The 72,089-nt window shown below is 40.7% G+C and overlaps 2 protein-coding genes, 1 long non-coding RNA gene and 1 pseudogene across 4 annotated transcripts; all 4 read right to left on the bottom strand.

Moving 5' to 3' along the window:
* Nucleotides 1-1,929: 1,929 nt before the first annotated feature.
* On the bottom strand, nucleotides 1,930-3,211 carry LOC131232797 (putative germin-like protein 2-1). The gene is made up of 2 exons (XM_058229278.1): nucleotides 2,797-3,211; nucleotides 1,930-2,581 (listed from the first exon to the last, which is right to left on the bottom strand). The coding sequence occupies exons 1-2, from the start codon at nucleotides 2,906-2,908 to the stop codon at nucleotides 2,034-2,036; spliced, it is 660 nt and encodes a 219-aa protein (XP_058085261.1). The 5' UTR covers nucleotides 2,909-3,211; the 3' UTR covers nucleotides 1,930-2,033.
* A 19,929-nt stretch (nucleotides 3,212-23,140) lies between these two features.
* On the bottom strand, nucleotides 23,141-24,024 carry LOC131233121 (putative germin-like protein 2-1). Of its 2 annotated transcripts, none has more exons than XM_058229725.1 (2): nucleotides 23,905-24,024; nucleotides 23,141-23,683 (listed from the first exon to the last, which is right to left on the bottom strand). In XM_058229725.1, the coding sequence occupies exons 1-2, from the start codon at nucleotides 24,022-24,024 to the stop codon at nucleotides 23,141-23,143; spliced, it is 663 nt and encodes a 220-aa protein (XP_058085708.1). The 2 variants fall into 2 exon arrangements, with proteins under 2 accessions (XP_058085708.1, XP_058085709.1); XM_058229726.1 differs by having other exon boundaries at nucleotides 23,141-23,688; nucleotides 23,913-24,024.
* Nucleotides 24,025-39,534: 15,510 nt separating this feature from the next.
* Nucleotides 39,535-41,346, bottom strand: LOC131232424 (germin-like protein 8-2; annotated as a pseudogene).
* A 285-nt stretch (nucleotides 41,347-41,631) lies between these two features.
* Nucleotides 41,632-43,401, bottom strand: LOC131233030 (uncharacterized). Its single transcript, XR_009165043.1, has 2 exons — nucleotides 42,941-43,401; nucleotides 41,632-41,951 (listed from the first exon to the last, which is right to left on the bottom strand). It is a non-coding gene; the product is annotated as an uncharacterized LOC131233030 (long non-coding RNA).
* Between the last annotated feature and the right edge of the window lie 28,688 nt (nucleotides 43,402-72,089).

The following is a 72,089-nucleotide window of genomic DNA, read 5'->3' as shown; positions in this document are numbered from 1 at the left end:
TTTTCCGTCAATTAATTTGGAAGTTGGGGGTTGAATAAATTTTTTTTCCTAGTTATTAGTGATTTAGTCAACTACCAGTAATTCAATTCCATCCTTTGACAGATCGCAGAGATCCTTGATTATAGACCAGTTGAATCTCAAATTTCATAAGATTTGAGCTTCCTTAAAATTCCAAATGTTAATAGGGAAGTAGTTTAAAAATGAAAAGATATTGGTATGGTTGGATGTTGTGGCGAGCCTCCCCGTAGTGACCATCGAGCACTAATGGAGGTAATAGGTCCTTGTTCGAATGACTCCCGTCAAATTACCTGGCCGATATTTCCGTGCCAGAGTACCGTTCGAACGACCCGGGTATGAATGGAATTGGGTGACAAGCCCTTCCCTTATGTGTTTTTTGATTTTATGTGAAAAACCCGCACCTCGGAACTGAGTGATCATACTCGGTTTGGGTGACGACCCATATTGGGTTGATCCTCATACATTTAGGTACCATACTATACCTTTGGAATTGTTCTTTTGTGAGAAAAACGGGTGACACCTAAATTTGGATCAAGGGACACTGGTAAGGAGTCGCTATGTGCGATGACGAACCATGTGATCCGGATAAGGACTCGTGATATAACGTCAGTATCCTAGCTTCGCCAATATACTGGATGAATTGAATTTAATAATTAATTGGCTAACATAATCATTCACCGCACTGCATTAGTTAGGATGTGCCAAGAAGGTGTTGGAGTTGCACCATTTTGAGGAAGTGTTGTCATATGCGAAATAGGTTGTCGGAGTTGCTTGTGAGGGAGCTTTGATGTGAGGGCATGGATCATTACTTGCAATCCATTTTCTGCATTAAAAACAGTAGTTAGGAAGTGATTGTTATGATTGTCTTATCATTACTGCTTTGATTGACTTGATAACATGTGTAACTTTTACCTTATGGAACCATTGAGTTGATCACTCACTCCCACTCTGGGACGGTGTTTTAAAACACCAACCAGACTCTAATTTAGATGCAGGTGCAGATGAAGTTTATGCAATGGAGCAGTACTTCTTGCATGAGAAGGAAAAATTCTCCTACTTTCAACTCTCAGGCGGGTCGACGTAGACCTCATACCGACACGCGGGGATCACTGGGACATCTAGGCTTAGTCGAACACTTTTACATATTCATTTTGTTCATTTTAAAACAATACATGTATATATTGAATCCGATTACGTAAAGAGTGCCCAATTCTCTTATGATTGGTTGTGAGTTTGGTATATTGTTGTTGTTTGCCTTGTCTCTTGGGCATGGTTTGGTGACGGAATAACTTCCAAATCTTCATCACTCTCATCCTTTGATGATTAGATCCATGAGAAGTTCAGAGATCTGACAAATCTCTTCTTACCAATTGGATAGGATAGGACTCTGCTTCCAGTTGTGTCCATGAATCATGCAAGGTAGCTTCCTAATTGCTACTAGTGGATCCTTGGCACCCTAGTTTCCTACCTTTGAATTTTACAGGTTTTAGTTTAACAATTCACCATTATTTTCTTAAAATTTTCAGATTTAGATTACATCTTCTTCTAGTTCTAGTTACTTTCAGAATACGTACAAGGTTCACCCTGTGGATTCGACCTCGGTCTTACCGAGATTATTACTACATCGCGACCCTATACTTGGGGTGGTGAACAATTAATCTTTCATCATGCATGCAACATTACAAGTATGGGTTGATCTCACCGTTGATTCATCATCAATTACCTAGATCACCATCTCTACAATCACTTTGGTAGGTTCTTAGTTTTTAATATTTTTTACGAATGCGCAAAGAGAGAGAGAGAGAGAGAGAGAGAGAGAGAGAGAGAGAGAGAGAGATTTTTCCAAACATGCTAAAATCCATTAGATACCATTAAACAAAAACTAATAAATAAAGAAATCAAAAGAAAAAAAAATGTGTTGCACTCGCATTTTATTCAAGCAACTACATTAGTAATGAAACTACTTGTGGATATGCCACATATTGCTGAGGGAGTTTACTGTAAGATGGCATGCTCTAGTTTTTCATTCCAAACTGCGATTGGAGATAATCAATTATTTTCTTATCAACTTGGAATGCCTTGGCAAGAACATCATCTGAGATGGGTGGATTTGATCCAAACACGGCGTTCGCAATGGTGATGGTTCCCGGGTTCTGGCTGCTCAGTCCTGCAATCGCTATGGCATTGGTGTGGCCGATGTTAAACTGGAAGTGAATCAAGTTTATTGGGAAGACAAACACATCGCCCTTCTGAAGGACCTTTGTTATGAGGCGATTGTCAGGGTTGGAAGTAACGAATCCGACGTAAAGGGTGCCCTCCAAGACTGTTAAGATCTCGGTTGCCCTTGGGTGCGTGTGGGGTGCATTGAGACCATAGGGTGCATAGTCTATCCGAACCAAAGAGACTCCGAGGGTGTTGAGTCCTGCTATCTGGGCTACGTTTACTTGGGTCACATTGGACCCAACCTTGTTATTTGTGTTGCCTGGTTTGTCAAGTCCCGTGAAGAAGAAATCATCAGCCTGAACTTGCTTTGGCTCCTTGCACACAAATCCATTCACCAACACTGCCATCATATAACACAAAAGAGTTGTAAGCAGCATATTATTAATTTCAAGAATTATTAAAATAATATAAATAGAAAATAACAGACAATGAGACAAGTGTTGTATCCCATTCATTATGTGAATCCTTTCACGAATGGGGTGGATTGCATTTACATGAAATATTATTTGTAGCAATGATGCAGTTACTTGATTTTTTTCAATGGAATGAAAATACCTGGGCTGTTGCGCACAGCGACACAGAAATCCTGTAAAGGGCTGGGATCCGATGCAGAGGTAAAGGAGAAACTAAATGCAATGAATGCTAAGAGAATAAAGCCAGTAGACATCTTGAAAATCGGTCTAGAATTGTGTATGTATGTATGATAGGAAACTCTAAATGTTATAATGAGAAATGTTTTTGGCTGTGGGTTATGTAAGAGGATTAGGCTAGTATTTATAATGGGGTTACTGAAATGTTTGTCATTGAAATGGTCGTATTATTTTTATTATTATTTGAAATCCAAGACTTCTTCCTCTTCAGTCCTATGTAAAAGAAGGAATTGGCTCAGTTACGTGCAGAAAATATCATCATTTGTTTATTAGTTCTTGATTTCCTTGATGCTAACTACTCCAAATCAGATAAGTGGCATGAAATATACTAAACTTGGTCATGCTTTGAACGGTGGTGATGTGGTCGGAATGGGTTCCTGATGTGATCGTTCATGAGATTTACCTAATCACACACGACCAGGCTAAGCATTTAGTCAACAAAAGAAAATTAACCGAAGCTAAGTAAATGCATATATGCTTGGTCTATTTCGTTTGAATTGGAAACGATGACCTTTTCAACAAGACAATTGTGTGCCCTGTCTGCCTGATATATGAGCCATTCATCATGTAGGCTCCAACTTTAGTGTCTTGTGCAACATAATCTGGTATTTCGTTTATCAGTCAAGTCCATATGCATGAAATAATCCACGGTAACGTGTAAATAGCAAGATTATTTCTTTAGTACAGATTGACGGTCAAAGGTAGACCACGCAAGGTGGATGATACAAATCAGTCATTGAAATGAATTGCTTGATTAAGCTAATATTTAAGATCAGTGGTTTAATTGGATCGATATTGAAGATCAAAGGTTGCGATGGATCGAGATCAATGACAAGTGGTCTTATGGGCAAAATTAGAGATGAATTGTCAGCTTAGGTAAGGTTAATGGTAAACATTCTAATTGGGTGCCTTTATTGACCATGAATGGTATGGTTGGATTGATGATGAAGTCCAATGGTCTAATTTGAACGATATTGGAGATCAACAGTATAATTACGCTGAAGTCGAAGATAAATGGTTTGAATGGACCAATATAAAAGATTAATGGTCTGATTTGGCTAAAATTGGAGATGAGAGGTTCAATTGCTCTGAACTTCAAGATTTGCTGTCTAATTTGCTCCATATTGAAGATCAATTGCTAGTAGACTGTTATCAAAAGATGAACCGTCTGAATGGGCCGAAATTAGAGAATGGTCCAATTTTACCATTACATAGGATTAAAGAAATGATTGGACAACCATTGAAGATGAAATGGATTGAGGTGAATATGACTGGTTTGATTTGATTGATGTTGAACTCAATCCGTCTGATTCAAATGATATTGATGATCAACTGTCATATTAGGCCAAAATTAAAGATCAATGGTCTAATAAGACCAATATCAAAGATTGATGGTTTGATTGGGCCAAAATTGGAGATGAGTGGTCCAATGGGTTTGATATATGAGATTGACAGTCCAATTGAGTTGATATTAAAGGTCCATGGCTGGAATGCACTGATATGAAAGATGAACCATCTGATTGGGCTGAAATTGGAGTTGAATGGTTTGATTGGACCAATACTGATGACTAATGGTCCAATTACGGAAGAGGATTGGCTGGTGTACCACAAACCACCAATATGGCTGGTGTGGGTACGTGTTGTGCGAAGAGGAGCGCTGAGAGGTGGGCATCGGACCGAGTCGGACCGGATTAGGTCAAACTCGACTCTATTCGGAATTATTAGAGCCATACCCGAACTGGATCAGACCAAGTCCGGATAATCTAACCCGAACAGATCCGAAATCCTGCTGGCTTTAACCGATCCCAGTCCAACTCGGTCGGGAAAACCAAGTCGGATGGGATTGGGTGAGGCTCGGATCGTTCAGTTTTCTTAACGGTGAAAATCATTATTATCAGTGTTTTATACAGTGTAATTTACTTGATCATTGAATTTATTTAAAATTTATTATCAACCCTCAAATGATCTAAAAAAACTGATGGACGGTGTAGATAAACCAAAAATATTCAAGATGGCCCACATAATGTACTCAGTAGGATAAAAACTACAGCTACGTAGCTTCTGGAAGAAGCTTTACTCATAGATATAGCTTCTTGAAGAAGCTTTATAATTGCTGTCTGTAGCTAGCACGGAAGCGGATTGCGTACTGAGTAAACTCTGTGGGACAGTGATTGATATATTTTATCCACTCCGTCCATCCATTTTACCGGATAATTTTAGTGGAACGGATTGGCTACTCCCCCTGACACCAGCCCTGGGGCTGGTGGTCGGTGCTTTGTGGGCCCCACTATAATGTATGCGTTTCATCCATTATGTTCATTCATTTTTAAAGATCATTTTAGGGCTTTATCCCAAAAATGAGAGGTATATAAAACTCAAGTGGACCTCACCACATGAAAACAAAAGTGATTGGATATCCACCATTAAAATCATCCTAAGGCCCACTGTACTATTTGTTTGACATCCAATCTGTTGATTAGGTCATACATGCCCAGATGAAGGGAAAAAACAAAAATCAGCTTGATCCAAAACTTTTATGGGCCCCAAAATATTTTTAATGGTCAACACTCATTCAACACTGTTTCCTGTAATGTGGTCCAATTGAGATTGGGATATGCCTCATTTTTGGTCTCGTACAGTAAAATGATCTGTAAAAATATATGGACAGAATGGATGAAATACATACATCATGGTGGGCCCCACAGAGCACCGACCACCAGCCATTGGCTGGTGTCAGGGGGAGTAGCCAATCCGTTTCCTAATTTTAGGGCTTGAACTTAAAACCGAAGTATATTCAAACCTCAATTGGACCACACCACATGAAACAGTGTGAATTGAACATCTACCATTGAAAATTTCTTGGGGGCCATAGAAGTTTTGGATCAAGCTTGTATTTGTGTTTTCCCTTCATCGATGTTTGTGCGATCTCATGAACAGGTTGGATGAGAAATAAACATCACTGTGGGCCCTATAAAGGTTTCAACGGTGGAAATCATTATTGCAACTGTTTCTTATGGTATGGTACACTTGATCTTTGGGTATGCTTAAATTTTGGTCTCAACCACTAAAATAGGATGGAAAATGGATGGACGGCGTGGATAGACCAGATACATTCACATTGGGCCCAACCAAGTTTACTTAGTGCGATAAGAGCGTACTGAGTAACTCAGTACACAATCCGATTTCAGCTAGCACCAGCTAGCCTATAGCTGTTCTTGGTATGTGTCGTGTGAAGATGGCAGTGACGCTCCTCGATCTCCGAGTTGTGAGATCAGTTCAAAGAGATCAAAGTTACATCTTACATGGGCCCCACAGTGATGTATTTCTTATATCTACACTGTTCATCTATTGTTGGAGATGATTTTAGAGCATTATCTAAAAAAATGAATCATATCCAAAGATCATCTAGACCACATCGTAAATAGCAATAGAGATAATGATTTTCACCGTTAAAAAATTTGTAGGGCCCACTATAACGTTTATTTTACATCTGATCTGTTTATGAATAAGAAAAATAAATTTCATACAATCATAAGTAACTGAATGAAGAGAGGAAAAACAAATTTTATATTGATCAAAAAATTTTGAGACCTTAAAAAGGGTTTCAACGGCAGACGTTCAATCTCCCACTAGTTTTTTAGGTGTGGTCCAGTTGGTGGTTAGATCCATCTTATTTTTTGTTTTTAACTTAAAATGAATCACCAAATGGATGGTCGACGATTTGGATATAACACATACCTTGTGATCAGACTCGTTACACCAGCCGATCCGCTTGATACACATGCGCTTCCGTCAACTTTGGGTGTGACTATCAAGACACAGCCTCTAAACAGTTGTATGCACCTGCTACAACTCCTTCTCTCTTTCGTTTACAACTATACACCATTTCTCGGTATATATTTCTCTCCAACGGATCAATTCCATGAAGCTCCGTAGCCCAATAGCAAAAAAAGAAAAATTTTATCTATCAAAGGACATCTAGCTAGTCTTCTTTTTGCCTTCTTCTTTAATAGAAATACAGAGGCAAATATAAAGAGAGATAGATAGATATGGAGAGATAGGGTTGGGGCGGGGTGGGGTGTTTTGGTGCTGAACGAAAAGCCTGGGTGGTTAAACTTTTATTTAGAGATATATTTACATCCGAGTCGGGTGGGGTCGGGTCGGTTCGAGTTTTCGGATCGGTTCTGTCCGGATACACCTCTATCCGAACTCGACCCGAAAAAGATCGGATCTGGATTGGCAAACTTGATCAGGGCCAATCTAGGCCGTCGGTTCTATTCGGAACGGTACCAAGTCGGGTCGGATCAGGTCGGATCCACCGGATCAGGTCCAACATGCCCACCTCTAGCGCTGACACTTTTGGAGCTCTGAGTTGTAAACGGCTCAAAGGACATCAAAGTTACATGGGCCACACAATGATGTATTTATTATATCCACCCCGTTCATCCATTTGGTGAGATAATTTTAGATCATGAGTTCAAAAATGAGTCACATCCAAAGCTCAAGTGGACCACACTACAAATAGAAGTGGGATAATGATTATCACAGTTAAAACATTTGTAAGGCCCACCATCGTGTTAATTTTCCATCCTATCTGTTCATAAGGTCACACATACCAGGATGAAGAGGGAAAACAAATATCATATTGATCCAAAACTTCTGTGACCCGAAAATGGTTTCATTGGTAGATGCTCAATCCCCCACTACGTTTTTCAGTGTTCCACTTGATTGGATCTGTCTTTTTTTTTTTTCTGCCCAAGCCTTATTACTAACTCTCCAAATAAACTAACGGTTTGGATATAACACATACCTCATGATTGTACCCACAGAACTTAGTGATGTCAACACACCAACAATATTGGTTGTGTGTGGTACACCAGCCAATCCCATTTTGGAAATCTTGTGCCTTTCTTTATTATCTATCAATGACACAGGTTTTGACGTAAGTGCAGAAATAGATATATATATATATATATATATATATATATATATATATATATATATATATATATATATGGGAAAAGGTACTATACGCTCGACCTTACCGTGGCCTTCCGTAAGGTCGAGCGCTGTCCTATTGCTGGCCGTTAGATGGAGGTGGTTTGCATCCAACGGCTGTTGCTTTAACGCCTAATGAAGGAGAGAAACCGGTATCACCGGTTTCTTTGTAGCCGAATACGTACACGGCCATGTAAATAGGGCTTTTTTACCCCTTCGACGCAACCATCTCTCTCTCTCCCTGGATTTGGTCGAGCAACTACATCCCTGTGCAGCCGCCTTCACCCCTCTCTCTCTCCCTCTCTCTCTCCCCCTTTCTCTCTCTCTCCCTCAATCCATACCATCACGCAGTGCAGACCTCAGATTGAGTGTTAAAGGTAAGGTCTCGGAATGGATCATGCACTGGCTCTGGATTCGGATCCGAGTTTGGTTCAAGTTCTGGGTCTGGGCATGGATCAAGCTCTGGTTCTGGCTTTGGCTCTGGATCCCGGCTTTGGACAGTGATTTGGGATGGATTTTTCTTACATTCCTCTTTTTCTTTTCTTTTCACTACAAGTGTTTGGCATGATGTTCTTGATAATCTCTTGTTGATAGTTTAAATGGTTGTCATTTACAATGTTTGTAGTCTCTGTTAAGATTTGTAATTCTTCATTGTATTAATGATGCTGATTATTAGATTTCTTTGATTTAGTTCTTTCTTGTCGATGATTCCATATTAGCTGAGAGGGATAGTGTTTATTATCATTTATGTCATGTTGATGTCAGCACCATTATAAAGACATATAAAAAAAGATGATCTTCATGTTGGGGCCCACCCTGTGCATGGATCAGATGATCTACAAGTGTGGCATGATGGTAGAAAAGATGGAGCTGCATGCCAGGCTACCATGAGGCTGGCTAGATGTAGGTGATCAGTTCTGGTAGTGGGGTTTTTTCTCTGGTAATAAGTGAAGCTGTGCTAGTATAGCATTGGCCATCTCTGTTTTACCAGCTGGAGTTATTTCAAGTCATTTCAATTGGCCATCCAAACGCACTACACATCTCGAATGCTAAGATATATGCCGTTTGTGTGATGTATATGTTTCTATGCTTAGTGGTTGGACGCAAGCACGAGTAATGTGCATTGTTGTAGCTGAGTATTGTGCACGATTAGCCAAGTAGGGCTAGGTCACACTAGGCCACTTTGCTGGACGGACTTAAAAGGCAAGCCGGTCATGTTGATTTCTAGATTCCACTCAAGACAGGGATGGAAAACCAGTGCTCAGTGACCTGAATGACAAGCAACCACGACTCCATGACTTGTTGATTAAAGCACGCTTACATATTTTTTTATAGGAAAAAAAAAAAAAAAAACTCTCTCAACATAAAGCTGAATTACTCTGGCCTTGCATTAGAATTGAAGCAAGCAGCTTAGGCAGCCTTCAAACTGCGGAACATCCATGGGAGGGTAAATGCCTACAAAAAAAAAAGGTGTTACTTGTCAAAGGTTCACTGAGGGAAAACACAAGGCCAAAAACAAACAAAGCGAGAGAAGGAAACTGACCTGCGGAGATTACATCAATCATCCAGGTAGTAATAAGAGCCAGCAGATTTCTACTCCCTGTCCTTAGTGGAGTCCAACTTGTTAATTCATGGCCTATAATTAGTTGGGTCCCACCTGAATGTAATATTCAGATGCTACACAAAACATGGGAGCAAGCGGTTAAAGCTCTTAAGCACGGTAGCGCAAGCACATGCATGCAAGTGTAACCAAGGAAACCCACGCTATCTATCCAAACCAATTACACAACATCTGTAAAAAAAACCTTTTCATTTCCAAGCAACTCTGTCTAGAATTCAAGCCTGTGGCCTGATTCACTAAAACAAGAAAAGGCAAAAGCCTCATAGGACTCAAACTTAAATTGTCCTCATTTTATACTATTTAACACTATTTAAGATTCCAAAAAAGTATGAATATTGAGTATTTTTTTTCTAGGCCTATTTGGATTAGTACCTTGGATTTTCCGTTCTAATTTCTAACTTCGTGAATCTGGTCTTTTGTTGCAGGTTTCAAGTAAGAAACCATAGCACTCGGTTAATTAGCTTTGAGTTTTCATTTTCTTTTATGTAGTTGAACAGACATGTTTGTTATGTAGTATCGTCATTGTCTTTAGCCATTCTAGCCCGAGGACACTGACTATATCACCATCATTTGACTTGTAGAATACAAATGACCATATCGCTTGGGACTGGGAGTGATGAAGTGCAAGTGTAATTGATTGATAAACAACCCAATGGCAGTAGTGGAGGTGATTCGTGTGGGAGCCAGGATCTTGAAACACAACTCAAGCTTTATGGTACGGAGGCCAAAGAACTCAAGTGGGTTTTTCTTTTCTTCTTTTTTCATTTTTTTCCTTTCTTTCTAGAAGACTCTGAAATGGCATTTGGTTGTTTTGTTTCTTTGAATTTGGCTCTCCAATGCTAGAAAACGCTAACTTTCATTTTGTGTTTTTAAATTCCTAGGGCCTCAACTGCAGAAATTCAAAGAACATACTTGTTGGAAGGTATATCTTCAAATTAACAATTCATCTCTTGTAATTGACAAGAATTTTGTTCTTTTAATTGGTTGGAAGTATCTAAATTTTAATTGGTTGGTTATTTGTTCCAATGCAAACTATGCAGAATTCCAAAAAATTCCAAAGAACACCCAATTCCACCAACAAATCCATCTCACCATTCAGCATTCTTGCCAGACATAGCATCAAGCCTTGTGTCACCCCATTTGCACACGTGCCACGTCCATGAGTGCAAGGAGACAGTTGCATTGCCTTAGCATGTAAGGCGTTGGCACATGTATCATTCAATTATAAGATAATTAACTGACACTCACCTGCCTCTATTTAGTAGTTGACTATGGTTGGACTATTCCAATTATCTGATCAGTTTAATGCAGCTGGATAAATTAATCTTTTATGCTACTTATTGTTTTTGTAACTTATTATCTAGTTGTAATTTTGGAATGACAACAATCTATAATTTGTATCTGAATTGGGTTTTCTTTGGAATTTTTCATTGGAATTCTGATTTCATTTGGAATTTTAATTTCATTGTTGTATATTTTTTTAGTCTATTGATTGGGTTTTCTTCTATCTTCATTACTTCCGTTTTCTCTATCCCTTCTTCTTTCTTTTGGCAGATTAAACAGAGAAGAAAGGAAGGAAGAGTTAAAAAAGAATAAAAATAAACACTAAGTTGTCTACTCCCTATTTTTTGTTGTGGTTTTTCTTTTTTTTTTTTTTGTGGATTATTTCCCTTTTTCTCAGGACCATCCTTACTGTCATGGGTTTGTAAGCCATGAAGTCTTTATATGTGTTAGCTTAGATGAGTTGATCAATCAGGGCATTTACTAGCAATGGTAAGAGACGTCACATTCTTATAATTTTTTTTCTTTTAAAAGCAGGAAATAGCTACGGATATTAGCCGTAGCCTTATTTCTAGACTCTGAACTATTACTAGCTTCAGCATATTGCTACGGATTTCGTTATACATTTAGCTACACATATTATCCGTAGCTATGTACATTTCGCTACATGATACGTTGGGGGCCACCACTTTAAATTCCTAAACCATACATATTTTTAGAAATTTGATATTTTACCTCTGCTAAAATGGGTCCCATGTGATCGGGAATCAAATCCCAAAATTGGACAAGTTAAAGTTGTGCACAAAAGTTCTGTGCAAAAATTTATACATGCACATTAAGCATGCCCTACCTTACAGATTTTGGAGTGCATACATAGGACTACCAAGGTCACTTGACGAAACATCCAAAAGTTTCCCCATACGATCAGGAGGTACGCCCAAAAATGGTCGGACCCATTTCTCCACTGCACTTCCAGCACAGTTTCTCAAAAATTATTGTACAACTTTATAATATAAATTATATATTTTTACAACAATAAGTTTACAATGGTCTGAATACATTAAAAATAAATAAATAAATCCTCTATGCTCCACTCCTTGTTTAAGCATGCATGATGCATGGCGCAGACCACAGAGCATGTCATGATGCATGACCAAGCAATAGAACTGGGATCTTTGGCTTGTTGAGAGAGGCAAAGCGTTTTGTAAGTTTGAGGTTTCTTTGCTTGAATTACTTTGAGAGAGTCCACTCCCTATCTGCTCCAGATAACCTGATGGAAGTGAACAAAATAAAATCTCATTATTTCAGTACCAAATAAATCTAGGCATCAAACTAAAATGCACAAATCACATTTTGCAGTATGAAACTTTAAATTGCAACAGTCAAGTATACCTGCAAAATCCATGAAACAGTTTAATAGTACCAAGTCTAACAGATTCTTGGAAAATTCGGTGACTCTCTTGTAGGCAAAGCAAAGTCTTAAAAAAAAAAAAAAAAACATAAATTAAAAACCCAACCAACTCATTTGGAAAGATCTCAATTCCCTCTGAAATGTTGTTTTCATCCCATCAAGAAGAACACAGAACCAGAAAGAAAAAGAAAAAGAAATCCAGATGTGGGAAGGGCTCCTTGCCTTAAGTGGGTTGCTATGCTGTTTCTCATGATTTATCAACTAAACAGTACTGCTTTTAATTACAGCGGGTGGCTTTCGAAATGTTCTAGTAATTGGTGCTGATGCGCTTTCCCGATGTGTAGATTGGAAAGATAGAGGTACTTGTATCCTCTTTAGTGATGCTGCTGGTGCAGTATTAGTACAGGTACCTAGCTCTTTAACACCAAAGATGCATTTGTATGCACATGCAGTATTAACACAGGTACCTGGCTCTTTAACATTTCTTCCATCAGATATTATTTACTTTGATTTTGTTTTTCATATCCTTATCTCGTCCATGAAACTAGCTTCCAAAAATGATAGTAATAATGTTAATAAAACTAAACTAAACTAAATAAGGTTTGAAACTTGAGTCAGGCCTGCTGCTACCATAAACATCCTGAAATGACAACTTTGTAGCTGTTTCAGTTAAGATTAGGATCCCAAATCTACCAATCTTCACCATCCCAAGAGATGTTCTGAATACAAAATCCTGACCCTTGACCACTTAAAATGGAGGATATTAAGAATATAATTTAGTTGCCTTGGATAATTGAAAAGCCTGATCAGTCACTGAACATCTATATTGTTGCTGGCATTGTTGAACTAAAACCCATTAACCATGAACTTGTGGAAACGGTCAGCAAGATTGTTGCATTATCACTTTTTCATCCCAAATTTGCAGTGGGATAAGCTGGATAAATGTTAGAAGTAATGGATTGGGATTGTCTCATGGCTTTTATTTTAAAATGTGAGCAATCTGTCTATATGTGTGGACCTGATCAATACATAAACCTGCAATGTGTCATGTGGATGGGATGATAAACCTATCAATTCTCAGGAAATTAAAAAAATAAAAATAAAAAATCTCAACCTTATAACTAATTATTGCAATTCAGTTCATCTATGCATTCAAACTCAGCCTTATAAATTTCTTAATTCATTTCATAAGCAAGAAGGAAGTTATTAGAAAAAGAAATTTTCGCTGATGTAGTTGGCTTGCCTTTTAAGCCCGTCCGGCAAAGAGCCCTAGTGTGACCTGGCCCTACTTGGCTAATTGTGCACAATACTCAGCTACAACAATGCACATTACTCGTGATTGCATCCAACCACTAAGCATAGAAACATATCCATCACACAAACGGCCTATATCTTAGCATTCGGGATGTGTAGTGTGTTTGGATGGCCAATTGAAATGACTTGAAATAACTCCAGTTGGTAAAACAGAGATGGCCAATGCTGTGCTAGCACAGCTTCACTTATTACCAGAGAAAAAACCCCACTACCAGAACTGATCACCTACATCCAGCCAGCCTCATGGTAGCCTGGCATGCGGCTCCATCTTTTCTACCATCATGCCACACTTGTAGATCATCTGATCCATGCACAGGGAGGGCCCCAACATGAAGATCATCTTTTTTTATATGTCTTTATAATGGTGCTGACATCAACATGACATAAATGATAATAAACACTATCCCTCTCAGCTAATATGGAATCATCGACAAGAAAGAACTAAATCAAAGAAATCTAATAATCAGCATCATTAATACAATGAAGAATTACAAATCGTAACAGAGACTACAAACACTGTAAATGACAACCATTTAAACTATCAACAAGAGATTATCAAGAACATTATGCCAAACACATGTAGTGAAAAGAAAAGAAAAAGTGGAATATAAGAAAAATCCGTCCCAAATCACTGCCCAAACCCAGGATCCAGAGCCAGAGCCAGAGCCAGAGCCAGAGCCGGATCTATGCCCAGACCCAGAACCTGAACCAAACTCGGATCCGAATCCAGAGCTACAGCGTGATCCATGCCGAGACCTTACCTTTAACGCTCAATCTGAGGTCTGCACTGCGTGGTGGTAGAGAGAGAGAGAGAGAGGTGAAGGCGGCTGCACAGGGATGTAGCTGCTCGACCAAATCCAGGGAGAGAGAGAGATGGTTGCGTCGAAGGGGTGAAAAAGCCCTATTTACATGGCCGTGTACATATTCGGCTACAAAGAAACCGGTGATACCGGTTTCTCTCCTTCATTAGGCGTTAAAGTAACAACCGTTGGATGCAAACCGCCTCCATCTGACGGCCAGCAATAGGACAGCGCTCGACCTTACGGAATGCCATGGTAAGGTCGAGCGTATAGTACCTTTTCCCTATATATATATATATATATATATATATATATATATATATATATATATATATATATATGAAATGGTACTATACGGCCGAGCATATGTAATGTTACCATGCGGTTGAGTCGCGTTGAATACAGACAGAAAAGAAGCCGATTGCGTGGTGTCCTTCAGTGCGTTGACGTTATGAAGTTATGTGACCCCACAATGATGTATGTGTTATATCCAAACTATTCATTCATTTGGGTAGATCACTTTAGGGCATGAGCTCAAAAATGAGACAGATTCAATGTTCAAATGAATAGCACCAAAGAAAGTAGTGGGGATTAATTGCTATCATTGAAAACTTCTTAGGGCTCTCATAAGTTTTGGATCAAGCTGATATTCGTTTTACCCCTTTAGTCTAGGCTGCGTGACCTTATGAAATGGTTGGATTTCAAAAAAAAAAAAAAACCATCAAGTAGGCTCCCAGAAGGTTTTAACGGTGGCTGTCGTCCTCACTGCTTTATGTGGTGCGGTCTACCTGAGCTTTGGATCTGACTAATTTTTAAGTCTATCCTCTAAAATGATCTCACCAAATGGATGGACGGTTTGGATATAGTACATACAGCAGGGTGGGGGCCGAAGTCGGTGGTGCTCTGCACACCACACAATCAACTTCCAGGAAGAAGATACAGAAGGTGGGTGTGGATTCTGTGGGTTTTACCCTTACCATGGGGCCCACCTTGATGAATTTTTGCATATCCATGCCGTCCGTCCATCTTTCCAGCCCATTTTAGATGTCATTCCAAAAATTAAGTAGATCCAAAACTTAGGTGGACCACAAATCATAAAAAATGGTGATGGAACTCCTACCATTAAAAACTTCTATAGCCCACTATAATGTTTATTTTTCATCCGACCTATTAATAAGGTCAAAAAGACCTAGATGGAGGGAAACGATGAGGATTGTACGATCCAGACCATCCAAATTGTGGGTCCCCTTTTGGATTAATTATATACTAAAATGATACTTATCAAGCATTTTTAGCCATCCAATTAATGGACATTAAATAAACTAGGGCAATCCACTACTGTTCTCAAACAAGAGATATACTTGCACGGAGAGAGCCAAATACTAGGAGTGGGACATAGATTGGCTCGGACAGCCTAGTTGTGGCCACCGTGATGTAAATCCATACCATTCATCTAATTGCCAAGTTATTTTAAAACATTGCCTGAAAAATAAGGCAAATACAAAACTCAAGAGGACCACATGACAATAAACAGGGAACGTCCAACATTGAACATTCGCAGGGATACAAAAGTTTTGGATTAGGCTGATATTTCTGTGTTTTTAGTTCATCCCAATAGAAACGACCTTGTGAACGGAATGGATGGCATATAAGCATCACTGTCGACGCCTGGGAGGTTTCAACGGTAGACATTTCCCTATTACTGTGCAGCCCACTTGAGTTTTGGATCTACTTCGTTTTGGGCACACGTCCTAATGTGATAACATAGCGGATTTCTCACATACATCACTGTGGGCTCCACCTACTTTCCTCCGGCTATAAGCTTAGCCATGCATTGTAGGAACAAGATGTTGTCCGGTCGGAACTCATAAGCGGATTGCGTGGTGTGCCACACTCAGCTTTTTTTTTTTTTTTTTTTTTTTTTTTTTGGGTTAGCTTGTTAGTACACACCCATGTCAGGACACACACTCCATGTTAGCCACCCCCACTAGGGATCGATACCAAGACCTCAAGTGTTGAAACGAGGCATCTCCACTCAGTTTGCCAGTTGAGTGCCACACTCAGACTTGGCGGTGTGTTTATGTCACTAAGTTATGTGGGCCCAACATAATGTAAATATTGTATCCACACTGTCCATCCATTTTTCAAGATCATTTTAGAGGATGATACAAAAATTGAGGTAGATCCAAAGCTCAAGTGAACCACAACATAGAAAACGTTGAAGATTTAATGCCTACTATTGAGAACTTTTTAGGAGCATCAGAAGTTTTGGATCAACCTCATATTCATTTTTTACCTTCATCTAGGTTTGTTTGACCTTCTGAATGGGTTGGATGGAAAATAAATATCATGGTGCATCTTAAGAAGGTTTCAGCGGTAGACATCATTGTCCCTACTATTTTCTGTGGTATTGGTTCACCTAACCTTTGAATTTGCCTCATTTTTGGGCTCATGCCCTAAAATGATCTCTCCAAATGGATAGATGGTTTGGATATAACACATACATCATGGTGAGGCCACTTATGATGTTTACGTCAACACAGGTTGTGGGTGCACCACGCAATCTGCTTCCCCATCCATGGAAGTCGCAATAGGGTAAAACATCAGCCGATTTTTCTGTCTTTGCTTCCTTATTACTCGGGAGTTATCTACACCATGAACTTTACAAACTCTTATTCAATGGCTGGTGAGAAGACACGACTCGACCTCATGGTAACATTGCATATGCTCAACTGTATAGTACCATTTCCCATATATATATATATATATAGAGAGAGAGAGAGAGAGAGAGAGAGAGAGAGAGAGAGAGAGAGAGAGGAATGCTCAGCATTACCTACGAACCTTCCTATCAACTGTCAGATAAAGTAGACGGTCTAGATGAAGGCGTTCTTAGCGTGAGTTTCCTTCTCTCGCACGCCTCTTCATCTTATTCACTATCTGAAGGATGTAGTGGAAGCCTTTTCACATAAAATTCTTCTATTGGGATGCTAGGTGGGTCCCACCAAGATGTTAGTGATAAATCCACGCCGTCCATACATTTTTTAAAATAATTTTATGTTATGAACCCAAAACTGAGGTAGATCAAATTCTCAAGTGGGCCACACAGTGTTGATTGAAATCTCACCATTAAAAACTCCTGGGGCTACCAAAATTTTGGATCAAGCTGATATTTGCTTTTTTTTCCATCATCCAGGTCTATATGACCTAATCTACAGGTTGAATGTCAAATAAATATCACGGTGGACCCCAAAAAATATTTAATGGTGAGAATCATTATCACCGCTGCTTCCTGTGGTGTGGTCCACTTGAGATTTGGATCTGCCTTAGTTTTGGGATAATGCCTTGAAATGATAAGGAAAAATGGATGGACTAGGTAGATTTCTCAAAAACATCATGATGGGCCCCATAGATTTCCAACGAACTTTCTAAATTGCTTATGTCATTACACGTCATTATGGGCAGATTTGATTTCCTGCAAAAGCCTTTCGCAGGAAGTTCCTGCGTAAGCATGCTGGGTGGGCCCCACCACTATGTTTTTGGGAAATATACTCCATACATCCGTTTGTCGAGCTCATTTTAGGAAAATCGACCAAAAACGAGGTGGATCAAAACTAAAGTGGGCCACATGAGAGGGAAATTTTGGGAAATAAATACCTACCGTTGAAACCTTCCTGGGCTTCATCTTGATGTTTATATGCCATCAAAACCGTTTATAAGGTCATTAACATAGGGATGAAGTGAAAATATAAAAAATTTATCCTGAAAAAAAGCTTTTATGGTCATAAAAATGTTTCAACGGTTCTCACTAAATCCCTATTGTTTCCTCTCGTGTGGCCCAGTCGAATCTTGGATCCACCTCATTTTTTGTCGCTTGTCCTAAAATTAGCTTGCAAAACAGATGAACAAAGTATATTTTCCAAAAACATGGTGGTGGGCCCCACCCAGCATACCCAGGAACTTCCTGCCTAAGGCTTTCGCCGGAAATCAAATTCTGGCCACTCAAAGCTATTGCCTATCCCAAAGACGGGCGGAGGTTGGAAGTGATATGCGTCCCTCACCTCCCGCGTGGATTAGCTGCTAATAGGTTGATAACAGACTCCCTAATGAAGTGAATGTCACCAAGTTCTGTGGGCCACACCATGATGTATGTTTTGTATCTACACCGCCCATCAATTTGGAGGGATCATATTAGTGCATGATCCAAAGAATGAGTCGGATCCAAAGATCTAGTGGACCCCACCACAAAAAATAGTGAGGAGAGTGACGCCCACCATTAAAAAGTTCTGAGGGCTACAAAAGTTCTCGATCCAGCTAATATTTGTGTTTTCCCTTCTTTCATGTCTGCATTAACACATGAACAGATTGGATCTCAAATAAAAATTATGGTGGACCTTTTGAAGGTTTCAATGGTGGGCGTCACACTCACTACTGTTTTCTATGGTGGGGTCCACCCCAACCTCCATACCTCGTTCTTTGGACCATATCCTAAAATGATCTCTCCAAATGTATGGACAATGGGGATACAACACATACATCATGTGGGGCACACAAAACTTGGTGACGTCACTTCAGTAGTGACTCTGGCTACTCAACCTCTATCATTAATCATTATCCAATCCATGTCAGCTACTCAACCTCTGTCGGGGACGCGGATTTCTACGAAAGCCTTTCGCAGGAAGTTCCTGCGCTGGGAACCCAGGTGGGGCCCACTATTATATTTTTGAGAAATCCTCTCTGTCCATCCGTTTTTTAAGTTCATTTTAAGATATGAGGCCAAAAATGAACCGTATCTAATTCTCAAGTGGGCCGAAAACATGATAATTGAATGTCCACATTTGAAATATTCGTGGGGCCAAAAAAGTTTTCAATCATGCTATTATTTTTGTTTTTAGTTCATCCCAGTACAAATGACGTTATCAATGGTATGGATGGCATGTAAACATCACGGTCGAACTTAGGGAGGTTTCAACAGTAGAAATTTCCCTAACTACATTTTCCTTTAGTGCGGCCCACTTGAGTCTTTTATCCTGATAAATTTTGGTCTTATCTCCTAAAATGATCTCAAAAAATGGATGGACAGAGAGGATTTCTCACAAATATAACAGTGGGCCCCACCTGGGTTCCTAGCGTAGGAACTTCCTGCAAAAGGCCTTAGTAGGAAATCCAGTCTGCGTCCCTTAATGATGCATGCAATTTGCACAGTTCATTGGAAATCTAGGTGGGGCCGACCATGATGTTTTTGAAAAATCTACCCTGTCCATCCATTTTTCCTTATCATTTCAAGGCATTATCCCAAAATTGAGGCAGATCCAAATCTCAAGTGGACCACACCACAGGAAGTAGCGGTGATAATGATTCTCATCGTTAAATATTTTTTAGGGCCCACCGTGATATTTATTTGGCATCCAACTTGTAGATTAGGTCATACAGAACTGGATGATGGAAAAAAACAAATATCAGCTTGATCCAAAAATTTGGTAGCCCCAGGAAGTTTTTAATGGTGAGAGTTCAATCAACACTATGTGGCCCACTTAAGAATTTAATCTACCTTAGTTTTGGTTTCATACTATAAAATTATTTTTAAAAATGTATGGATGGTGTGGATTTATCACTAACATCTTGGTGGGACCCACCTAGCATAGGAAACTCGCTCTTTCGAGCTCGCGCTAAAAGCGCCTTCATACAGACCGTCTACCTTATCTGACGGTTGATAGGAAGTTCGCACGTAATAACGTGTGTATATGTGCGTAGCTGAGCGTGTGTGTGTGTGTGTGTGTGTGTGTGTGTGTGTGTGTGTGTGTATATATATACACACACAAACGGTAGAAATATGCGTATTTCCTCTGTGTACAATGAATTTCTCTGTTTTATAGGATGAAATCTTTTGGAGCGTGGATCTTCAGTGGGCCCCACCATGATGTATATGTTAGATCCACACTATTGAACCATTTTTCAAGATAGGTCTAGGATGTGAACTAGAAAATGAGGCAGATCTGGAGCGAAATTGAACGACGTCAGAAAAACCAAGGATTGTCAGAACCTTCATAGGGCGGACATGATGTTTATTTGCTATTCTACTTGATTCAAATAGACCACGCAAACCTGGATAAAGGGAAAACAAAATATGAGATTGTTAACCCCTGAGTGGTTTTTAACGGTGGGTACACAATTGCCATTGTCTCTGTTTCGTGGTCCTGTTGAGATTTGGATTTGCATCGTTTTGGGGTTCATGCCATAAAATGATCTTGAAATATGGATGGACGTTGTGGATCTAACACATACATCATGGTGGGGCTCACACAAGTTCCACTCCTTGTAACATGTGTTGGGGGCCTTGCTCAAACCTTAGGATCTAGCCTCCCAGAACAAACCAAAATTATGGGATAATAAAGCAGTGAAATAAATCAAAGCATAAACCACACACCACACAAGAGATTTTTACGTGGAAAACCCTCAAAGAGGTAAAAACCACGGGACTTCGTCCAGATCAACAATCCACTATGAAGTAGAACGTTACAACCTTCTTCACTCACGCATGAGTGGATAAACAATAAGAGAATAAAAGAAAAACGGAGAGATCTCACTGATTATGAGGATGTGGAAGTGCTGAGATATATTAGATCACCTCTACGAGCATAACCTCCTGTCCACAAGCTTCCTCCCTCTCTCTCTCTCTCTCTCTCACACACACACACACACATACACACCCCTTTGATAGCCCTAAACACATTGGCAAACCCTTGCAAAGCTTTAGGAAACCCTCTTGCATTACCTCTTGCATGCCCTAGAAAACCCTAGAGACCTCCTATTTATAGTTTAGGAAACTCTCTTTTGCACCCTTGCGAAAGCCGCCTCAAAATTTCGAATCCCACATAAAATCGGACTCAAATCTGCATAATCAGGACTGGTCGTGCAGGCTGCAGGACTGGTCAAGCCGACCCTCGACTGGTTGAATACTATTCACAGAGCTCGCTGGACTTTGAATCGAGTGACCCAGGACTGGTCGAGCAGGTTGCAGGACTGGTCGAGCAGCGCAGGGATTCCACTGTTTGTGGCATTCGAACCGCACCTCATCTCCTCTAACCTGAGGAGGAAAACACCATCAACATGGACATCCTTTATTCTTTCTGGACGCAGTAGGCATCTCACTCCGAATCCTCCGGATACGTGGATTGCGGGTGTATGCCTTTCGACTAATATAGGTCAACTATAACCTAAATGGGACCATCGTGAGTTTTTCAAGAAATCCGACCCGTTAATTAGTTTTAACAGATCATGTTAGGATAAGAGCCCAAAAACGAGCCAGATCTAGCTATCAAGTGGGTTATACGATAGGAAACTGTGAAGATTGAACGTCCACCATAGAATCATTTATAGGGCCACAGTAGTTTTGGATCATGCTAATAATTTTGAGTTTTCAGTTCATCCCAGTAAGTACGAACTTTTTTTTAAAAATTTTTAGATTAGCTTGTTAGTACACACCCATGTCAGTACACACACTCCATGTTAGCCACCCATACACACGCCCATGTCAGTACACACACCCATGTCCGTAAGTATGAACTTATGAACGGTATAGATGGCATACAAATATCACAGTGGACTGTATAAAGGTTTTAACATTAGGAATTTCTCACAAACATAAAAGTGGGCCCCAGCCATCGGTCCATGTTACTGCGAAAGGATTTTGCGGGAAATCCACGCCCAGAGGGTTTGGAGAGACAGGAAGCCGACTACGTGGGAAGGAAAAAATGATGGACATGTTTCGAGAAGCAGAGCTTCTGTGGGGCCATCATGATGTTTGTATTAGATCCACAGCGTTAATCCATATTTCGAGATCATTTTATGGCGTAAGCTGAAAATCGAGTCGGTTAAGACTCTCATATCATAAAGTAGCATAAACGCACCTGTTTTTGCCTAGAAAAATCTAATTTATTTTTGGTGAGGACTCGTGATATATAGAAAAGTTAAGCCTATTGAACAAGTTTTCTAAACCGAGGTAACAGTGATGAAACGTACATATTTTGACTTTGGATATGCAAGTTTGCTTAATAACAAGTGTTGCAGCTCCAACTCAATTTGCAGGATCACATTTCAAGGCCCATGAAAATTTACCTACGAAATTATTTTTGGATAAGTGTCCACATGAGCTGTAGAAGGTAGCATATATAGGAAAACGACTTCAAAGTGGGATGTTCAAACGAACATCCGTCCATGTCTACGTGCATGTCTTGGACATGCTCGTGCATTCCACCATCACCTCTGCTGCAGGTGTATTGATGGCCTGGATATTTTGCACGAACAGTCCAGATCTCATGATTTAGTGTGAGAATGTGGACCTCTCTTTGATCTTGTCCATTAGATTAGTTTTCATGGTCTGCATGAGGTGTTCCACTTTTGATTTGGACCATCAGCACGAGACACTCTAGATATCATCATTCTCCCTGGTTCAAAGAAAATGCAGCCTCGATTTTGAATTGCTCAACCTTAAAAGGCTTCCATTGTATAGGGTTATTATGTGGGATGTTTTTTCACATGACCATTTCGATCCTCTTGTCATTGTGGCGAATACTCCCCACTGGGTACTGCAAATCTGACCGTTGATCTTTTATCATGCATGCAACATTAAAGTATGGGTTGATCCAAACTGTTGATGCATCATCAATTGCATTTTTATAATTATCTAGACAGATATTTTCGTCACGTGCTATAATCCATTAGATATCATTAAACGGAAACAAATAAAGAAAGAAAACAAGAGACAAAATAAATAAATAATAATAATAAAAATGTTGCACTCCCATTTTATTGTATGGGGCATGCTCTAATTTTTCATTCCAAACTTCGATTGGAGATAATCAACTATGTTCTTATCAACTTGGAATGCCTTGGCAAGAATGTCGTCTGAGATGGGTGGATTCGATCCAAACACAGCATTCGCAATGGTGATAGTTCCTGGACTCTGGCTGCTCAGTCCTGCAATTGCTATGGCATTGGTGAGGCCAATGTTAAACTGGAAGTGAACCAAGCCTATTGGGAAGACAAACACATCGCCCTTTTGAAGGACCTTTGTCATGAGGCGATTGTCTGGGTTGGAAGTGACGAATCCGACATAAAGGGTGCCCTCCAAAACTGTTAAAATCTCCGTCGCCCTTGGGTGCGTGTGGGGTGCATTGAGACCATAGGGTGCATAGTCTATCCGAACCAAAGAGACTCCGAGGGTATTGAGTCCTGCTATCTGAGCTACGTTTACTTGGGTCACATTGGACCCAACCTTGTTACTCATGTTGCCTGGTTTGTCCAGTCCCGTGAGGAAGAAATCATCAGCCTGAACTTGCATTGGGTCCTTGCACACAAATCCATTCACCAACACTGCCATCATATAACACAAAAGATATTGTAAGCAGCATATTCTTTCAAGAATTATTAAAACAATATAAACAGAATATAACAGACAATGAGGTTGGTGTTTTATCCCATTCATCATGTGAATCCTTTCACGAATGGGGTGGATTGCATTTACATGTAATATTATTTGCAGCAATGATGCAGTTACTTGATTTTTTATTTTTTTTCTTTCAGTGGAGTGAAAATACCTGGGCTGTTGCGCACAGCGACACAGAAATCCTGTAAAGGGCTGGGATCGGATGCGGAGATAAAGGAGAAACTGAATGCAAAAAATGCTAAGAGAAGAAAGCCCGTGGACATCTTGAAAATCTGTCTAGGATTGTGTATGTATATATGCTATGAAACTCTAAATGTTATAAAATGATGAGTTTTTCGGCTGTGGGTTCTGTAAGAGAATTAGGCTAGTATTTATAACGGGGTTACAGAAATGTTTGTCATTGAAATGGTCTTATTATTTTTATTATTATTTGAAATTCAAGACTTCTTCCTCTTCAAGTCCTGTGTGAAAGAAGGAATTGGCTCAGTTACGTGTAGAAAATATCATCATATGTTTACTAATTCTGGATTTTATAAATGCTAACTATGTGACAAGGAATATCATAAGCATAGTCATAATGCCACCGGTGGTGAAATGGTCAAAAAGGGGTCCTGATGTGCCCTCTTGACTAATCATTCGTTCATGAGATTTATCTAATCACACTAATCTAAGCATTCATTTAAAAATTAATCAAAGCTAATTAGTAAAGGCATACTTGGTCTACTTCTTTTAAATTGGGGTTTCCAAAGACCTTTTCAATGAGACAAATGTATGCACTGTGTATGTCTGAGATTTGAGCCATTCTTCCTGTGGGCCCAACTTTGGTGTCTTGTACAACATAATCTGGCATTTCATCTATTAGTCGGCTGTTGGAGAGCATGTCCCGCACAATATCACAACGTGGACCACCTTGTCTGGCCCACCATGATGATTATTTCCCATTTAACATATTTATTAGATCACACACACATATGAAGAAGTAAAGATACAAATTTTGGCTTGGTTAGCAGTTCTTGGGCACACCATGAGTTGGCTCACTAGACGGCCTAGATTTCTCAGGTGGATTCCACATACTTGCCCTTTCTTTTTTTCTTTTTCTTTTTCTTTTTTTTTTTCTTTAAAAAAAAAAAACGTTTCCAGATGCTGGGATGTTCTCAACGTGAGACTCCATTAATACAAAGGGGATTGGGGCCTCCACTCTTGAACTCCACCATGATGCTTATGTCCCATCTTCACCATTCATCCGAAATTCCATCTGATTTTGGCCGTTGGACCCAAAATTGAAGGCAAGCCAATTCTCAGGTGTGCCACACCGTGATTATCATGGCTATTAAGCCCATCGTATCTATATGGGAGAGTTGGGAGAGTGGGTTCCCACTCATGAGACCCACTGTGAAGTATTTCATAGATCCACACTACCTATTTGTTTCTCGGCTCATATTAGCCATGGAGCCTAAAAATCAAGCTGATCCAACCATCAGGTGGACCGCACCAGAGGCGTCGGTGGGGAGTTGGGAGCACCCCGCTCACGTCAGCCATGGCGACGTGGGGGTGGGGGCGTCCCAGCCGTGACTCCACCTTGATGTATATATTTAATCCACATCGTCCACCAGTTTCTCCAGATTATTTTAGGCCATAGGCCGAAAAATTAAGTGGATCCAAGTCTTGAGTGAACCGCACTAAGCGAAATACAGTCTTACAGTTGAAACCTTCCAAAGCCTGCAGTGGGGTCACTGATCATCCAAACCATCCCAAGTCAGGGCCTATTGGGCTCCGTTCGAGATAAGCAAGACGGTGGGTGGAGTAGATCATTCACATGGGGCCAACCTTGACGGTGTATACAAAATAAATATACATATATAATAATACAAAGTGTAGCCCTGCATGCTGGCGGTTAACCCATCCTCGCCAAGCACGACTCTCAAAAGTGGGACCAATATTGATTTATATATTTAATCTGAGCCAACCACCAACTTCTCCTGATCATTTTAGGGCATGGGCTGAAAAATGAGATAGATCCGAGTGTCAAATGGGCCGCACTGAAGGAAACAAACTCCTACTATTGAAATCTTCCAAGGCCCACTATGGAGTCCATGTTCGTCTAAATCAGCCCAAATTAGAGCTCATTGACCCCGCTAAAGCTGGCCTACGTGGTGAGCAGAGTAGATTATCCAAGTGGAGCCCAATTTAATTGTGTGACCAAAACAAACAACACACACACACACACACACACACACACACACACACACATATATATATATATATATATATATATATATATATATATATCTATGGGAAATGGTACTATGAGCTGATGTGTGTCAAACATCTGACCCATCAGATAGATGCATCATTCCATGGTGAGCCACAGGCTTAAAATTCAAGTCAATCCATGACTTGGGTGGGCCACACCACATACAATATTTGAGAGGGGTTATCCTCCCATTAAAACATTCATAATCATTTATTGGGCCCACCGAGATGTAGTTCACAAATCCAGCCCATCCATTGTGTGTGTCCCACTTGGATGAGGGGTTAGACCAAGTTTTAACCGCATCCAAAACTCAGTTGGGCCCCACTAAGTGATTTTATAGGTTTTAGTCATGTCTTTACATGGTTTTAAATGGTATGGCCCACCTGATTGCTGTATACAGATGATTTTTGGGATGTCCCATAACCTAAATGGAACCCATCAAATGCATGGTTTTGATGTTCGACACACATCACGATGGGCCCACACAGATTGACCTCATGGGAAGTTCCCATGAGGTCGACCTCATAGTACAATTTTCATATATATATATATATATATATATATATATATATATATATATATATATATGCCACCGGCACCCAATGGGTAGGCAGACGCCCAACCACGGGCGTGGAGTGGGGCCCACTCGTGGGACCATCCATGATGTCTATGTTTCATCCACACCATTCATCCATTTTAATAGATCATGTTAAGCCATAGGCCCAAAAATGAGGGTGATCCGTATATTAGGTGGACTACACCAATGGAATCATTGGGCAAGGAGGGTTGCCCATTTTGGCAGCACTTAGGCCCCACTTGTGGGACCCACCTTAATGTTTATGTGCCATCTACGCCAGGGGCGTAAAGTTGAGGCCAATCCAAATCTTAGGTAAGCCACGCACGAGAAACTATGGGGGGTAGAAACCTCTTGGACTTGGGATTCCTTGGACTTGAAAATCCCTAGATTTGGGATCCATTATAATTTGGTTATGTTTGGCATACTGGATTCGAAATCCTTGTAATCCTAAAGTGATATGCATAATATACTTGTAAAGGTTTGAAATTAAATCGATTTAATTCCCTAATTAGTGGGTGCGTGTAATATTAAGACTATGGTTATGTTAAATGTATTGAAGCATATACCTTGGCTGAAATGATGAAATCTCAAGACTTAGAGGCCATAAGCAAATGATCACATCCTAGTGACTAACCATCGATTTATGTCAGAAATGTTCGGACGGTATAGATCATCCTAATAAATTAATTATAGAAATGTCATTGACAATTTGATTGTTTTGGGATATCATCAGTGGGCCAATAGACTGGAGCCTAGTGGGACGTATGTTGTACATGTGGGTGTCCATCCAGGTCACTCCCAGTGGATCCCGCCTTCATATATGTATTTTACCCATGCCTTATACACTACATGAGGAGTCGATGTTAGTCTAATGTGAGCCACACCACATAAACCTTTATATTTCTAGTGAGGCCTGCCGTTCGGTTCCTACTTTTTATCTCATGATATGTTTAATAACATGCTGGTATATTTAACTTGATCGGACACACTGATAACATGTCTAGTATAATTGATATCATGCTCATTTATATGCTCATACGCATCATTTCTATGCCTGTTGTGGATGAAGATTGATCATATCATACGCCTTTCGGCTTAAGATACTTAGGGGACCCCATATGAGATAAGGTTGCCCCATATGATCGTGCGGTGCGCTTAGGTTTGGTGCATGACTTGGATAGTATGACTCATGCATTTTGCATCTGTGTGTCACGATCACTTTTACACCTTAGTGACATCAGGGTTGTGGTCTCCACAGGCTTATCATGATGGTCAGATTGGATACCGAAAATATCTGTTTTAGCACTTGGGGGCTTAGGATGTTCATGGGTGAAAGTACCTAAACCCTTGTGGTACCGGTAGAATGCTTTAACGTTAAGACTAAGTGGATAACATGAGCACCCGAGTGCCAGATACCAGTAGGCCACATCTCCCACTATTTCGTGGTCGGTTGAAAATGAGTGTGACCTTATCCGCCCGAGGGTAGGGGCTGTAAGGTAGGTTGAGTCTAACCAGCTCGTAAATGAGTCTACTATTGGTGAGTCAGGTGGGCATTAACATACCACTAGCAAGGTTGATAGTGAGGTCTTTTCCACTCACTTGGTAGTGTGCATCATGGGCAACAACCAATGTTAGAGTGTACTAGACCCCAGTGATGTTTCCATATACTAACTATAATTATATGTGGACTAGTATTGCCATGTTTTACATTGCATCTCTAGTATATGACATTTGGCCACGTAGGCCTTGCATTGCATAGCCTTGATATGACTAACATCATTTATAGACTTGCCAGTTTAGCCCTCCGTCATTTCCGCTTACTCTGACATTTGTATGCTTGACACATGCATTGCACACACACTCTTTAAGCTTCTTAGTAAGCTTATGCATATTTGTTACGTGCAGGTTATGCTAAATTGTAGTAGCATTGAGGCAGGAGTATGTGCCTGATCTTTTGGAGTTTTGTTATATCATATATTTTCCTTTCAGTACTGTACTCAAATATTATATTAGTGGATATGTGGTGATGATGTTTTGTGACTTGGGTACACTTGTGATTATGCTCCTTTACAAAAAAAACCCTAAAAATCCTCCTTGTAGGATCCTAGTATCAGAACCTAAAGTATGAGAGTTGGGAGATGAGTATGGGGTACTACGGAGGCTGTCGAAACTGGATTTAGTAGCTGTAAATTTTGTGAGCCTGGATCTCGAGTTTGGGGCGTGACAAGAGATGATCTTTCAATTCTCTTAACATTGTGGCAAATACTCCCTACTGGGTACTGCAAATCTAATCGTTGATCTTTTATCATGCATGCAACATTAAAGTATGGGTTGATACAATTATTGCCCATTAGTAATTCTTTTATGTTGGATAAGGCTACATGTTGCAATAGAAATGTAGAATATATGACAAAAACTTTTGTGTCCTACATGCATTGAATGTGAGATATGCTCAAACAGCTGTAGGCCCAAGCTTTGGCGAGACTCAATAAAAATCAACTATGTCAAACCATTCATGAGATCTGATATATTTCTACTCGTAGTAAGTTTAGGAAGATCTGTGACCAATGAAATTTGGATTTGTTGCAGCATATTACGATGTTGTAGTTATATTTGACCCTTTACTTGTGGTTCGGTTTGGAGAATGATACTTTCGAAGCCTCTTATGAGACCTTTTAAAATCATTGTGATTTGGCCCACTGAGACAATGTTTATGTCATATGAACTCTTCATCCTATATTAACCATCCTACTACATGGACCATAGCCCAAAATTCATGAAGGATCAATCCTAACCATATGATTTTGGGACCTATGTCTGTTGAATTTTTTGGTTATTTTAACCATCCATCTGTAAGAGTAATTGCAATGAGTGGAGAAATTTGTTGGGTTATCTCTAATGCAAAATGAGGTGTGTCAACTGAGAAATATGGACCATAAAGAAGTTATGTCACATGACTTCTAAGTTCTAACAGAGTATCATTCCAATCTTATAATGATTCAGTCAAAGTTTGTACTCCCCATTTTATCCGATTCTATTGATCGCCCACCACCCTCTCTCATTTCATATGATCAACAACACTATGAAACAAAATGCTTTTAGATGCATTGGGTTGCACCCACTATTGGTACATAATTAGAATATGAAATATCATGAAAATTCCTGGTATTTGGTGCAAATAAAAACATCCTTCAACAAGAACTAGAAAGAAAACATACTCGCCACTCTTGAGTCTCTTTGAAGCATGGTCATGACTCACATTACATCAAGCATATACATCGCACTAGACCCAATGCTTCAACATTTTCTGATCATGACTACATTAGACTAGTGAGAAATTTATGTGACAATAAAGAAGAAAATCCAGAAAAAGAACATATTAGATTTATTTACAATTACATTGCCATTCACAAAGTCTGAGAAACACAGAGTCTAGTTGTAACATCCCGAATTTTCACAGCCAGAGTTTATACTTATGTCCGAGAAAACCAGGTGTTAATAATGTATAAATTAGATGCTTCGAAACTGCACCCTATTTTTTATTTCATTTAAATCACATCCAAATACATTCACGATGGTAACCATTCACAAGAGTAAAATCAACCATATTTATTATTCCATTAGAGTAAAAGAATTCAACAAATTATCAAATGCCCTCTCAATAGGAGCCTATTACATTATCGAGTTCGTAGCAGAATATAAAACTAAATCATAAAACTATCTTCTTATTCTTTCAGTATAATCTTCCATAGGGAGATGGTCCTCTAAGTATTCAATCTGTGCATCACCTGCATCATCTGTACGGTTGGAGAGGGTCAACGCCCTACTCATAGTGATGGTTATCTTTTAAGATTAATAGTAATTTAAGAGATTCATAAAAGCAATGTAAGAGTTTTGATATGTCCCGTACTCCACAACTACGAGAGGTATCAATATGCGCAAGCAACCTACATGAGATGCATGCCTAGAAAAGTATATATGGTTCATCACACTTAGCGATCGCCACATGTGAAAAATGATTTAGAGTTATCCAGCTTGCCCCACATCCCATTCTATGGAGATTCGTCGGTGTGTCCCACGTTAACATGGATTTACGTGGTTATCCCAAGATGACACAATGCATGACTTGGATAAATTACATAACACGATTTGTTCATGTGGCGACTATTTGCGACATCCAATCTCAGAAGTGATGTAACACGTATTGCGAATTACTTACATCGATTTGTGCACTGCTATCCAAAATTTATGGAATTACGTGTCGACCCATAGGGCCGCTACCCGAACCACATTACATTCATGATATTTACTTGATCACTAGAAGTGAGATTTCCAATATAACACTTGCACCAAAGAGGAAATCAATTGAATCATGGGAGCTTTGGAATTCCAAGACACATGTCCAAGCCATAAAAGTAGATAACACAAGGCTAATAAAATAAGGAGGAGAGTAGCAATGACTAACTCAACAAAGAGGAGAGTGGCGATGGCCAACTCAACAGAGAGGAGAGTCGCAATAACTCAACAAAGAGGAGAGTGGCAATGGTCAACTCAAAAAAATGGTAAAGGCAAGGGCAAGGCTTGTACCATCGCCCCACATAAAATAATGAAGATCACTCGTAATTAACATCATGACATAATTCCCAAAGGTTAAATAAATGAAGGTAATAAATCAAATAATTGCAGGGAGAGCATCATAGTAATATGAAAGCATGTAAAAGGTAAGAATAATCATATCAACTTAAATTAAGGTAAGCTTAAAGGAATCTCTCACATAAATTTGGAAAGATCATGTATATTTAACATCACACCTGAACCATTATTCTTAAAGGATAAATGAATATTGATGGTGGTAAATTAAATATTTGCAGGGAGGATTCAAAGCATGTGAGGGAACTTAATTAATTAAACCAACTCAAGTTAATATAAGTTTAAAGGAATCTCTCACTTCTTAAATCGAATCATCTTCACTCGAGGCTAGATGTCCACATATACACACATCAAACTATATCCTTTGGCGAATTCGGACTTGACTCGAATTTGGACTTGTCCTGTGACTCAGCGAGTCTGGGTTTGGTGCGCAACACCCATGTTTTCTTTCTCTCCTCTTCTTCTTCTTCTTCTTTTTCTTCTTGTTCTTCTTTTTGTCCAGGGTGGAAGAGAGAATTCGGATGGGCCAAAGCCTTAACCCATCTGATCCCAACCGAGTTGACTTGGTCCAACACCCAAACTCTATCTCTATTTCTTTCTCTCTCTTTCTCTCTTCTTATCTTTCTTCCTCTCTTGCTGGTGCGCTCTCCAGCGTTGGGCGTGGGGTATTTATCCTAACTTAGGACCTCTAGAACATTCCTACGTATATTATACGTGGCGTGTGCCTTGCGCGAATAGGCTATGCAAGTTATACGCAGGAAGACATTTTGAATCACGCTTCTTCTTTTCTCCTCCTTTCTTTTCTGTCGAAATCGGATTGTTTTAGATAGGGCTCATAGATAGGAGGTTGTGATCATGTTCTTGGGTGCACGAGTGCTTAGTTGATTGACTAAGAGGTGGCCCTGCAACGTGATCTGCACGATCGCAGCTGCCGTGTTTTGCGGTGGTCTTCATGGAATCGGGGAGCACCAACCCTTCTGCAAGATTTACTTCCTCCGTTGTCGATGTGGATGTGGTCGAAACCCTCATCTCCAGGGAATGAATGGCTCAAATTTGAGCTGGGATCCCAGGTTCAAGTGAGGAAGTTCTTGGAACGTGGCTGGATTCTCGATGAGACCTCTTGCGGAGGGAGTCCCGGTTTTCTGGGATTGCGGAGGTCGTCCCTTTTCTTCTAGACATCATGGAGGGAATTAGTTTTCCCTTAGGTGTGGATTGAATGGTCCAGATCGACAAAGATCAGTACGTGCAAGGGACGGAAGTTTCCCTGTCTTCGCCATATGGTCTCACGTAGTTCCTGATTTAGTGGGAAACAGTGTGCTCATTCCTGCTTTCCCGCATGAGTAAATGGTTGGGCTTTGGCCAAAGATGGGAGCTGTGCTTGATTGACAACTCTGATCATTCATCTTGACATGATGGTGGGTCGTGATCTCGCTGGGAGTTGTTTCGTTTGAAACTTTCTATTAGAGGGAAAAAAGGGTAAGAGGAAGATGAGTTTTCCTCTTCAGGAATAGCCAGGTCAAACAAGGTTTGACCTGCTTTAGCCTTCGACACTCCACAACTACACGCGGTTTGTGCAGGCGTACTTTCAGTATGGTGTCCATCAAGATGTTCTTGATGAATCCACTCCGTCCATTAGATTGGTTGTGCACATAGGACCCTTGGAGATCCAAGAATGGGGTTATTCTAAAGTTCGAGTGGGTCATGGTTTAAAGTCGTAGATTTTAACCATGGATTCTCATTGCACGTGATAAGTGGGGTCCATAATGTGGTTTCATCATGAAATTCATTCCACACCTTACTATAGTTAGGTCGTGTTGGCCCATGAGCCCAATTATGAAGCAGATCTGAGCCTTAGATATGCTTATCTTGGTAGTTCTCGTAGCAGGTGTCGAAACGGACTTGATCTTAATTAATGGTCCACGTTCAATGATCAAGGCCCAATTTTGGGGGAAATGTGTAGTTAAGGTTGGTAGATGGTTGGGCAAAGTTTGGTGGTTAATTAATGGTGGAAAAAGTCTAAATCTAACATATCACCTTTTGCGTCAAAATAAAGGAACTGGCTTCAGCGTCGACGGTGTAGGATCATAGATTGGGGTTTACATTTTATATGTTATCGTAGTCATGTGAGACCAGGGGGTGGTCCAAGTCTGAGCTTTGATGGATGATAGAAAGTGGTTAGATCTGAAGATCTAGGTTTGTACCGAGTTGGTAAGCTTTTAAAAGGATAACTTCGTGCCTTGGTAAAAGTCTACCAAAGTGGGATCTTCATATTTCTCACTTGGTCCATATGTTGTGAAATCCAAGTCGTTCACTTGGATGGAAACACCCTACTATGACTACTTACGAGTTTTTCTCACTTGATGGAGACTAAAACCAACGATTAAGGGCTAATTTGTTGATTGGCCACTTCTGTGATGATCTAATGGCTGAAAATTGACATGTATCGTTAATTTATGATCATTAGGCCTGGTATAAAATTTCACATGAAACGGATCATGAGAACCATGTGGTTTGGAATTCAAAGGTATAGGTTAATGTCATTTTCGTAATTATTGCTAATCTAAGAGTTTTGTGAAATCTAATGGTTCTACATGGTTATATGTACCTTTTTAAATAATTCTTACAAAATAACTTACATCTAAATTATTATGGATAAAAATTTATTCGCCGATTCATTTAAAGGAAGGTACATATGTCAAATCACATGATGGATAGTCTTATCTTAAAATTAATGGTCAGATTGCTTGATCTATGAACAAAGATTATTCCCAATGGTCAGATTCATGTTGGAGAATGGATGTAAGGTAAGGATATCTAGATTGGCATCGTACACATATACATATTAAGTTAAACTTTATAGTAACACTCGAGAACTTTCAATACTCGGGTATTGAAAAGTTTGGGGTGTTACACTAGTAAAGGAATTTTGTCAAACACGTAGAATAGCATGAAATTCAACCTACACTGCATCTTCCCTTCACCACCATCCTAATCAGGCACTCCGGTCTCCGGTTCGCCTCGATCAGGTTGCATATAGCACTGCTTCATCGTAAATATGAATTTCATTGAAACATCTTTTCATCAATAGAATAGGAATAAAATCAACAAAATGTCAAAAATTCAAAATACTAGAATCACATATTTTTGGTAGGATTGATTAAACTGAAATTCCTGAAATAGGAGCCGAATGCCGGTTGTAGAGATAAACCCCATCTCCTCTCCCTTCCTCACAATCCACATCCTAAAACCCAACATTCCCAAGCTTGTCCCTGACAATGATCAATGTCTATTCCTCAGATGGAAAGAACCCCACACTGAATATCCATTTGAGCACCAGCCATGCGATGTTATCTGGTTTAAAAGTAACATCCCCAAATCAAAGAATTCAACATCTACCCTCTTCTTCGAGCGAGACAACAATACATTTTCTAACATGTCCATGATTGTATCAATAAGCTAGTAGTCGGGGGACACATGGCCATTGTACACTTGTTGCATATGAAGTAGGCCCAATTTCTAAATCGAAGGCCTAAGATGAGAAGATGAGTTGGTGGGTTTTTTAAGGGAGGTGATGAGATCATCTTCAAGTCAGTTTGAGTGGAAGCATCAGGTGGGATGCCGCGAGACCTGAAGGATTGGTGGATGATGATGGGGGATTTGGTCTTAGGTTTCTTTTTAGGGGGATTTTTGTTGATTTCGATCCTAGGAGGGAAGAGCCCATGAGAATGAAAAAACCTCACGGGCTCTTTTTTGTGAGCGCAGATTAAGTACCCTCACCAAGATGGAGGTAGGGACGGATGGTCCTATCAGGGCTATGTGGGGCCCACTGTGATGTATGTGGCTTATACACACTGTCCAATCATTTTCACAGCTACATTTTGGGCATAATCCCAAAAAGGAGGCAGATTGAAGGCCCAAATGGACCACACCATAAATTGAGGATACAACTTAATCTCCACTGTTTCCTATAGTTTGGTCCACTTGGGCCTTCGATCTGCTTCCTTTTTTGGGATCATGCACTAAAATGAGTTTTTAAAATGGATGGATGGCTTAGATGAAACACACACATTGAGGTGGGCTGTCACGCCCCAAACCCGGAGATCGGACTCACAGGAATCTCGATCACCGAATCTGGTGCTAACAGCCTCTGTAGTACCCTATTCTCAGCTCCCAACGCCCATTCGCCAGATTCCGATCATGGGATCTTACAATGAGGATTTTCTAACGTACCTTTATCTCGTAAGAAGCATAACTACAAGTTTACCCAAATCACAAAGGCAACATCATCATCATATATCTACTAATACAATCATTTAAATACAATGCTGAAAGGGAAATATATTTATCAAAAATTAAAGCTTTAGAGGTCCGTTGCATCTCCAAGCTCAACGCTGTTGCAACCTAACGCCACATGCACGCATCTATCGTGCATAAGCTTATAGAAAGCTTAGTGAGTAGTGAAAGTGTGTGCACAAGGTAAGTGCCAAGTAAGCAATATCAGAGTAATCAGAGTAAGTAGAAATACTGACAAGCCCATAAATCATATAATATTAGAATAATGTGAAAACATGCTGATAGGCCCATAAATACCATCAGCCTTATCCAGGCTATGCGATGCAAAAATATAATAAAAGTAATATTATATACTGACGAAGCAATGTGGATCAGCTATGTAATGCGGAGACAGTAAGCCAAATATTAGATGTCGATGATGCAATGCAATATGCGGTGCGAATGAAATGACCAAGCTGGAGTGAAGTCAGGATGATAGTGCATAGTATCACAGGCTATGGGGTCCATCACAAGGGACTTCTATCCAAACCAGTCCCATACCTAAATTTGGATAGCTAGACTCAATGTAGTAGACTCCTAATCTCAGGTTAGTCACGCGCCCAATCAAAATCCTTGCCATTACGAAGACATACAATAATTAGTTGCGCACCACCAGCCCGAGTGGATGGTGAATGAATAAATGAATGAATATAATGCTGAGTATGCAACTCTTGCTCCACGAATCAGTACTGTACATCTCTGGGATCATCACCGGGGTCTAGTACACTCAACGCCACCTACCGCCCCATCAAGTGCACAACTGGATAAGTGGAAGAGACCTCACTATCCACCTGGCCAGTAGTCTACCAATACCTACCCGGATCGTCAATAGTGGATCCATTCCTCGAGCTGGTCAAACTCAATCTAGCTATGCTTACTCCCTCGAGCGGGTAAGGCCACATCCACTCTCAACAGACCACGACACAGTGGGAGACACGACCTCTTGGTATTCGGCACTAGGGCGCTCATGTATCTACTCGATCTCGACGTTGGGGCGTCCTCTGGTACCAAGAGGGTTCAGGGATTTTCACCCAGGGCCATCTATGGCAACCCGATGCTAATAACAGATTTTCGGTATCCCATCTGGCCATCCACGATATGCCTATGGAGGCTACGACCCTAAAATCGCTAGGGCGTACAGTAATCACAACACACAATGCAAGGTGTATGAGTCATATAATCCTGCACATACCGTGCGCTCATGCAAGATAACCTCTGCCTATCAGGAGTCTCATAACAACCTGTCCAATGTCATATACAATGGTCAACCACATCTCACAACAAACATGCGGATGATGCATATGGGCATATATCATGATGCTATGCTATCACATACTCATAATTGGTATCAATAACCAACATCAACAATTGACCTCGACAACATGGACATTTAACTAACATTTCCCCCGAGGAATGACCCACATAGAGCCTAATAATAGTAGACCCATAGCCTCACACAAGGGCCAAAAATACAATACCATGGGCCTCACTCAAGAGCTTAATATACATCACGATGGGCCTTTCATATGGGCTTAGCATACATCACAATGGGCTCCATAGCCTGACCCTCAAATGCACCACAATGGGCCTCGAATACATCGTAATGGGCTACATTCATGGGCCTAATGCACATCATAATGGGCCTCATTAAATGGATACAAAAACATCACAATGGCCACGCCATATGGGCCGAAATTACATCTCATTGGGCCTTACGCAAGGGCCTTATACAAGTCAGATTGGGCCTTACACATGGGCCTTATACAAATCAGGTGGGCCCCATCACATGGCCATGGTGGAATTTGTTGGAGGGTGTGGGGACCCCACATATTACTAATGGGCCCTATACAGATGGCCAGCATGGAAATAGAATACATATGGCATGAAGGGTCCACGTGAGTGGCCTACCACAGTTTGAATCAAATTGATATTTGCACTTTCCTTCATCCAGGCCTACCCAAACGAACAGGCAGCGCGGATACAACATACATTGTGGTGGGCCGCATAAGTGGACGGCTCAGATGAAACACATACATCTCGGTGCACCCCGCACCAGAAAATAGATGGGCGGCGTGGAGGAAAACATACATCACGGTGCGCCCTCTCCGCACCGTCCAGATGTACGGTGTGGATGCAAAATACATACATGAGGTGGGCCCACATAAAGCCACCATCCAGATGGACGGTGTGCATACAATAAATACACCTAGGTGGGTCCTGCCCGTCCAGAATGGACAGACAACAGGATATAGAATACATATATCAAGGTGGGTCCCATCCCACACGTGCAGCACGTGTGGGGTGGGCCCACACGGCTGGATGGATGGACAACTTTGATATAACACATACATCCAGGTCCCACAGTCCTATGCAATCGGACGGTGTGGATATAGAATAAATACATTGTGGTGGGTCCCACGTGGTGGGCCACCCCTCTCACTCATATTATATATATATATATATATATATATATATATATATATATATATATATATATATATATATATATATATATATATATATATATAGATAAAAGGTTCTATACGGTTGAGTCATGGGAACTCCCCACAAGGTCGAGCTTAATGGGCCCCACCATGATGTATGTCAAACATCAACACCATGCATTTCATGGGTCCCCTTTAAATTATGGGATATCCCAAAAATCAGCAGTATACGGACCTCAGGTGGGCTATACCATCTAAAATCATGTGAAGACATGCCTGAAATATATAAAAGCACTTGGTGGGGCCCAGCTGAAATTTGAATGCGTCTGAAACTTGGTCTGACCCCTCATCCAAGTGGGGCACACATAATGGATGGGCTGGATTTGTGAACCACATCTCGCTGGGCCCAAAAATTTATTATGAATGTTTTAATGGAGGGTAACTCCTCTCAACTTTTGTATGTGCTGTGGCCCACATAGGTCACTGATTGACTTTATCTTTAAGCCCTAGGCCCAATATGGAATGGTGCATATGACTGATGGGGTAGATGTTCGACATACATCATGGTGGGGCCTACACAGCTCGACCTCATGGGGAGTTCCCATGAGCTCAACATTATAGAACCTTTTCCTATATATATATATATATATATATATATATATATATATATATACACACACACAACACACAAATGTGGAAATATGCATATTTCCTCTGTGTACAAGTGTTGCGGCTCCAGCTCAATTTGCAGGATCACATTGCAAGGCCTATGAAAATTTACCTACGATAAGTGTCCAAAATTTACCTACGAAATTATCTTTGGATAAGTGTCCACATGGGCTGTAGAAGGTAGCATAGGAAAACGACTTCAAAGTGGGATGTTCTAATGAACATCCGTCCATGTCTACGTGCATGTCTTGGACATGCTCGTGCATTCTACTGTCACCTGTGCTGCAGGTGTATTGATGGCCTGGATATTTTGCACGATCAGTCCAGATCTCATGATTTAGTGTGAGAATGTGGACCTCTCTTTGATCTTGTCCATTGCATCAGTTTTGATTGTCGAACCGATGCATGAGATGTTCCTCTTTTGATTTTGACCATCAGCACGGACACTCTAGGTATCATCATCATTCTCCCTGGTTCAAAGAAAATTCAGCCTCGATTTTGTATTGCTCGACTTTAAAGGCTTCCATTGTACAGGGTTATTATGTGGGATGTTTTTTCACGACCATTTCGATCCTCTTGTCATCGTGGCGAATACTTCCCACTGGGTACTGCAAATCTGACCGTTGATCTTTCATCATGCATGCAACATTAAATTATGGGTTGATCCAACTGCTAATGCATTATCAATTGCATTTTTCGATCAGTCAATACTATATCTAGAGAGATATTTTCATAATGAGCTAAAATCCATTAGATATCATTAAACAGAAACAAATAACAAAAAAATGACAAAATAATAAAAATAATAATAACGTTACACTCCCATTTTATTGTATGGGGGCATACTCTAGTTTTTCATTCCAAACTGCAATTGGAGATAATCAACCATGTTCTTATCAACTTGGAATGCCTTGGAAAGAATGTCGTCCAAGATGGGTGGATTCGATCCGAACACAGCATTCGCAATGGTGATAGTTCCTATGGACTCTGGCTGCTTAGTCCTACAATGGCAATGGCATTGGTGAGGCCAATGTTAAACTGGAAGTGAACCAAGCCTATTAGGAAGACAAACACATCACCCTTTTGAAGGACCTTTGTTATGAGGCGATTGTCTGGGTTGGAAGTGATGAATCCGACGTAAAGGGTGCCCTCCAAAACTGTTAAAATCTCCGTCGCCCTTGGGTGCGTGTGGGGTGCATGTTGTGTTTTTTAAAATAAAAATAAATTTCAAAAAATAAAAGTTGTTTTTATAAAGTAAATAAATATATTAATTATTTAAACTTTCCATAAATAGTGTGTATAGCCAGTCGATAAAAGGAGGTTTTTGCTTATGCAACCAGGGTTCAAATCTCCTCGAGTACAGTGCGAAGCACCGTCCGCACGCGCGGCATGGATTGTAGGGCTGTTTGGGCACTTTATTAGGTGCACTTAGTACATGCGCATCATCGCAAGGAGCTAAAAAAGCCTTAGTCTTTTTGGCACTCGGTTTAAACTTTTTGGGTCATAGTACCCTGATGTTTTATTACCTTTTTTGTTGATTGAGAGTAATTGTGACATGATTGTACATGTGGCACCTATGCCATGTGTCACTTATGTGGATATAGTTTTTCCTGTTAGATAACTGCTTCTGTCAGAATGGATACAGAAATAACTGTCATATGACAATGAGTCATGTCCTTCTTGGAAGGCAATTATTTGCTATGAATGAGTATGGATTCCTTGAAGAGGCACTTTATTACCTCTTCAGGGAGAAATCCATAACCTTTTAATTGATATAAATCCCGGATACTATAATCCAGAAGTAGAAACTCTTATCCTTAAGATTATATCATCTTCTGTGGAATTACTCTCGATCTGATCTCTTGCTAATTTTTTTTCTTGAATGTCTTAAGGCATATCAGTGTCGAAACTAGAGATTTGTTCAACACTTAAATGTGAAAATTTTCATGTTAAAAATTGGATTGAGAGTTCATTGTATCCTGAAGACAATTTGCAGATTTCCTTCGTTTGCACTTGCTGGAATTTCTAGAAAAGGACAGTAAATTTGTCTTGAGAAATTGACTATTCAAGTCGAGCCTTGAACCCAATAGATCTGATCGTTTCATTATCGTTTTCTTTTATCTCCTCCGTTGTGTCTTACTTTTTCTAACGGTGTATTGATACCGTAGGGTGCATAGTCTATCCAAACCAAAGAGACTCCGAAGGTATTAAGTCCTGCTATCTAAGCTACGTTTACTTGGGTCACATTGGACCCAACCTTACTAATGTTGTCTGGTTTGTCCAGTCCCGTGAAGAAGAAATCATCAGCTTGAACTTGCATTGGCTCCTTCACACAAATCCATTCACCAACACTGCCATAGTATAACACGAGAAATTGTAAGCAGTATATTCTTTCTAGACCTATTAAACCAATATAAATAGAAAATAACAGACAGTGGGGTAGGTGTTGTATCCCATTCATTATGTGCATGGATCCTTCACGAATGGGGTGGATTGCATTTACATGAAATATTATTTACAGCAATGATGCAGCTACTTGCACTATGCCAAAATCGCTGATTTGCGACGGACCACATCCGTCGTAAAACCAAATAAACGACGGCTTTCGTCCGTCGCTATTTACTGGGTTGTTTTTTTTCCGACGGATAAAATCCGTCATTTAATCTGTGACGGATAAGGTCCGTCATATCATAGTAATGGATAAGATCCGTCGTTAAAACTAAAAAATACGTTGGTAAAATTCAAAAAATTAGTCGTCACTAAAAACATTAGAGACGGATAAGGTCCGTCGCTAATATGAGTAACGATGGACCTCAAACCGTCTTTCAGAAATTAGCGACGGATAAGGTCCGTCGCTGATATTAGTAAGCGATGGACCTCAAATCTGTCGTCGTTTCAATGTTCAGAAATTAGCGACGGATTTGGTCCGTCGCTAAAATATCTGTAAATAAAAAATATATTGATAAATTATTATTATTATTTTTTTAATCTTGCACCTGATAGTCATTCAAAAAATAATTCACACTATTGTTTGATAAGAATTCTATTCACAAAATTGGTAACAACTCAATTCAATAAAAGAGGAAATGAGAAAAGTGGCCCACTCCAACAAAAATTGACTTTAACACTCCTAACTAAACACTTTCCCCTCCTAAACTAGGACCTATGCAAAAGAATTTACCCAGAACTTCAACTATTGGCTATGCCTTGTCTTGAATTGGCTACTTGGTATCTGCTCTTGTTCAACCTTCTTTTGAGCCCTTCCTACATATATTACAAATAACCAGATTCAATCTAAGAAAAGACTAGTTTAGTCAACCCTTCATATATTACAAATAACCATCTCAAATCCATAAAAAGTGAATAGTTTAATCAACTGAAACCAATTAATAAAATAAAAGTTTAGAATTCATCATAGCCATTAGAGGTTCAGGTAAAGAGCGTTTCTTAAATTCATAGCATTCACTGGGAGAGCACAATACAGTTTGAAAAGATCTTTAGATGTTGGAATCAATACACAACAGCGCAATGCAATTTGCATTTAATGCACTAGTGTCTAACGACATGACCAAATGAAAGTGTAGGAACTGGGAAATTCCTATTTCCCAACAATCCGAACTCTTTTACGAGCAGGGATAATGCATCAAGTTCAACTAAGTTGTATAGTAGGTTATTGTCCAGCCAATGGACAACTTCTAACCTATCGTGCATGCAACATCCAACTTGTCCAAAAGGTGGGCCTACCATGAGGAGCACCTTGTGCAAAAATCAGCACAATCCATGCATTGGATGAACCCTATATGTATAGATGCCCTGGCTCATAATTCAGGCTGGTATGCTCACCAGGCTGGTCCCACATGCATGTTGACTGTTTGGGACCACATGAAGAAACTTGATTTATACACGAAAACATCATGTGTTTGGTCAAGCACAGATTGTCTATTTGAAAGAAAAAAAAAAGAGGAGAAAATGTACCCATTTAAAGAGATATCCATGGTTTAGATTCCATGTATATGAGAGATTCACGCCAAAGATCCCAGCAACCAATGAATAAATAGAGAGGCAAATAGTTCCAGAGCTAAGGAAGAGCTCTAGGTGCAATGGAATAGAAGAAAAGATAAATACATCCCCAAACATGCATTGCAACTAAAACAAATACTGTCAGTAGTAAAATATAAGAATTTGGAGATCAAACTAAAGAAAAGAATCCAATGCATGTGCAGTTCATTACCAATGTCCTTGTAAAATCTCACCCGAATCAGTTGATTTCAATGACTGTCAAGTTGTGGCAGAGGGAAAAAAAAAACCATGATTGTCAGTTGCATTAACATCTTTAGTTTTGCTATAACCATCACCATTGGAGTCAGCCATGTATGCTGTAAAAGATACAAAACTTGAAAATGCCCACGGAAGTTCTTAATGCAAGTGCAAGGGATGGTATTAGACTAAAAAAAACCCCAGATAACTTTGGAACGAAAAAATAAGGAAAAAAATAGCAAATTCAATCACATAAACCGAACACTTGCAACCATCCATCACACAAATCATATTAAAAGAAAAAAAACATTAAACTATCTATTTATTTCCTACCAAAACATGCTAGGTTGGTATGTGTGCAACAAATTATCTCTTTGGTTTATTATCACCACAATCACATCAGAACTTCATACGTGGCTAGAATTCCCCTAATTACTGGAATTCTCATCCAACAAAACTAACATGACCCTATTTGGGCAAAAGTTAGCCTAAACTGTATTCCGTTAGTAGTAACCATCTTAATTATTTCACTATTTTACTTTTTACCATGCATTTCATAGCCCATTTGTTGGATGTTTAGGGGTGTTGGTCAGTGTGCTTTTGAAGGTATGTTCCTACCATGGGACCCACAATTTAGATGCCCTGGATAGCTGTGAATCAATGCCACGTGGGGAGGATGAGTTACCACAATTTTTTAAATGGTGAAACTAACACAACCCTATTTGGGTGAGAAGTTTGCCAAACTCATGCGTGTACAAGGCAGACCTATGAACTAGAACACCAGCACATGTGCCAGCATGGCATGGCAGAGAGATATAATGTTCAAGCTATTCACAAAGTGGCACCTTCAAAGATGTTTTTGTGGCCCATGATGTTAAAAACATGTGGACGGTTTAGAAAACTCCTGCCAAGTTTATTTCTGTACTTCAATTTATTTCACAAACTGTGGCTACTCAATATGTGGACCAACCTGATTCTTGCACGAGGGCATTCGCATGGAAGGAACCATCTGATGGATAGGTGGTACCTGTAGTAATGTGCCATGCTAGCACTTGTGGTGGAATGTGCATGAACTGCCTTGCACCCATGGGTGGATGTAGCGAAGCTCTGTTTGCAATTAGGGGAATGGTATCCAGTTTGAAGCTGAATGGCATAAAAAGTGCCTCTTCCAATCTGTTTCACTCGGTCTTCCACTCAAAATAAAATGTTTACTATTGAACCTAGTATTATCTACTACATACTAGTAACATACAACCAATATTGAGGCACCATACCATAAGCTACAAAATTTCATGTCCCCCTAAACAAGGCATCCTCCATTGATAACATATATATATATATATATATATATATATATATATATATATATATATATATATATCATAAGTTTTTTATTTTCATTTACATTCACAAATACATTCATCATCCATCCAACTATTAACAACATTTACAAAAAATAAAATATATCCAACCAACTCTTAATAATAATTTGCAACTTAACCTACTAGGAACCGTCATGCACCGTAATGTCTTACGGCAGAGCGGGTTCTAAGGAGTTACAAGTTGACCCTGACAACAACATATAAATGAAGCGAAAAAGATATAAATGATTCAAGATTAATTAAAGGTTTCTAGAACTTACATCCACCTCACTCTTATTGCTAAGTAGTCTTGACGAAAATGCATCCACACTACGAGAAGGGGAAAAAATAAATTTGTGGCTGCACCGATACAGTCTAGTATGAACGGCTGCCTACGTACCCAATGTTGGAAGAATGGGATCAAGCCACTACGTAGTTCTTAATATTTAAATCAGAATATTTTACGCATAAGCAAAGAAAAAATTAAAATAAATCATAATAGAAATATGTGTACCTTCTGTCATGCATAAGAAGATGAAAAGCTGAAACAAATCACCAGATTAGTCAAGCAAAACTACTACATAATTCAAGATAAAGATTTAGTCAAATAATATCCAAAATAACCTCAAACACAATCCACATGTCCTATACCAAGCCTCATCGCCTAAGTCATCATGAGGTTCAATATCATCTTCATTATTAACCTCATCCATACATGCATCTAACTCAATGGGTTGAAAATGACCGAAATCATCATTCACCAAATCGACCATTCTGGGCAACACATCTTCATTACGATTATCAACAGATGTACTCGCACCTATTTCAAGACGTTCTTCCCCATGGAGAAACCACGTCGTGTACGTTTGATCTATGCCATTAAAAACCAAGTGTTCGGAAACGGTTTCTAATGCCATCTTCCCACGTATATTACAAAACTTGGCACAAGGACAGCTGTCCCAATCTTCCCCATTTGAATTTTGTTTCACGTACTTTAGAAATGTTGCAACAGCTTCCATGTATTCAACAGTTAACCTTCCTACCCTCATCCAATTCTTGCATGGTGTCATGGAAGCCATCTGGCACATTAACACCCAAAATTCAAACTCAAATATCAAAACATGCCAATTTTAGAGCTAGAAATTACAAGAAATGTACTTATTCAACAGATTTATATCCAAATTCTCTTATCCAACATTCCGATTTGTTGCATTTGCAAGTATAAATGTCCATAAACATTCATTAAAAACAAATAGATGTGCTTTTCACATTATCAGATGCTTAAATCAAATTAATATGAGAATGATAAAACATAAACATAACAAGGAAATTAAAGAAATGGCCACCAAGACAATAAAATAATTTTTTTTTAAAAAAAACACTGCCTTGTGGTACTCCCCTACAACTCACAAGCCTCAAATTAAACTTGCATTTCTTTCAATTCCAACTTGAAATTTCCATTTGGACTTTTATTTAAGAATAACACACAAATATGGGACTAGCAATTGCAATTCAATTAGATAGTGCATCCAAATGCACCCAAAAAGTACCTACTCTGAAACAAAACATGAATTTCACAAAAACACTCCAGCCTGGAAAATGGGAATAAAATCTGAAAATCCTAATCAATTTGACAAAAACCAACAAAATGCAAAACCCAAAATAAGATTCAAAACATACCAAAAAGGCCAAAAAAGTACATATTTGGCAAAAGAAAATAAATTTCACAGAAACCCATAACCCTACATGTGAAGAAAAAAAAACAATTAAAAAGCTCAGATCCCAAATACAATCTGCCAAAAACCCATCACCCAAACACCATCCAAAAGAAGCCACAAAACCATAATACAATACATTAATTGTGGTCCCTTCTTTTGATAGCTAGGCCCATTTTTCTACCATTTCCCGACAAAAAGTTCCAGACTATAAAGAAAGGATGCAAATATCATTTTCCTCACAAATACCTATAAAAACTTAGAGACCCAAAAACCCCATCTGACAAAAACCATAAAATTCAAGAGGGGAAAAAATAACCACAAAACCAAAAGCACAACATCCCATAGAAAATGCATTTTACAAGCACACATGTGAAAGTGAAATGTCAGAAAATGAAAAAGCTTAGAATTCCACAAATACAAAGATCTCTTACAAAACCAACAAAACCCATCACCCAAACACATGATCCAGAGGTACCCAAACATGAGTTTTTTTAATTTGCACCCACTATTTTGATATACACATACACAAAGTGTATGGCTACATTGCAATGCCAATGAGTCCCCAAAGGGGGTGTATCTTCCAACCAAAGGGTGTAAATATCAATTCCCAAACAAAGAACAGAAAACCCACATCTGACAAAAAGTGAATGACAACATTGTAATGACAAAGAGTCCACACAGAGGGTGTATCTATCAAAACCAAGGGGGTGTAAATATCATTTCCAAAACCAAGTACACATAAACCCACATCTGACAAGACAAAGTGCATGGCAACATTACAATGACAATGAGTTCAAAAAGGTGTGTATCTATCAAAACCAAGGGGCTGAAAATATCAATTCACATAACAATTACACATAAACCCAACACCCAAAAAAAATAAGGGGTTTCCAATCATGGGGGTTCCAAATCCAGGGGGTTTCCAATCATAGGTGTTTCGAATCTAGGGGGTTTCCAATCATGGGGGTTCCGAATCTAGGGGGTTTCCAATCATGGCACTGGGAGAGAGAGATTGAGAGAGAACCAACACTATCAATTGATTGAGAGGGAGATTGAGAGAACCACCACTATCAATCGATTGAGAGAGAGAGAAAGAGAGCATTACCTGATGTTCGTGAAGAGATTGTCAGGAAGAGAGAGGTGGGAGAGATCTCTAGGGCCGACGCTGGGAGAGGGATAGACAGAGAGTGGATGAGAGGGAGAGAGAAAAGAGGTCACCAGTTTTAGGGGACGTGAATTTCCTACTGAAGCCTTTCGCAGGAAGTTCCTGCGCAAGGATGCTGGGTGGGGCCCACCACCATGTTTGTGGGAATTCTACTCCGTTAATCCGTTTATAGATCTCATTTTAGAAAAATATACCAAAAACGAAGTGGATCCAAAAATCAAGTGGGCCACATGAGATGAAACAGTGGGGATTCAGTGAGAACCGTTGAAACATTCTTACGGCCATAAAAAGCTTTGTTTCAGGCTTATTTATTTATTTATTTATTTTGTATTTTCACTTAATCCCAGTGTTAATGACCTTATAAACTGTTTGGATGGCATATAAACATCAAGGTGGAGCCCAGAAGTTTTCAATCGTAGGTATTTGTTTCCCCACTGTTTCCTCTCGTGTGACCCACTTGATTTTTGGATCCAACTCATTTTTGGTCTCTTGTCCTAAAATGATCTCTAAAAATGGCTTAACGGAGTAGATTTTCCAAACACATGGTGTTGGGCCCCACCCAGCATCCTTGGCAGGAACTTCATGCTAAGGGCGTTAGCAGGAAATCCACGTCCAGTGGTGACCAGCCAATGGCTGGTTGTCAGTGCTCTGTGGGCCCCAACATGACGTACGTGTTTCATCCACGCCGTCCATATATTTTTCCAAATAATTTTATGGTATAAGACCAAAAATGAGGTATATCCCAATCTCAAATGGCAAACATTACAGGAAACAGTGTTGAATGCACGTGGAACATTAAAAACCTTTTGGGGGCCATAAAAGTTTTGGATCAAGCTGATCTTTGGTTTTTCCCTTCATCTGGTCCTGTATGACCTAATCAACAGATTGGATGTCAAATAAATAGTACAGTGGGCCTTAAGATGGATTTTAATGGTGGATATCCAATCGTCATTATTTTCATGTGGTGTGGTCCACCTGATATTTATGTCCCGCTAATTTTTGGTATAAAATTGTAAAATAATCTGAAAAAAATGGATGAACGGAATAGATGAAACATGTACATCATAGTGGGGCCCACAGAGCACCGACCACTAGCCACGGGGCTGGTGGCAAGGGGAGTAGCTAATCTGTTTCCAGCCAAATGAAGGGAGATGAATAGTTGGTTGATGTCAGCAAGTTTTGTGGGTCTCATCGTGAGGTATGTATTATATCCAAACCGTCCATCCAGCTGGTGAGCTCATCGTAAGGCTTGAGACAAAAAATAAGTTAGATTTAACCATCAAGTGGACCACACTGAAAAAAGCAATGAGGGATTGAACGCCTACTAATGAAACCCTTTTGGGGGCCATAAAAGTTTTGAATCAACCTGATCTTTGTTTTTTCCCTTCATTAGGGCCTGTATGATCTAATCAACAGATTGTATATCAAATAAACAGTACTGTGGGCCTTAAGAGGATTTTAATGGTGGATATCCAATCAATATTGTTTTCCTATGATGTGGTCCACCTTAGGTTTATATCCCTATCATTTTTTCGATCAAGCCCTAAAATGATCAGTAAAAATGGATGAACAAATGGACGAAATACATACATCATGATGGGCCCACATAGCACCGAATACTAGCCAATGGGCAGGTGGTAGGGGAGTAGCCAATCCGTTCCCATCCATGCTGGTATTTGTGGTGTTGTCCATTTAATCTTTGGATATGATTCATTTTTTGAATAATTCTCTGAAATGATCTTGAAAAATGGATGAACAATGTGGGTTGATCCCAAATTTTCGGTAAATCCAAAACTCAAGTGGACCATGCCACACGAAACAATGTGGAATAATGATTTCCACCATTGATACCTTCCTTAGGCCCACAGTAACGTTTATTTGCCATCCAACCTATTCATAATATCAAATATATATGAATGAAGAGAAAACACAAGCATCAGCTTGATCCAAAACTTCTATGGCCTCCAAGAATTTTTCAATGGTAGAGGTTCAATCACACTATTTCCTGTGGTGTGGTCCACTTGAGCTTTGGATATGCTTCATTTTTGTTCTTTAGATCTCAAATTATCTTTTAACATGGATAAACGGAGTAGATAAAATAAATTAATAACAGTGGACCCGACAGAGATTACTCTGGTAAGGGTAATGACTAACTCACCTAAATGTAGAGGGGTTTCCTTAAAACATTCATAATCATATATTGGGCTTGCCTTAATGTGATTCATATATCCAACCCACTCATTTCGTGTGTCCCACTTGGATGAGGGGTCAGACCAAGTTTTAGCCGCATCCAAAACTCATGTGGGCCTCACCAAGTGCTTTGATATTTTTTAAGATGTCTTGACTTGGTTTTAGATGGTATGGCCCACCTGAGTTTCGTTTACGGATGATTTTTGAGATATCTCATAAACTAAAGGGGACACATTAAATGCACGGTGTCGATGTTCGACACACATCATGATGGGGCCCACAAAACTTATTAACATCAATTTGTAGCTTCTCGCAAGGTCAATAAGTTGGGTCACAATTTTGATAATAATATTTAGCCCATTTTATATGTCTAGTCCATTCACTGTATTTTACTGATCAATACCCTCAATTTGACTAGTTACTCACCCCAATCTGGCTAGCTACATATGAGAAAGGTATTTGGGCATACAAGATTGATCAACAATTTGAGTGAAATTTGATTTAAACATATGAAGTTATTTACTCTTCAATTGGGACTAATTCGATTGTCCAAAAATGGTTAAATGTTCAATTAGTGGATGTGCTTGATAATTTATTAAAAAGTATTTTTTTTTCAGAGATAAATTTCAATTTCCATTTAAAAATCACATTTTTTTTTCAAAATGTATATTTTTTTATTCTTAATTTTTCTTTGAAAACTTTTAACAAAATATCATTTTTATTATAAAATATTTCAAAAAATAAATTAAAATACAAATTCTGAATTTTTATTTTCAAAATATCTTAAATTTTCACAAATTTTATTTTAATTTTTCCCAAAAATTCCAAAATGCCGATTTTTCTTCCTTCAAAAGCATCATGTTGTTTTCAACTATTCAATATTTTTAAATTATATATATTTTTTCAAAATCTTAGTGTTTTTATAAATAACTTTTTCTTTTAATTTTGAATTTTGAACATTTTCAATTATTTTTCAAAATCACAAAATTTTTCAACTTATTTATTTTTCGTTTCAAAATGTTTGTTTTTTGATAAAGTATCGATTTTTTAATATCATTTTATTTTAAAATTTTCATTTCTTTTTCACTTCTCCATTTTTCTAAAAAGCATTTTATTCAAACTTGTCAATTTTTATTGAACTTCTCAATTTTATTTTATTTTTCAAATTTCAAACTCTCATTTTCTTATTTAAAATATTTTCATTTTTCAACATTGTGAAATTTTTCACATTTTTAAAAATATTTTTAATTTTTTTAGGATATTATTTTTTTCTCAAAATCAAATGTTTTTTTTTCAACTTTATCAACTTTATTAAATATTCTTTTTTGTTCCCACAAAATAGATTTTTATTAAATCACGATTTTTTTTTCAAAATCTAATTTTTTTCTTAAACATTGTTAAATTTTTTAAACTTCTCAATATTCTTTTTCATGTGATAATACAAATCATTTAAATATTAGTTTTAAATTAAAAAATAAAAATAAAAATTCCACTCATTTGATATAAAAACAAAATAAATTTTCTTTTTGCATTCAATCAATTTAAAAAATAATCTTAGATACAAATATGTACAATTAAACCACTAAAACTCTATTAAAAAACAATTATTAGACTACAAAAAAAAAAAAAAAAAGAAATTTAATTTCCACCATATTCTAAAAAAATGAAAAAAAAATAATGTGAAGGCAAAAGTCCTTTTACGACGGACCATGATCCGTCGCAAAAGCAACTGAAAAGCGCGCCATTTAGTATTTTGGGCAGGAATTTGCAACTGATCACATTCCGTCACAAAATCAAAATTTGTGACGGATTTAGTCCGTCGCCTACTTACAACGGACAAAAATCCATTGTAAATCAGATTTTAGCGACGGATTTTGGTCCGTCATGAAATTCCGTGATGTTCGGACTACGGATTTTCGAGAAAGACGAGCTTAGCGACAGACTTTCCGTTAGCAACGGATTAAATCCATCGTTAAACCAAGAGATTTTTGCGACAAAAATACGTTGTAAATTGGTGATTTCGGCGTAGTATTTTTTTTTTTTTTCAATGGAGTAAAAATACCTAGGCCGTTGCGCACAGTGACACATAAATCCTATAAAGGGCTGGGATCGGATGCGTTGGTAAAGGAGAAACTGAATGCAATGAATGTGAAGAGAAGAAAGCCTGTAGACATCTTGAAAATCTGTTTAGAATTGTGTATGTATGCTAGGAAACTCTAAATGTTATAATGGGAAATTTTTTTGGTTGTGGGTTATGTAAGAGGATTACTCTAGTATTTATAATGGGGTTACAGACATGTTTGTCATTGAAATGGTCCTATTAATTTTATTATTATTTGAAATCCAAGACTTCTTCCTCTTCAAGTCCTGTGCGAAAGAAGGAATTGGCTCAATTACGTGTAGAAAATATCATCATGTGTTTACTAATTCTGGATTTTGTAAATGCTATGTGAGAAGGAATATACTAAGCATAGTCATAATGCCACCGGTGGTGAGATGGTCAAAATGGGGTCCCGATGTGCCCTCTTGACTAATCATTGTTCATTCAAAAATTAATCAAAGCTAAGTAAAGGCATACTTGGTGTACTCGTTTTAAATTGGGAAACCATGACCTTTTCAATGAGACAAATGTGTGCCTTATGTAAGTTTGAGTCTGAGCCATTCTTCATGTGGGCCCAACTTTGGTGTCATGTGTGACATAATCTACCATTTCGTCTATCAAAGCGTGCCCCACACCATCACAATGTGGACCACCTTGCCTGGCCCGTGCCATAATGTTTATTTTCCATCTAACATATTGATTAGATCACACATATATTGACCAAGGAAAGATACAAATTTTGGCTTGATTAGTGGTTTTTGGGCACACCATGAGTTGGCTCACTTAGTAGACTACATAAATTTCTCACGTGGATCCCACATACTTGCCCTCTCTTAAAAAAAATTACAAAAAAAATTTCCAAATGATAGACGTTTCTCAGCACAAGACGCTGGAATTGTCCAGCATCCAAACTCCATTAATACAAAGGGGAGCAGGGCCTCCACTCGTGGGCTCCACCATGATGCTTATGCCCCATCTTCGTCGTTCATCCGAACTTCCATCTTGTTTTGGCCGTCGGGCCCAAAATTGAAGGCGAGCTGAATCTCAGGTGGGCCACACCGTGATGATCATGATTGTTAAGCCAACTGTATGTGTATGGGAGAGATGGGAGTGGGATCCCACTCGTGGAACCACTGTGATGTATTTCGTAGATCCAAACTACCCATTTGTTTCTCGGCTCATATTAGCACGTAGAGCCCAAAAATCAAGCTAATCCAACCATCAAGGGGACCGCACCACAGGCGACGGTAGGGGAGCTGGGAGCACCCCCTCACATCAGCCGCACCTGGTGTGGGGGCGTCCTAGCCATGGACCCACCTTGATGTATATATTTAATCCAAGCCGTCCACCAGTTTCTCCGATGTATTTTAGGCCATGGGCCGAAAAATTAGGTGGATCTGAGTCTTGAGTGGACCGCACTAAGCAAAATAAAGTCTCACTGTTGAAAACTTTCAAAGCATACGGTGGGATCACTGACCATCCAAACCATCCCAAGTCAGGGCCTATTGGGTTCCATTCGAGATGGCCAAGATGGTGGACGGAGTAGATCATTCACACGGGGCCAACCTTGACGGTGTATCTAAAACAAGTATACATGTATAATAATACAAAAAGTACTCATGCATGTTAGGTGTTAACCCGTCATCACCAAGCATGGGTCTCACAAGTGGGACCCATACTGATGTATATATTTAATCTGAGTTGGCCATTGACTTCTCTAGATCATTTTAGGACATGGGTTGAAAAATGAGACAAATCCGAGTCTCAATTGGGCCGCACTGAGGGAAAGAAACTCCTACTATTAAAATCTTCCAAGGCCCACTGTGGAGTCCATGTTCATCTAAATAAGTCCAAATTAGAGCTCATTGGTCCCACTCAAGCTGGCCTACGTGGTGAACAAAGTAGATTATCCAAGTGGGGCCCTATTTAATGGTGTGACCAAAATGAACAAAACACACACACACACACACACACACACACACATATGAGAAATCATACTATGAGGTCATACCTCATGGGAACTTCCCTTGCAGTCGAGCTGTGTGAGACCCACCGTGATGTGTGTCGAACATCTACCCCATCAGCCAAATGCACCATTCCATGGTAGGCCACGAGCTTAAAAATAGAGTCAATCCATGACTTGGGTGGGCCACACCACATACAATAGTTGAGAAGGGTTACCCTCCCATTAAAATATTCATAATCATTTATTGGGCCTACTGAGATGTAGTTCACAAATCTAGCTCATCCATTGTGTGTGTCCCACTTGGATGAGGGGTCAGACCAAGTTTCAGTGGCATCTAAAACTCAATTGGGCCCGACCAAGTGATTTTATATGTTTGACACACATCACGATGGGCCCACAAAGATTGACCTCATGGGAAGTTCCTATGAGGTCGACTTCATAGTACCATCTCTCTCTCTCTCTCTCTCTCTCTCTCTCTCTCTATATATATATATATATATATATATATATCATAGTCCGTACCGTTCTGTTAGCTTCCGTGGTCCTTTCGGTGGAGTTCCGGCAATCTTCGACCCATATCCGACGTTTGCGCGCGATCCTAAACCGGGTCCCGCATACCTAAGTCGGTTCGAACCGAAACCTGTATCTTAGCGACCGCGTCTTCGCCACAGTTCCAACGCCACGACTCGCGCACCGAACCGATACCCAGGCTAGGAGATGTTTGCCTGCATTCATTCCAAAGAAACGCCGCACGTTGCGAATAACAAGGGAATCTCTACGATATGTCCCATCAATCAATGTCAAGTACAAGCCTTACCCAAAGTACAACAACCCATCCCCACCTTTTCAAAAGTCCACTTTCTCTCTCCACCTCACCATTCCCTTTTACAATTTTCAAACTCACCCATACCTCTTTTACAAATATTTCAAACTAAACCATACCCTGTCATACCCTTCCTTACATCATCCCATCCATATCACTCCCATCATCTCACTTCCTCTCTTATTTCTCAAATCTCTCAAGCAACCCTAAAAACTCCATACGTACAAGCCTCTCCAAGTCTTCCCAAACAACAAGTGTGGCCCACCCTCTCATCTCTCATCCCCACCATCAAAACCCCATCAACCTCCATCAAAGACGAAGGTAAGGAGCTTAGGAGCCTCAGGGAGCAAGGAGAAGGCCTAGAGGTGGGTGATCCACTGTTAATTTTCATTAAGGGCCCACTTATGATGGGACCCACTTGATGTATGTGTATGTGATTAAAGAGGGGCCCATAGTGGCGGGGTCCCTCCACTCCACCGATCTCTCTCTCTCTCTCTCTCTCTCTCTCTCTCTCTCTCTCTCTCCTTTCATTGTGATGTTATGGATCCCACCAATATGTGTTATATCTACCCCGTCCATCAACATCAGATGGTGTGGCCCACCCTATTGCAGGTGATGATCTACACCATCCACTGTTTAGATGGACCCAATACACCTTTCTTTATATATATATATATATATAATATTTTATATAATATATATATGATATATATAATATAATCTATATTGTATATATATAATATAAGATATATATTATATATGTATATACATGCAGGTGGGCCACGTGCATGTGGAGCCCCACCATGACGCCTGTGTTTGCACCGTCCAGCGTCCCTGGACGCTAGACATGGGTTAGCTAACATGGAGTGCATGCACTGACGTGGGTTTGCACTTCAAGCTAAAAATAAAGAGTTGTTTTTGGGATAAGCTACCTATGTAGGCTCCACCTTGATGTATGGGGTCGATCGGCCTCACGGCCCCAGCTGTGGGCCCCACCGTGATGCGTTTCGAACATCAACGCCGTGCATTGGGTGGGCCCTTAGGGCAATGGCCCCTTGCCAAAAATCAGCCATATACGGAACTCAGGTGGGCCATACCATCTAAAATCATGTGAGGACATACCTAAAACATATAAAATCACTCGGTGGGGCCTACCTGAAATTTTGATGCGGCTGAAACTTGGTCTGAACCCTCAGTAAAGTGGGACACACATAATGGGTGGACTGGATTTCTGAACCACATTACGGTGGGCCCCAGGCCCACCCCTAGGTCCACGTGACCTTATAAATAGGTTGAATGACAGATAAATATTACGGTGGGCCCAAGGTCCGTGTGACCTTATAAACCGTTTGGGTGGCAAATAAATATTACAGTGGGACCTACCCTAGTCCACGTGACCTTATGAACAGTTGGGATGGTGCATAAACATTATGCTGGGCCCCAGGTTGGATAGAAAATAAACATTTTAGGGGGCCCTAGGTCCTTGTGACCTCATCAGCAGGTTGGGTGGAAATAAACATTATGGTGGGCCCCACTTATGTATGTATTGTGTCCACACCTTTCATCAGTGTGGACCTCCACCATGAAGTATGTGATTTATCTATGCCTTCCATCCCTATGGGACCTACCGTGATGCACGAGTTTCATCCAAACTGTCCAACCATTTTGGAGATTATTTTAAGGCGATGTGTTAAGGTCCATCTTGGTGTATTTGTGGGCCGTCCATTGATGCCCACTTTGATTTGTATAAGGCCATTTGTTGAGGCCCATCTTAATGTATTTGTGACCGCCCAACTAAGGCCCACTTGAGATATATGAGTCCATGGTTTGAGGCCCATTTGATGTATTAGGGCCCTTGGGTCGAGGCCCAACAAGATTTATACAAGGGTCATTGTAATGTGTGATTCATGGCAGGCCGTGCCTTGGGAGCAATGATGGTTTGATGTCCACATTGTAAGGATGATGTTGTTAAATGTCCGCATTGTCATTCTCTCCCTAGGGCCCATTAATAGGCCCATACCTGTAGCATATAGGCCATCTAGGCCCATCTTCGTTTTGATCAGAGCCCATCACCACATAACATGTATAGTATAGATCCATGATTCATGATCATACGCATCATATGTATGCCTGATATGAGAAGTGACTGATCATAGCATATGCCTTCAGGCAGATAGTTTATGGGCTCCCTGACAGGCGGAGTTGCCCCACATGAGCGCTCAGTACGCGCAGGATTGTTGCATGTCTGATAGTATGATTCATGCACTTGCATTAGTGTGATTGTGATTACTGTATGCCCTAGTGACATCAGGGCCATAGCCTCTACAGACACATCGTGGGTGGCTGGATTGGATACCGAAAATATTGTTACTAAGCATCGGGGCGCCATAGATGTCCCTGGGTGAAAATTTCTAAACCCGATGGTACCAGAGGATGACTCCAACGTCGAGACTGAGTGGATATATGAGCGCACGAGGGTCGAATACCAGGAGGCCGCGTCTCCCACTGTGTCGTGGTTGGTTGGAAAGGGGTGTGGCCTTACTCACTCGAGGGTAGGGGGCATTACTAGGCTGAGTTTGACCAGTTCGTGAATGGGTCCGCTATCAACAGGACGGATAAGTATTGACAGACTATTAGCCAGGCAGATAGTGAGGTTTCTTACGCTCACTTAGATTGTGCGGCTAGGAGAGCGGTAGTGCCACTTGGAGTGTACTAAACCCTGGTGATTATCCAGAATGAGAACCGTACTGATATATGATGAGGATTGGCATGCTTGTGTTACATCTCGCATCCCATGGCCGTGTTATGGCCGATAACATTCATATCTTACACCGCATAGCCTTGGTACGGCTGATTGCATTCATGTACTCATCACCATGATTTCGCATTACTCTGACCTTGCATTCTGAGCACGCTTATATTGCGCGCACACTTACACCACCCTCTAAGCTTTCTATAAGCTTATGCACGATTGATGCATGCAGGTGACGCCAGAATGCAGTCGTAGCCTTGTCACAGTTGGAGTGTGCAACTGAGCCTTTGAGTTTCTATTATTATCATCATCTTGTATTTCCTTTTAGACGCATTGTACTTAAAAGTTTTTGATCATAGTGGATTTTGTAATGGTGTTCTTGTGGTTATTGTTTGTAAGACCAGTTTCTGAGTTCAGGGCGTGACAGAAGTTGGGATCAGAGCATAACTTGGGAATAACTGAGAAAAAATATCTCATGTTTGCTATAAGTTTAGGGCGATTAGGTTCCGAGTGCGAAACCTTCTGATTGAATTCTCTAACGTGTGATTCTCAAGGTTGATTGGCCCATTGTTCTTTTCTATAGGACATGCCGCCCAGGAGAGCGACCCGATCGCACCTTGCTCCACCACCTGAAGCTCCAGCTTTACCACATGCGCCTCCAGTTCCACCGCCAGAGATCCTTGCTCCCTTGCCTGAGGATGACGTTCCTCCACCCGATGCCGGTGCGGATCCGACCGTACCTATGAGTGCCTCATAGTTACAGTAGATGTTATAGGCTGTGACTGCTGCGCTTCAGGGGCAGGGCAGGCGCCCAATCGTTTCTCCAGTCCAAGCCGAGCAGGAGCACGCAAGTGCCCTTCTTCAAGAGTTCCGATAGTTTAATCCTCTATGTTTCCAGGGCGAGTCAGATCCGACTGCAGCCGAGAGATGGCGCTCCGATGTGGAGAAGATCTTTGATACCATGTCATGTACGACCGAGCAGCGAGTCCGGTTGGTAGTATTTCTTTTCCAGGGCGAGGCCGAGCACTGGTGGACCTCTGTTACCCGTGTTGCAGGACCTGACTATGTCTGGACATGGGAGGACTTTATCGACCGATTCGAGAAGCAGTACTTCCCTAACCACATTCGACGTCAGAGAGCACTGGAGTTTGAGACTTTGGTGCAGGAGGACATAACTGTGGCGCAGTACGCGGCCCATTTTGTGGCGCTATCCAGGTTCGCGCCATATATGGTTGATGATGAGGGGTGGAAGGCCCGCTGTTTTGAGAATGGCTTACGTTACGGTCTTCGAGGCCGTGTGATTGGGCACGAACTCCCGACTTTTCAGGCGGTAGTGCGGAGGGCCCAAATTTATGAGACTGAGTGGGCCGGCTCACAGAGCGACCGAGATCAGAGGAGGGGTCAGAATCGGAAGAGGCAGGCCCCCTCTAGTAGCTCCCAGCAGCATCGACGGCCACAGAGGTATAGGAGCCACCCACCTACTAGAGCACCAGCAGCACCTCCAGTGCCACCCCAACAGCCATTTGTAGGGACCTGTTTTGGATGTGGTGGGACAGGGCACCACCTGTCTGAGTGCCCTCACCCTCATCTACATCCGCCGAGAGCATCGTAGCAGCCTCCAGCACAGCAGCGACCCCATTAGCAGTGACCGCAACCACCTCGGTCGCCGAGGCTCCAGCAGCAGCAGAGACAACTGTACAAGCTGCCGCAGAGGCAGTAGCAGTACCAAGGACCTTAGAGGGGACAGACACCTCACCAGCCAGCTCATGCTAGGTTCTACAAGGCTCAGCAGGATCCACAGCTATCTGGAGGAGTCATTGATGGTATTCTTTCCGTCTCCGCATGTATCGCATGTGTACTGTTTGATTTCGGTGCATCACATTCATTCATGTTCGAGAATTTTTGTCATTCGACTGGATTGTCGATGGAGTCTGCTCATGAGGGGTTAACCGTGTTGACACCCTTGGGGAAGACCACAATATTGGGCCATTTCTGTTCATCTTGCTCGGTTCTGGTCGGTGATATCTTTTTGCCCTCCGATTTATTTGTGCTGCCGATGTCAGATTTTGATGTCATCCTAGGCATGGATTGGCTTACCGAGTACCATGCTATATTGGATCGTTCCGCGAGGACTGTCACATTCTTTATACCCGGCTTGCCATAGTTTTAGTTCATTGCCGAGCCCAGAGGAGAGTTATTGTCTTGCCTCATGTCCTGCGTCGTTGAGGAGCCCATTGCCTTGTGTATCGATCAGTTGCGGTGGTCTATAATTTTCCCGACATGTTCTAGGAGATTTTGAGATTACCATTGCGCCGTCATATTGAGTTCCAGATTGATCTTGTGCCTGGTACCGCGCCTATCTCGAAGGCCCCATATCATATGGCACCGATGGAGTTGCGTGAGCTGCAGCGATAGTTGGACGAGTTACGTGAGTTGAGATTCATTCGTCTGAGCAGTTCTCTGTCGGGAGCGCCAGTACTCTTTATCAGGAAGAAGGATGGTTCGTTGAGGCTCTGCATATATTACCGCGAGCTCAACCGAGTCACGGTCAAGAACAAATACTCGCTCCCTAGGATAGATGATTTATTTGATCAGCTACAGGGTGCACAGTTCTTTTTGAAGATTGATCTACATTCTGGTTATCATCAGATTTGAGTTTGAGAGGAGGATATCTCGAAGACGGCTTTCAGGATGCGTTACAGTCATTTTGAGTTTCAGGTCATGTCCTTTGGATTAACTAATGCACCCGCGGTCTTCATGCAGTTAATGAATGAGGTCTTCCGTCCATATCTCGATCAGTTTGTGGTGGTCTTCATCAATGATATTCTAATATATTCGAGGACCCGTGAGAACCATATGTAGCATCTGGAGATCGCTTTGTAAACCCTCCATGCCCACTAGCTATATGCGAAGCTGGAGAAGTACGAGTTCTGGCAGGAGGAGGTAAGATTCCTCGGTCACGTGGTGACGGGGAGGGTGTCGCAGTGGACCCCTCGAAGGTTGAGGCAGTGAGTCAGTGGGTCAGCCCACGAATGTGTCTGAGATCCGCAGTTTCCTTGGTTTAGCAGGATACTATCGACGTTTCATTGAGGGCTTCTCCTGTATCGTAGCCCCGTTGATCAGGTTGACTCGAAAGGGCGCAAAGTTTATTTGGAGTGACGCCTGTAAGTGAACATTTATGGAGCTGAAGGACCGTCTGACGTCCGCTCCTGTCCTCACTCTTCCCTCTGGGAGTGATGGATTTTTTGTATTTACCGATGCCTCACGTATTGGTTTAGGTGCTGTCCTGATGCAGCACAGCAGGCCTGTAGCCTTCGTGTCTCGTCAGCTCAAGGTCCATGAGCTGAACTACCCCACGCATGATTTGGAGCTGGCAGCAGTCGTCTTCGCACTGAAGGTGTAGAGACACTATCTCTATGGGGTTAGGTTCGAGTTCTTCTCCAACCACAAGAGCTTAAAGTATCTATTCTCTCAGTCTGAGCTGAACATGAGGCAGAGACGCTGGATGGAGCTTCTGAAGGATTATGATTTTGACCTCTGGTACCACCCAAGCAAGGTGAATGTGGTAGCGGATGCCTTCAGCCGTCAGCCACGAGGCCTGGTAGCACATATGATGATTCAGGAGTGGAGGATGCTCGACGATATAGAAGAGTACAACTTTGAGTTTGGTCTATAGTCTTCTATCGTTCAGCTATCGAGCATGTCGATTCAACCCTCTCTTGTCGCAAGGGTAATCGAGGCTTAGCAGACAAATGAGTCATTACAGGATTATCGAGCAGAGGCAGCATCTGAGAGTCAGACAGATTGGCAGATTGGTGCTGATGGTGGACTTCACTTCAGAGGCCGATTATGTGTCCCGGATATTCTCGAGCTGCGCAGAGATCTTATGACCGAGGCACATTGATCGCGGTTTTCTATCCACCCTGGATCGACGAAGATGTACGGTGATATGAGGCAACAGTATTTTTGGGCAGGGATGAAGCACCAGATTGCCAGTTTTGTGGCCAAGTGTGACACATGCCAACGTGTCAAGTCCGATCATCAGAGACCCCCTGGTCTATTACAGCCGTTGAGTGTCTCGACGTGGAAGTGGGAGCACGTATCTACCGATTTTATCATGGGTTTGTCGAGGACTCAGCGCGGTCATGACGCCATCTGGGTTGTCATGGACCGTATGACTAAATCGGCACATTTCCTTGTGATTCGTGCGACTTGGCCTTTGGATCGGCTTGCGAGGTTATTCATTGAGGAGATTGTGAGACTGCACGGCATTCCAGTCTCGATCGTTTCTGACCGAGACCCGAGGTTCACGTCTTAGTTTTGGAGGAACTTTCAGAGAGCGATGGGCACTGATTTGCAGCTCAGCACCGCGTACCATCCGCAGACCGATGGCCAGACCTAGAGGGTAAACCAGATCCTTGAGGATATGCTTCGGGCCTGCGTGATTGACTTCGGGGGTAGTTGGGATGAGCATCTGCGATTGGCTGAGTTCATATACAACAACAACTATCAGGCGACCATTGGCATGACTCCTTTTGAGGCATTGTATGACAGACCGTGTAGATGTCTGAGTTGTTGGACCGAAGTTGGAGAGCGGCGTCACCTAGGTCCTGAGCTTGTGCAGCAGACGTTAGAGGTTATCGATATCATCAGGGAGAGGATGCACACAACTTAGAGCCGGTAGAAGAGTTTTGCTGATCACCGGCGTCGTCCCTTGGAGTTTGATATAGGGGACCACGTGTAGCTCAAGGTCTCGCCCATGAAGGGCGTAGTTCGATTTGGAGCGAAGGGCAAGCTTGCCCCGAGATTCATAGGACCTTTTGAGATCACTGACCGCATTGGCATCGTGGCCTATCGGCTTGCCTTACCATTTCAGTTGTCTAACATCCACAATATTTTTCACGTTTCTATGTTGAGGAAGTGTGGGTCATACATAGTTCCTGTTATCGATTGGCAACCGTTGGAGGTTCGTGAGGACATTTCTTACTTTGAGCAGCTAGTTCGTATCCTTGATTGGAAGGAGCAAGTCCTCCGGATCAAGGTCATTCCCTTGGTGAAGGTTCAGTGGGGTCACTATTCCGTTGATGAGGCATCTTGGGAGTATGAGGCTGAGATTTGAGAGCGCTATCCCTATCTCTTTGATGATTAATTATATGTTGTATTTTATATGTTGTCTCCGATATTTATATGACGATGCATTACTTCCTCTTCTATTATGAGTTATGTTTACTTGTAATGATTGTGTAAATTTCGAGGACGGAATTTTTATTTGGAGGGGAAAGTTGTAAGACTCATATCATAGTATGTACCGTTCCGTTAGCTTCCACGGTCCTTCCGGTCGAGTTCCGACAATCTTCAACCCGTATCCGACGTTTGCGCGCGATCCTAAATCGGGTCCCGCATACCTAAGTCGATTCGAATCGAAACCTGTATCTTAGCGACCACGTCGTCGGCGCGGTTCCAACGCCGTGACTCGCGCATCGAACCGATACTCAGGCTAGGAGATGTGGGCCTACGTTCATTCCAAAGAAATGCCAAGCGTTGTGAATATCGAGAAAATCTCTATGATATGTCCCATCAATTAATGTCAAGTACAAGCCTTACCCAAAGTACAACAACCCATCCCCACCTTTTCAAAAGTCCACTCTCTCTCCACCTCACCATTCCCTTTTATAATTTTCAAACTCGCCCATACCTCTTTTACAATTATTTCAAACTAAACCATACCCTCCCATCCCCTTCCTTACATCATCCCATCCATATCACTCCCATCATCTCACTCCCTCTCTCATTTCTCAAATCTCTCAAGCAACCCCAAAAACTCCATACGTCCAAGCCTCTCTAAGCCTTTCCAAACAACAAGTGTGGCCCACCATCTCATCTTTCATCCTCACCATCAAAACCCATCAACCTTTATCAAAGACGAAGGCAAGGAGCTTAGGAGCCTAAGGGAGCAAGGAGAAGGCCTAGAGGTGGGTGATTCATCGTTAATTTCCATTAAGGGCCCACTTATGATGGGACCCACTTGATGTATGTGTATGTGATTAAAGAGGGGCCCATAGTGGCGGGGTCCCTCCACTCCACCGATCTCTCTCTACTTCTCTCTATTTCTCTCTCTCTCTCTCTCTCTCTCTCTCTCTCTCTCTCCTTTCATTGTGATGGTGTGGATCCCACCAATATGTGTTATATCTACCTCGTCCATCAACATTAGACGGTGTGGCCCACCCTATTGCAGGTGATGATCCACACCATCCACTGTTTAGATGGACCCAATACACCTTTCTTTATATATATACTATATTTTATATAATATATATATGATATATATAATATAATATATATATTGTATATATATAATATAAGATATATATTATATATGTATATACATGTAGGTGGGCCACATGCATGTGGAGCCCCAACATGACGCCTGTGTTTGCACCGTCCAGCGTCACATGGGTTAGCTAACATGGAGTGCATGCACTGATGTGGGTGTGTACTTCAAGCTAAAAAAAATAATAATATAAAAAGTACTTTTAGAGTGGGCCACTCATGTAGGCCCCACCTTGATGTATGTATATAATCCACGCCGTCCATTTCATTGCTCAGCCTATTTTAGACGTTGAGTCGAAATTTGAGGGCAATCCAATTCTCAGGCAGGTCATACCTTAGGAAACAATATTATTACCGTCCAAAACCCGCATTATTATTTTACTCGCCCAATCCTAATGGATATTGGACTCTGTTTGACTGTATCGAGCCGGGGAATACAATGGGTGGAGCAGATTTCCTTGATGTGGGCCCCACCTGTGAAAAACCACAGGAAAACTGGTTTCAAAAAAATAATAGTAATAATAATAAGCAGCAGTAGCACTGTTGCTGTCAGAGCGCACGCAGGCGATGCCTGCGCCTGGCGGACGGATGGGCTGGGCCTCACGGCCCTAGCTGTGGGCCCCACCGTGATGCGTTTTGAACATCAATGCCGTGCATTGGGTGAGCCCTTAGGGTAGTGGCTCCCCTGCCAAAAATCAGCCGTATACGGAACTCAGGTGGGCCATACCATCTAAAATCATGTGAGGACATACCTAAAACATATAAAATTACTCGGTGGGACCTACCTGAAATTTTGATGCGGCTGAAACTTGGTCTGAACCCTCAGTTAAGTGGGACACACATAATGGGTGGACTGGATTTGTGAACCACAATATGGTGGGCCCCAGGCCCACCCCCAGGTCCACGTGACCTTATAAACAGGTTGAATGACAGATAAATATTATGGTGGGCCAAAGTTCTGTGTGACCTTATAAACAGTTTGGGTGGTAAATAAATATTACAATGGGACCTACCCTGGTCCATGTGACCTTATGAACAGTTGGGATGGCGCATAAACATTATGGTGGGCCCCAGGTTGGATAGAAAATAAACATTTTAGTGGGCCCTAGGTCCTTGTGACCTCATCAGCAGGTTGGGTGGAAAATAAACATTATGGTGGGCCCCACTTATGTATGTATTGTGTCCACACCTTTCATCAGTGTGGACCTCCACCATGAAGTATGTGATTTATTTATGCCTTCCATCCCTATGGGACCTACCATGATGGATGAGTTTCATCCAAATGTTCAACCATTTTGGAGATTATTTTAAGGTGATGTGTTGAGGTCCATCTTGGTGTATTTGTGGGCCGTCCATTGATGCCCACTTTGATTTGTATAAGGTCATTTGTTGAGGCCCATCTTAATGTATTTGTGGCCGCCCAACTAAGGCCCACTTGAGATATATAAGTCCATGGTTTAAGGCCCATTTAATGTATTTGGGCCCTTGGGTCGAGTCCCAACATGATCTATACAAGACCCATTGCAATGTGTGATTCATGGCAGGCCGTGCCTTGGGAGCAATGATGGTTTGATGTCCACATTGTAAGGATGATGTTGCTTAAATGTCTGCATTGTCACTCTCTCCCTAGGGCCCATTAATAGGCCCACACCTGTAGCATATAGGCCGTCTAGGCCCATCTTCGTTTTGATCAGAGCCCATCAGCACATAACATGTATAGTATAGATCCATGATTCATGATCATACGCATCATATGTATGCCTGATATGAGAAGTGACTGATCGTAGCATATGCCTTCGGGCAGATAGTTTATAGGCTTCCTGATAGGCGGAGTTGCCCCACATGAGCGCTCGGTACGCGCAGGATTGTTGCATGTCTGATAGTATGATTCATGCACTTGCATTAGTGTGATTGTGATTACTATATGCCCTAGTGACATCAGGGCCATAGCCTCCACAGACACATCGTGGGTCGCTAGATTAGATACTGAAAATATTATTACTAAGCATCGGGATGCCATAGATGTCCCTGAGTGAAAATCCCTAAACCCAATGATACCAGAGGATGACTCCAACGTCGAGACCGAGTAGATATATGAGTGCACGAGGGCTGAATACCAAGAGGCTGCATCTCCCACTGTGTCGTGGTCGATTGGAAAGGGGTGTGGCCTTACTCGCCTGAGGGTAGGGGGCATTACTGGGCTAAATTTGACCAGCTCGTGAATGGGTCCGCTATCAACATGCTGGATAGGTATTGGCAGACTATTGGCCAGGTGGATAGTGAGGTTTCTTACGCTCACTTGGACTGTGCGGTTAGGAGAGCGGCAGTGCCACTTGGAGTGTACTAAACCCCGATGATTATCCAGAATGAGAACTGTACTGATATATGATGAGAATTGGCATGCTTGAGTTGGATCTCGCATCGTATAGCCGTGTTATGACCGATAACATTCATATCTTACACAGTATAGCCTTGGTACGGCTGATTGCATTCATGTACTCATCACCATGATTCCACATTACTCTGACCTTGCATTCTGAGCACGCTTATATTGCGCATACATTTACACCACCCTCTAAGCTTTCTATAAGCTTATGCATTATTGATGCGTGCAGGTGACGCTAGGATGCAGTCTTAGCCTTGTCGCAGTTGGAGTGTGCAGCCGAGCCTTTGAGTTTCTGTTATTATCATCATCTTGTATTTCCTTTCAGACGCATTGTACTTAAAAGTTTTTGATCATAGTGGATTTTATGATGGTGTTCTTGTGGTTATTGTTCGTGGGTTATGCTTGTGGTTATGCTCACTACGAATCAGAAATCCTCCTTGTAGGATCCCAGGATCGGAACCTGGTAAATGGGTGCCGAGAGCCGAGAATGGGATTTTACGGAGGCTGTTGGCACCAGATTCGACGATCAGGAATTTTGTGAGCCCGGTTTCCGAGTTCGGGGTATGACATATATATATATATATATATATATATATATGCCACCAGCGCTTAATGGGCAGATGGATGCCCCATGCCATTCATCCGTTTTGATGGATCATGTTAGGCCATAAGCCGAAAAATGAAGGTGATCTGAATCTTAGGTGGACTGCACGAATGGAATCAATGGGCAGCGATGACCTTAATGTTTATGTATCATCTACGTTGTTCATCATTTTCTTCAGATTATGTTGGGCCAGGGGCCCAAAGTTGAGGCCAATCCAAATCTTAGGTGAGCTACATCACGGGGAACTGTGGGGGTAGAAACCTCTTTGACTTGGGATTTCTTGGACTTGGGATACCTTGGACTTGCGAATCCTTGGTTTTGATATCCCTTGGACTTGGCAATCCCTGGATTCGGGATCCATTATAATTTGGTTATGTTTGGCATAATGGATTCAAAAACCCTATAATCCTAAAGTGATATGCATAATATACTTATAAAGGTTTGAAATTAAATCTATTAGTGGGTGTGTGTAATGTTAACATTATGGTTATATTAAATCTATTAAAGCATATACATTGGCTGAAGTGATGAAATCTCAAGACTCAGATTGACATAAGCATAAGATCACATCCTAGTGACTAACCATCGATCTATAACCATCGATTTATGTAAGAAATGTTCAGATGGTGCAGATCATCCTAATAAAGTAATTATAGAGATGCCATTGATAATCTGATTGTTTTGGGATATCATCAGTGGGCCATGTACCTAAATAGATTGGTAACCTAGAGGGACATATGTTGTACATGTGGGTGTCCATCCAGGTCACTCCCAATGGACCCCGCCATGGTGCACGTAATTTACTCATGCCTTATAGGCTACATGAGGAGTCGATGTTAGTCTAACGTGGGCCACACCACATAGACCTCTATATTTCTAGTGGGGCCTGTCATTCAATTTCCACTTTGTATATATGATGTGCCAATTAAGGCCAATTATCTTATGACATGTTTGATAACATGCTGGTATATTTAAGCTGATAGGACACTAATAACATGTCTAGTATAATTGATATCATGCCCATTTATATGCCCATACGCATCATTTGTATGCCTGTTGTGGATGGCGATTGATCATAGCATATGCTTTTCGGCTTGACATACTTAGGGGACCCCATATGAGATAGGGTTGCCCCACATGATCGCGCGGTGCACTTAGGTTTGGTGCATGACTTGAATAGTATGACCCATGCATTTTGCATCTATATGTCACGATCACTTTTATACCCTAGTAACATCAGGGTTGTGGCCTCCACTGGCTTATCATGGATGATCGGATTGGATACCGAAAATATATGTTCTAGCACTTGGGGGCTTAGGATGTCCATGGGTGAAAGTACCTAAACCCTTGTGGTACTAGTAGGATGCTTCAACATCGAGACTGAGTAGATAACATGAGTGCCCGAGTGCCAAATACCAATAGGCCGCATCTCCCACTATGTCATGGTCGGTTGAAAATGGGTGTGACCTTATCGACTCGAGCGTAGGGGCTATAAGTTAGGTTGAGTCTGACTAGCTTGTAAATGGGTCTACTATCGGTGAGTCGAGTAGGCATTGACATACCACAGACAAGGGGATAGTGAGGTCTTTTCCACTCACTTGGTCATGTGCGTTATGAGTGACAACCAGTATTGGAGTGTACTAGACCTCGGTGATGTTTCCAGATACGAAATATACTTATTTGTGGACTAGTTGAGTATTGCCATATTTTACATTGCATCTCTAGCATATTATATTTGGCCACGTAGGCCTTGCATTGCATAGCCTTGGTATGGCTAACATCATTTATGGACTTGCCAGTTTAGCCTTCCATCATTTTCGTGTGGACATTTGTATGCTTGGCACATGGATTGCGCGCACACGCAGACACTCTTTGAGCTTCTTATAGTAAGCTTATGCACGTTCATTACGTGTAGATTATTCTAGATCGTAGCAGTATTGAGGCAGGAGCATATGCCTGATCTTTTGGAGTTTTGTTATATCATATATTTCCCTTTCAGCACTGTACTCAAATATTATATTAGTAGATATGTGGTGTTGATATTTTGTGACTTGGATACACTTGTCGTAATGTTCATTTACAAAAAAAACAAAAAAACAAAAAAAAAACAAAATTCACCCTAAAAATCCTTATTGTAGGATCTTAGGATCGGAACCTAGCATATGAGAGTTGAGAGATGAGAATGGGGTACTATCGAGGCTGTTGGCACCGGATTCAGTGGCTAAAAATTTTGTGAGCCCAGATCCCAAGTTTGGGGTGTGACAGGAGATGATCTTTTAATTCTCTTGACATTGGGGTGAATACTCCCTACTGGGTACTGCAAATCTGACCGTTGATCTTTCATCATGCATGGAACATTAAAGTATGGGTTGATACAACTTACAATGTGGATTGCCCATTAGTAATTCTTTTATGTTGGATAAGGCCACATGTTGCAATAGAAATATAGAATATATACAAAAACTTTTGTGTCCTAGATGCATTAAATGTGAGTTATCTTCAAACAACTATAGGCACAAGCTTTGGCGAGACTCAATAAAAATCAATTATGTCAACCCATTCTTGAGATCTGATCTATTTCTACTCTTAATAAGATTAAGAAGATCTGTGACCAATGAAATTTGGATTTGTTGTAGCAAATTATGATGTCGTAGTTATATTTGACCCTTTACTTGTGGTTCAATTTGGAGAATGATGCTATCAGAGCTTCTTATGAGACCTTTTAAAATCATTGTGATTTGGCCCAATGAGACAATGTTTGTGTCATTTGAACCCTTCATCCTATGTTAACCAGCCTACTACATGGACCATAGCTCAAAATTCTCAAAGGATCAATCCTAACCATCTGATTTTGGGACCTTTGCCTATTGAATTTTTTGGTTATTTTAACCATCCATCAATGAGTGGAGAAATTTGTTGGGTTATCTCTAATCCAAAATGAGGTATGTCAGTTGAGAAATATGAACCATGAAGAAGTTATGTCACATGCCTTCTAAGTTCTAACAGAGTATCATTCCTATCTTATAATGATTCAATCAAAGCTTGTACTCCCCATTTTATCGAACTCTATTGATCGCCAACCACCCTTTCTCATTTCATATGATTAACAATACTACGAAACAAAATGCTTTTAAATGTGTTGGGTTGCACCCACTATTGGTACATAATTAGAATATGAAATATCAGAAAAATTCCTGATATTTGGTGCAATTAAACACATCCTTCAACAAAAACTGGGAAGAAGATATACTTGCCACTCTTGAGTCTCTTTGAAGCATGGTTATGACTCACATTACGTCAAGTATACACATTGCACTGGACCCAATGCCTCAACATTTTCTGACCATGACTACATTAGACCAGTGAGAAATTTATGTGACAATAGAGAAGAAAATCAAGAAAAAGAACATATTAGACTCATTTACAATTACATTGGCAATCATAAAGTCTGAGAAACATAGTCTAGTAGAGGAATTTCGTCAAACACGTAGAATAGCACGGAATTCAACTTGCACTGCATATTCCCTTCACCACCATCCTAATCAGCCACTCTAGTCTCCTATTCGCCTTGATCAGGTTGTCATATAACATCGCTTCGTCGTAAACATGAATTTCATTGAAACATCTTTTCATCAATAGAATATGAATAAAATCAACAAATGTTAAAAATTCAAAAATACTAGAATCACATATTTTTGGCAGGATTGATTAAACTAAAATTCCTGAAATAGGAGTCGAATGTAGGCTGTAGAGATAAACCCTGTCTCCCCTCCCTTCCTCACAATCCGCATCCTAAAACCCAACATTTCCAAGCTTGTCCCCGACAACGACCATTGTCTGTTCCTCAGATGGAAAGAACCCCACACTAGATATCCATTCGAGCACCAACCATGTGATGTTGTCTGATTTAAAACTAACGTCCCCAAATCAAAGAACTCAACATCTACCCTCTTCTTTGAGCGAGACAACAACACGTTTTCTGACATGTCCATGATCGTATCAATAAGCTGGTGATCGGGGGACACATGGTCGTTGTACACTTTTTGCATACGGAGTGGGCCTAATTTCTAGATCAAAGGGCTAGGATGAGAAGATGACTTGGTGGGTTTTTTTAAGGGATGTGGTGAGATCATCTTCAAGTCCGTTTGAGTGTAGACATCAGGTGGGATGCCGCGGGACTTGAGGGAGTGGCGGATGACGATGGAGGATTTGATATTAGGTTTCCTTTCAGGGGGAGTTTTGTTAATTTTGATGCTAGGAGGGAAGAGCCCACGAGAATGAAAAAACTTCACGGGCTCTTTTTTTGTGAGCACGGATTAAGTACCCCCACCAAGACGGAGATAAAGACGGATGGTCCTATCGGGGCTATGTAGGGCCCACTGTGATGTATGTGTCTTATCCACACCATTCATTCATTTTCACAAGTACATTTAGGGCATAATCCCAAAAAGGAGGTGGATAGAAGGCCCAAATGGACCACACCGCAATTTGAGGATACACACTTAATCTCCACTATTTCCTATGGTGTGGTCCACTTGGGCCTTCAATCTGCCTCCTTTTTTGGGTTCATGCACTAAAATGAGTTTTTGAAATGGATGGATGGCTTAGATAAAACACACATTGTGGTGGGCCCTATAGAACACCATTTTTTGTAGTGCACATAAATAAGGGTTTAATAACCCATCGTGATTGCCAATGATTATTGCGATTTGCCATCAATAAAAAGCTGTCGGCGAAACCATTTTACAACTGTCTACTTTAGCCAATATTTTGTAGTGGTGAACCAAGGAAGAAGAAAATTAAAGATTGGTCTTGTTTGCCCAAGCACAAAAAGAGGAGATTGAATAGGTTAGATGCATAATTGACTTGGTGATGTGTCACGCGAAAAGCGAGTCATGTGGTATTTCAGCTGAAATAAATGCCATGATGGTTACACATCTCAATTCATCAAAATGCAACGCATTCTTGCATGCCATTTACTACCTATGATGCACCAATTTTTTATTTTATTATTATTTTTTTTTTTTGGGGGGGAGCTTGCTATATAAACAACTCTCGATCCCATATTTCAGCTCACTAAAACCCACACAGCCCCTCCTAGAACTTCTACACCATTGATTTGCTAACATGGCCTCCAACTAATCCTCCTCTGCTTTCCTTAATCAGGTCAAGGCCTACCTAAAGGAGATTTTTTTTTTTTTTTTTTTTTTTTTTAAATCTCGGCCTTACAAATTATGGCCAATCTTCCCTTTGTTCGACATTGCTTTCTTCATTAGCATTGCCTCTGAGGCTACCACTACTGACAAACCTCTAGGAAAAATCTTAAACGTCCTGAGGAAACTCCATCACCTCGGAGAGAGATACTTTTATCTCGAGTTTAAACTACAAAGGGTTTCTAAATATCCGAGACAGCAAGCCTTTGCTCAAGAAGAATCTAATTCTCTTGGCAAAGATTATGGGAAAGCATGGAATGACTGCCTTCGCGGGAACAGGGTACACAGGACCATGCTGCAGGTACTCCAAGCTCAACACACTAAACTCATGGATGATATCAAGAAGAAAGAGCATGCCTACATTGCGAAGGATCTTGCCATTTCAAAGGTTCTCCTTTGTTTCTTGGACTTGTAGATTGTTGACTACTAGGCTCTGACACATGTGAGCCTTGCTAGCAAGAGGGAAACGAATTAAGGGCAAAGTATCTTCGATCGACAGTCGTGTTGATCAACTCTTTTACTTTGTGAACGTCTTC

Source organism: Magnolia sinica, chromosome 18 (genome assembly GCF_029962835.1).
Source record: "Magnolia sinica isolate HGM2019 chromosome 18, MsV1, whole genome shotgun sequence".
NCBI classification, from domain to species: Eukaryota; Viridiplantae; Streptophyta; class Magnoliopsida; order Magnoliales; family Magnoliaceae; genus Magnolia; species Magnolia sinica.
This window is presented reverse-complemented; position numbering and strand designations above follow the sequence as displayed.

Excerpts from the sequence above, each read along its gene's own strand:
- LOC131232797 (XM_058229278.1), bottom strand. The coding sequence starts at position 2,908 with ATGTCTACTGGCTTTATTCTCTTAGCATTCATTGCATTTAGTTTCTCC. Across the intron at positions 2,582-2,796 it reads CGCTGTGCGCAACAGCCCAG|TGTTGGTGAATGGATTTGTG; the intron begins GTATTTTCATTC and ends ATATGATGGCAG.
- LOC131233121 (XM_058229725.1), bottom strand. The coding sequence starts at position 24,024 with ATGTCCACGGGCTTTCTTCTCTTAGCATTTTTTGCATTCAGTTTCTCC. Across the intron at positions 23,684-23,904 it reads GCAACAGCCCAGGTATTTTC|GTGAATGGATTTGTGTGCAA; the intron begins ACTCCACTGAAA and ends ATGGCAGTGTTG.